General features: G+C 50.8%; 1 long non-coding RNA gene across 1 annotated transcript; it reads right to left on the bottom strand.

The window, feature by feature from the left end:
- Positions 1-27924: 27924 nt before the first annotated feature.
- On the bottom strand, positions 27925-29667 carry LOC111775685 (uncharacterized). Its single transcript, XR_002811599.2, has 3 exons — positions 29150-29667; positions 28579-28643; positions 27925-28052 (listed from the first exon to the last, which is right to left on the bottom strand). It is a non-coding gene; the product is annotated as an uncharacterized lncRNA (long non-coding RNA).
- Positions 29668-71284: the final 41617 nt, after the last annotated feature.

A 71284-nucleotide genomic window follows, 5' to 3' on the forward strand; every position in this document is an offset into this window, starting at 1 on the left:
GTATTTGGCTTCTTGCACTCAACATTATATTTGTGAGATGCATTCATGTTGCGTGTAATAGTACTTTGCTCTCATTGCTGTATACTATTCCATAGTTTGAATGTACCACACTTAATTTATCCACTCTTCTATTGGTGGACATTCAGCTGTTACCAACAGTGCTGCTCTGAAGGGTCTTGGACAGGTCTTGGGTGTACACATCTCTATTTCTAGAAGTGGAATTACTAGAGAACAAACCTCTTAAACTTAAATACACTCACTTATTTTTACATGAATAGACTTTAGAGAGCTTTTGAGTTTCAGAAAAATTGAGGCGGAAGTACAGAGTTCCTGTATACCCCCTCTGCTGCTGCCCACAATTTCCTCTGTTATTAACATCTTGCATCACTGTGGTACATCTGTTATAATTGATGAACCAATATTCTTAGACTATTGTTAACTGAAGTCCACAGTTTATATTAGGGTTCACTCTTTTTTTTTTTTTTGAGGAAAATTAGCCCTGAGCTAACATCTGCTGCCAATCCTCCTCTTTTTGCTGAGGAAGACTGGCCCTGAGCTAACATCCGTGCCCATCTTCCTCTACTTTATATGTGGGACGCCTGCCACAGCATGGCCTGACAAGCAGTGTGTAGGATTGCACCCGGAATCTGAAAGAGCGAACCCCAGGCCGCTGAAGCAGAACGTGCGAACTTAACCGCTGCACCACCAGGCCGACCTCTAGGGTCCACCCTTTGTGTTGTACAGGTCTGTGGGTTTTGACAAATGCATAATTTCGTGTGTTCACATTTACAACATTACACAGAACGGTTTCACTGCCCTGGAATCCTCTGTGCTCCACCTGTTCATCCTTCCCTCCCCCTGACCCCTGGCAACCACTGATCTTTTTACTGTCTCTATAGTTTTGCCTTTTCTAACATGTCATATAGTTGGAATCATGCAGTTTCTAGCCTTTTAGACTGGCTTATTCCACTTAGGAACGTGCACTTAAGTTTGCTCCATGTCTTTTTGTGGCTTGACAGCTCATTTTTTAACGCTGAATAATATTCCATTGTATGGATATACCACAGTTTGTTTATTCATTCACCTTTTGAAAGACATCTGGTTGCTTCCAAGTTTTGGCAATTATGAATAAAGCTGCTATAAACATTCATGCAAAGTTTTTTGTGTGGACATAAGTTTCCAGCTCATTTGGGTTGATACCCAGGTATATGACTGCTGGATCTTATGGTAAGGGTATGTTTAGTTTCATAGGAAACTGCCAAACTATATTCCAAAGTGGCTGTACCATTTTGCATCCCCACCAGCAGTGAATGAGAGTTCCTGTTGCTCCACATTTAGTGTTGTTAGTATTTTAGATTTTAGCCATTCTAATAGGTAGTTAATAGCATCTCATTGTTATTTTAACTTGCAATCCCCTAATGACATGTGTGGAGTGTCTTGTCATATGCTTGTTTGCCATCTCTATATCTTCTCTGATGAGATGACTGTTCAAATCTTTTGCCCACTTCTTGAATTTTCTTATTGTTTAGTTTTAGTCATCTTTGTATATTTTGGATACAAGTCTTTTATCAGATATGTATTTTGCAAATATTTTTTCCCAGTCTGTGGCTTTTCATTCTTAAAATATATTCATGTTTTAAAATGAAACTTCATATCCCAGCAGTAATGGAGAAACAAAAATCATTTGCCATGAAAGAAGGCAACCATAAAAATAAATAAAATAGAAAACCACGTGTCATTCCATTCTAGCGAGTCCTGCCAACTGCTCCACAGCTGAGCCTGAGGCTTAATCTCTCCTGTTAAAAAGGGAACCAAGAAGTGGTAGAGAAGTGCCAGCTGTTCCAGCACCAAAGCAAGACCTTCTCCTGGTCAAAATCAGAACGTTTGAAAAACAATTGAGGGGTAATTTTTTGCTCTGTGTAAGAAATGTTATTTAATGCTGGCCAGTGTATCAACTAAAATAATCTTTGGGAATCGCTGATACGGTCTACCTCTTTGCCCCTGCCTCTACCCCTCTGGTGCTAAGTGCTTTGATCTTTCACCCTGTGTGTGCACACCTGTAGGGAACAGGAAACCCCTCCCTTCCACGGCAGCCTCTCTCTAGGGGCAGCTCTAGCAGGAAGCTGTTTATTGCATCAAGCCAAATCTCCCTGTAACTTTCCCCACTGGTCCTACCTCTCCACAGTGGGGATCCCAGGATCAGAGCTGATCCATTTGCCTCAGAGAGCCATTAACCTCCCGGAACCTCCATTTCTTCATCTAAAAATTGGGGAGAAAATACTTTCCAGGGATGATGGAAAAAAATTTAATGATGAAATGAGATAACAGCATGTAAAGTGCTCAGCCCCATGCCTGGTCCCTGGGGAGGTGGGAAGAAAGGAGCCCTTCTGTTGATTCTCCTGTGAATTCATCTATAAAAGGAGGTTGGGAGGGATTGGTACAGTTTTTTTAGGGGGTGTCTTAGCATCATTAAGAGGGGCCAGGATCTGAAAGTCTGGGGAGGCCCCACTGTGAAATGACTGGGTCTCTGTCCTAATAGAAGCTTAGGGATAATCTGACCCAACGTCTTCATTCCACAGTTAAAAAATCTGGAGATTAGAGATGCTGAGAGATTAGTTCAAAGTCGCATGATGAGAGGCAGAGCAGAGACCTGTGGGGGCAGGCAGTGTTTTCTCAGTGCTGTGTAGAAGAAGGAGCACTGAACTGGGAGTCCTGAGCCCCAGCTATGGGCTGTCCAGCTATGTGGATACTTTACTGTGTGACCTTGGGCAAGAATCTTTCCTTCTATGGTCTCAGTTTCCTCACTTATGAAATGAGGCATTGACCTAAATAGTTTTGAGGTTCCTTCTGGCTGTAAAATCCTGTGATCAAGGAGATGGTTCTTGAGCTTGAGGGAAAGCTGGAATCAACTTATCCAAGAGAGAAGGGCATTCCAGGTGGAGAAACAGCACAAGCAAAGATTGGGGAAGTAACCAGATTGGACATTTGGGGGATGAGACCCCAAGGCATTTTAAGTGTATAGGAAAGCACTTAGCATGGTATATGGCTCAATAAATTCATTTCCTTTTCCCTGAGCAAAACTTCTGATTTCCACAGCTCTACCTCATCCATTAGATAGAGGATAATGTTGTTGAACCAAAGTCCACACTCCTTTTCTTCCAAAGCAGTGAAGTTGTAGCTTGGCACATGGTTGCCCAGCTAGGGACCAAATTCCTCAGCCCCTTGTAGCTTGGTATGGCCACATGACAAAGTCCCCACTAATGGAATGAGAGTAGAAGTGATGTGTTGCTACTTCTAGGCCTGGACCTTAAAAACACTACTCGTGGGGCTGGCCTGGTGGCACAGTGGTTGAGTTTGCACATTCTGCTTTGGCAGCCTGCGATTCACCGGTTCAGATCCCAGGTGTGGACCCTATGCACCACTTGTCAGGCCATGCTGTGGCACGCATCCCACATATAAAATAGAGGAAGATGGGCATGGATCTTAGCTCAGGGCCAGTCTTCCTCAGCAAAAAGAAGAGGATTGCCGGGAGACGTTAACTCAGAGCTAATCTTCCTCAAAAAAACCCACAAAACAAAAAACCCCACCCCTATACTGTTCACACTTTCTCTCCTTCCTGGAGACATTGTGTGAACATGCCTGTGACCCAGCATGACTGTGCCGACATCACCAAGGGCTGGTGGGAAAAAACCTCATGGACGGAGTGGGTTCTTATCTGGCTGTGTGGAGTAGCGCAGCCCTCCTGCTCACAATGTTACATGAGAACAAGGTAAACCTTTCTGTTCTTTAGGCCAGTGGTCTCTTTGTTACAGCAGCTCAGCCTTTTACCAGAACTAACACGATGTCTCTAGGAGACTAGGGGCAGAGGGGAGATCAGGTGGACTCCTCAGTGCTGAGTTTGAGGGTTTCTGAGGGCTGGCTTGCTGCTCTCTCATGAGGAGCTCTGTCCTTTGGCTCCTCTCCCTGGGTGATGGATAAACACCCCTTAGAATGAATGGAAGGTCCCTATCAAAAAAAAAAAAAAAAGAAAGAAAGAAAGAAAAAGGAAAAGAAAGGAGGGAGGCAGAGAAAGAGAGAAATAGAAGGGAAGTCAAACATAAAGCTAAAGAATCCTAGGTCACAGAGCTGTAAAAGGCCTTTGAGATGCTCTTGACCACTTACAGCCCTCCTAGCCACCTCCACTTCTGCCTTTTACAGAGGAGCACATCCAGGCTCCGGGAGGTATAGTCATAACTAAAATGGTTGAGAATGGAGGACAAGCAGGTGAGGGCACTTGTGCTGCTGTCCTTGGTCCTGAAACCCCTCGCACTCTGAGTCATGATTATTGCTTGCACTCTGGGACATTGATGATTCCCTTTGTTCTCTTGTAGGAATTCTGAACCCAGGAAGAGAAGAGGGGGTCATGAGACAAAAAGAAGGTCACTGAAAAAGAAGGACATAGGGACAGAGGCTATAGAGAGGCTTGGCTGTGACAGATTGTCAGGGAGAAGGGGAGAGACTTTTGTTTTGTTGTTGTTTTCAAACAACAGCAGTTACCTGGAAAGAAACCAACCACTACCAACTATAGCCTAAATATAAAGTGACTGAGGAAGCATAAGAAATGTGTCTCAAGCGATGCAAAGCTGTGCGTGTATCAACATGAGCAAACTAATTCAGATGGGCATGCAGAACACAAATGGGAGGGGTGATGGGGTTGACTGTAGTTATTCTTTGCTTTTTGTTTCTTGCCTGATGAAAAATTTGCAATTTTTGCACTGTCACAGAGCACTCAAAACTGTGATTATGTTTCACAATTTCGACAGCTAGTTTCATGTACTTTAAGTAGTTCTATTCTCTTCTAGGCAATTTGAACAATTTGCTCTTCCCTGGGAAGTTAAGGGAGGACCACACTTGCCTCCACTTCCCACTAACCCTGCACGGAGAGCAAGCCATACAGCTGGCATTTGTTGAACACTGCTCTAAGTGTGTTGTGCATAAGAACTCATTTATTCCTCATAACAACCCAAGGAGGTAGGTACCATTAGAATAGATGAGGAAGTGGAGTGTCAGACTGGTAGGTACCTGGTCTGAGGTGACCAGCTGGTAAATGACAGGCTGGAATTTGAACCAGGTATCCTGGCTCCATATCCTGCATTCTCAGCCGTTAGCTAGTCCAACTCTTGGTGTCTTACTTGATGACAGCAGAACCATACCCAGGCTTCCTGATTTCTAGACTAGACACTTTCCTCCCCACCATCTCCATGTAGGTACATCATGGGACCAGAGTCCATTTGCTGAAGGGAGATGCAATGGTAAGTTCTGCAGATCTGCCCTGAATATGAGGCACAGGTGGGAGACATGGGAGGAGAAAGCAGGCTCCTGCTGAGACCCGGACTCCAGCCCCTTTTCATGCCCCAGGGAGCTCCGGCCAGGGAGGAAGATCCAATTTCCAGGCATAGTTGAAACTGGAGCTGGGCTGCCCCCTCCCGCTTGCCTCCTGTGCCCCTCCCCTATGTGTGCTGATGTGGAATAGACCGAGGGCACAAGGGGAAGTATTGTTCCTGCCCCTACCTCCTGCGACCCAGCTCCCAGCGGAGCGTGGAGGAGTTTGTGTAACTTTCCTGGGGGTTAAGAGCAGGTCAATGTGGGGCTGCAGCCCAAGCTACTCTCCCAGCAAAAGGAGCCCTGGGCTAGGCCCGGCGGCCCCGTGGGAACAGCAGTGCATACCTGCTGCCCATGCCCTGAAACGGGAGGGCAGCCCAAGCTGCTGGGCGTGAAGATGCAGACCCCAAATCCCCCAGCTGCCCCACTCCCAGCCTGGGCCTCGGGCACAGAGGCAGATCGCAGAAGCCAGAACTGACAGGGAACCTGGAGACAGGCAGCCCAATGCCCACATCTGACAGGTGGGCAGATTCAGGGCCAGAGAGGAAAGAAGAGCAAATGTTAATCATACACCTTACTGAGTGCCATTCATTCATTCATTCAATAATCACTTGTAGAATGTTAAATGTGGACACGATCCTAAGAGGTTCATTATATTTCTCATTCAGATTGGCATTCAGGGGAGGAAATAGAGGCTCAGAGAGGACATGAGATCTTCCCAAGTCTACACAGCTGGTTTGGAGCAGGTCTGCTGAGTGCCAACCCTCAACTCTCACTCATGACCAGATTTGCAAACCTATATGTGTATGATGCATAGAAAGTCAGATCGGGGAGGGGTCTAAGAACATATCTGGTCTGTTCTCCTGTCTCCTGGAAAATATGACAGAGTCAATTACACTCAACAATTTATTTGGTGTCTACTCTGGGCAAAGTACTTAATTGATTCTCTTCTGGGAAGATTTCCAGGAACCAGCCAGCCTCCTGCATTGGGAAGTTAGTTCTGATAAAATCTTTCCTCCTTTAACTTAAGCCATTTTCCCATTTGTCATACACAGGATGTGAAGATAGCTTGCGTTTCAAGCAAAATTCTTCCCCCTCACAGGGTGAGCAAAGGCTAGAATAGGATCACAAATGTGGAAGTGCAAAGGCACGTTCACTCCCCGTGAATTGGCGGGATGAATGAAAATGTACACAAAATTCAACATTTACACTACTTCAAAAGTTTATAGGAGATATTCATGTACACTCAGTCCACATGGCAATCCTGGAAGGCAGGCATTTTATCCCCCTTTTACTGATGAGGAAGTTAAGGCTCAGAGAGCGTAAGTGGGTTGCTGAGGGCCACAGAGCTCATGAGCAGCAGAGCTGGACCAGCACCCTTGCCTGCTAGTCCAGTGCTCCTTCTGTGGCACCATGTGATTCAGGTAGATGTGCATGGTACCAGTGAGCAGTGAAGAATAGTGACAGTGGCAGGTGTGTGTCTCTGGCATTCTTGCAAGGAGGGAAATGCTCGGTTGGGCTGGAAGCCCAGTTTCTTTCTCCCCTGGAGGGGGAGTGGAGGTGGAGGAGGGACTTCTATCCGGCCAGATGTGTTGGGAGGGAGAGTGAATTCATGGCTTGGGTTAATGATCCCTGCAGCCTACATCACTGGGTGATGGGAACAGGTGGCCAAAGCCAGGCTGACCATCCAGGGAATGGGGCTGGCTGAGTTAGGATGCATCAGCTGCGGTCCACTCCCCACCCCCACCCCCCGCAACCAGGGGGACAGATAGAGGGTAACTCATCTCATGGTCCCTGCCTTAGTTCAAACCCTCATCAGTGTGCTTCCAGACCATTACAACTGCCTCCCAACTGGGCCCTTGTCCCCAGCCCCATCAAGTCCTATGGCTCCTCCTTGCTGCAGGCAGAGCTGGGTGTATATGACACAAACCTGCTTGTGTCACTTCTCTCCAGAGAATCCTTCAGCCCCCTCTCCCCTGAGTGCAGAGCCCAAACCCCCAAGCAGGCTCTCCTCATTTGGCCCCAACTTATCCTTCTAAACTTGATCACAAAACTTCCCTTTATGTACCCTGCGCCTTCACAGAGGCTTCCCACCCCCACACCTTTGTCCTTGCTGTTGCTGGAATGCCCTCTCCCTCAGTCCCTGGCATTGATCTTTCCCTCTTTTCAACTTGCAACTCAGTTTTTCTCTTGTGACATTTACCACTTTCTTACTTGTGTTTCTGTGCATTTTATCTCCTGCCCTGGACCAAGATGTATCTCATTTAGTCCCCTCTGGCCCCCGCACAGCACTAACTCATGGTAGGGGCTTGGTAGCCCACAGTGGGCATGGGCTAGGCCAGAGTTGGGAAGGCGGTGAGGGCAGTGCTCACGGTGCAGGCTCTGGAGCCAAGATGTGCCTCAGTTCAAATCCTGGCTCTGCTGCTTATTAGCCATGTGACTTTGGGCAAGTTGTTTCACATCTGTGCCTCAGTTACCCCATCTGTCAAATGGAGATAATAGTATCTGCCTCATGGGATCCTTGAGGATTAAATGAGGTAACAGATGTAAAACATTCAGAACAATGCCTGGCACATAGTTAGTAGTAAATAAATGTCAGGTATTATTTATAATCTAATCACTTCAGTGGGCTAGATGAGATTTTATTGTCAAATGAGGGTTTCAAACAGAGAACTAACATTTATGGAGCACCTGCTGTGTGCCAGGTGGGGTGCTAGGCATTTCCACATGCTTTTCCTCCTTCAGTCCCCACAAGGATGTGGGAGGGAGGCAGCATTCTGATCTTTCATATGAAGAACCTGAGGTTCAGAGATTAAGTGATGGGCCTGTGGACACACAGATGGGAAATGTTAGAGCTCAACTTGAACCCAGATCTGTGTGACTCCAAGCTCTGGCCATTCTTTCTGTTGAACCCTATTGACTCGGGAGTCCGGAGGGAGATCCCTGTGAAGTGGTCTCTGGAAGGAGGTACACCCTCCGTTGCCCCTCAAGGCTAGGCATCCTTCCCAGTCCCTCTGTAAGCACTGCCTCCCAGGGAGCAGTGGAGCTGGTGCTGAGGTCAAGGTGCCGTCATAGGGACTAGGCAACCTTCCTGAGTCCCTAGGGACTCTCTCTCCTGTCTTCCTCTCTCCTCCAGCAGCTGAGCCAGGATTGCCTCTTGGGCCCAGCCTGGTTGGCTCCAGGCCAATTCTAGATGTCACACATCAGGCCTGGGATCTCAGGAGGCTGTAGGGTACAGGCAAGGTGCTTCCTCCAGGGGCCATCGCAGAGGTGTCATTGTACCACTTACCCAGGTCCCAGATTTGGTGATAGAGAGCAGGAGCTCTTTGGAGCCTAAGCCACCTGTGCTAGAATCCTGGCTCTGGCATCGCTCAACTGGTCTCAGGCAAGCTACTGAAGGGCAGAGCACTCAGTTTCCCCATATGCAAAATGGGCAGAATAGTGCCTATTCCCCAGGTTGCTGTGAGCCTTAGCTAAGATGGTAGACTTAATGCCCCAGGGCCTGGGGCTTAGCAGGTGCGCGGTGAACATTAGCTTCCTCCCTGTGGAGCTCTCCCAGGACCTTCCTTCGAGGGCCTTGTCTAATGTGTTTGAGAAGGAGGTCTGCCTGAAAGAGATCTGCTGCCCCCTCCCCATCTCACGTTACCCAGGGCAGCAGAAACTGCTGGGGAGCCTGTCCTGGGCACCTTCTGTCTGAAGCTCTGGTCACTTTGGCCTCTCCCTCCAGGTGTGGAGTAGGGAGAGGACTCAGCCTGGTCCTACCTGGACCACTTTCCTATCTCCACAGATGCCACTGAACTTCCCCCTGTAGGCACCTTGAGTCCCAGGCCCTGGGCTGGCTGGGGAAGGGGTGCACCAGGCCCCAATCTGCCTTGTCCCTTGGCCAGATTCCTGGCATTCCCCCTGTGAATCCCAGGCACTGGCCTTATCCTTGCCTCTGTCAGGCCTAGGGATCTGTACACCATCCCCCCATGCACCTTAAGGAGGCCCAGCCAGTTGCCTTATCACTTCCGTGTTCTAGGGCCCCGTAAGTGTGACATGCTTATTCACACTTTACAGATGGAGGACTTGAAGCTCAGAGAGGCCAAACAACAGCCTGCACCACTGGGAAGTGCCAGGACTAGAGGCCAAGTTTGTCTAGCTCCAAAGTCCGTGGTCTTTCCCCACACCCTACGGCCTCCTGGATCCTGGCCCTGAGAGGAAATGCTTCGACCTCACCACCTAATTAATGTGGCAGTTGAAATGGCCTTGCTTCCCCTTGCCTAGAATGGACTCCCTTTGATCCATCCCAGGGAGGGGCAAAAAAGAGATGATGAATTCCCTGGGGGAGAGAGTGAGAACCTGAGGACCACAGTGGAGGGAATCGGCCACTGAAGCTGAATGATAGCAGTGGTGGGCTTGGCCTGCACTGGCCTCGCTGGTGAACATGGCAGAGCCTGGCAGGGAGCAGGCTGCCTAGAGTAGAAGAGAAGGAAGGCAGGGGAGGGGATACTCTTCTTTGACTTTCAATCCCTGCTCTAACTGTGCAGCACACACCAGGCATGTCTGTTAGGACTCTTGGTTGCAAGTGACAGAAAACCCTCCTCAAACTGGCTTCAGAAAATGGGGGAATTATTGGTTCTCATAATGATATAGTTGAGGTCTAGGTCTGGCTTCAGGTGCAGTTTGATTCAGAGCCCAAATGACATAACCAGAATCCATCTCTTGGTTCAGTTGCCCATGGTTGTCTTCACTCTTCGGCTCCAGAAGGTGGCAGAAATAGCTGTGCTGCACTAGGATAGACACCAGCTCACTAAAGTGGAAAGGAGGGCACTTCCCTTTCCCAGAAGCCCCAGCATTTCATTGACTCTGATTGGTTTGTATGCCCACCCTTGAATCAATCACTGTGGCCAGAGGTGAGGGTGGGGGAACACGAAGATTAAATTAGTCCAGAGCCTGTCCCTGGAGCGATGGGTGGTACAATCCTGTCAAACCCCCTGGAGGATGGGGAAGTAGTAGTGGCCCAAAGGGAATCTTGGTTTTGGTTTTAAGAAGGGGCGATGAGTGCTGGGCAGCCAACAGAATGTCCCCCACATCATCTCCCCCAGCAACGAGAATTCCAGCGCCCATTCACACAGCCCAACCTTAGTTCTGAATCCTCATTCACACAGCCCGGCCGTAGTTCTGAATCCCCCTGTCCTTTCATCTCATCCCATCCTGCTCCTGAACTTGCAGCTCTGGCTCTGTCTCAGATCAGGGTCTCTAGAAGCAGAGCCTGAAACAAGGATTTGGGTACATGTGATCTATAGGGTGAGTTGTCTCAGGAGAGGGGCGTGAGAGAAGCAGAATTAGGCAAGGGAAAGAAGTATGCAAGGATGCAGTCTCAGCTGGACTCTCACTTCGGCCTGATGGCCCAGGGAGCTCTGGAGCATCAACTCCACCAGAGTTGGTCACTCCTCGAGGCAAGGGAGCTGGCCTTTTGCACCCCGCTCCTCCCCTCATGGCAGTCACTCAGTGGTGTGTGTAACCTCTCAGATGAGGAAGCTCCCATTTGCCAAGGGCAATTCTCCAGGGAACGGGGGCAGCTAAGAGCCATTAGCAACTCACACTCATAGTAGAAAAGAGGATTGGGGCAGAGCATCCACAACAGAATCCTTGCCTTGCCCTTCAGACTGAACAGTTAGTCCTGTTTCCTGGGCAATGACCTGAGTCCCTCAGTGACCCCCTGAGCTAAATCACCTTCATACTCCTCTGGTTGCTTATAAATGCCTCTCCAAGCTTGGCAGACTCTAAGGGCCTCCGAAGGCAGGGCCTTTGACACTGCCCCCAAGGTGCCCCCTGGAGCAGGGACCAACCAGAGGTAGCTGCCCTGCACCAGGATGGAGCCTGCTGCAGAAGCAGCCTTTATCAGGGGCTGCGGCGGAAGAGGGCAGAGTCCCTGGCCTCCTGGTTTCCTCTGCCTCACTCCTCCCAGGTCTGACCTTTGTCTCCTTCAGCATCTCCTGCCCCCTTCTGGGGGATGCATCGGAGTCTCCTTCCAGGACTGTGCGCCCCGGGGCTTCCCCAGTCCTGGATTCTTCTGTAGGCAGCTGGTCCCTTCTGACAAGAGTGGTTACCGTTACCTGTCTTGCCAGGTGCCAAATGCTTCCAAAGGTTTGTCCTCTGCCTTGTTTGGGTGCTTTGCTTATCGAGATGGAGAGGCCCGCCCTACACAAACTTAAAGGACAAGCAACAAATGTTTGTAGACATATGACCAACAAAGGGTTAACATTGTCATATACAAAAAGGCTTTATAAATCAATAATAAAATATATGAACGCTGCAATAAAAATAATTGGTCAAAGGACTCGAACAGGCAATATTACAAAAGAAGAAGTAGAAATAGTCAATATGCATATGAGAAGGTGCTTGACCTCACTAGTAATCAAAGAAATTCAAATTAAAGCAGCCATGAGGAGTCATTTTTTTCACTTTTCTAATAGGCAAATATTCCAAGGAGGGTGCGGAGAAATGGCCACCCTCGTGCCCTGCTGATGGGACAAGGGGAGCATAAAGTGGTACATTTCAGGAAGGCAATTTAGAAACCCTTGGCAAGCCTTGAAAATGTGCATAACTTTAGAATCTACAGTTCGACTTCTTGGAATTTATCCTAAGGAAACACTGGAAGATGTGCCCAAGGCTGTATGTGCAGTGATGTTTATCTCAGCACTATTTATAATAGCAAAAAAAAAAAAAAAAAAAAGAAATGACTTAATGATCCATCAATAGAGAACTGGTTAAATCAATCATAGTTCATTCATATAAGGGAATCTTATGCAGCCATTTAAAATGATAACGCACATCTGAGTCCACCAACATCAAAAGAGCCCTGTGAGCCATTAATTTTTAAAAAGTTTCTAAATATCATGTAGAGCATGTTTTATCAGTGTTGAATTTTGTACCTTATATGTGTACTTAGAACCAAGAAGGTGTCTGGAAGGGCGTTCATGAGTTTCTAGGGGGTGGGAATAGTGGGTTCTGTGTTTCCTCCCTCCTTTTGGTAACCCAGAACTTATTGGTGTAAAGCAACAACCATTTTATAAGATTCTGTTGTCAGGAGTTTGGAAGGGGTGCAACCAGCATGGCTTAGCTCTGCTACACAGAGTCTGGGGCCCTAGCTGGGATGTTGTAGGTGACTTGAACAGCTGGAGGCTGGAAGCATCTGGAGAGTTCTTCACTCACACATCTGACACCTGGGATGACTTGAAGGCTGGGCTTAGTTGGCACTGTCCACTAGAGCACCTACTTGGGGGCTGCCCGTGGCTTGGGCTTCTGACAGCATGGCAGCCTGGTTCCAAGGGGGAGTGTCTTCAAGAGGGAAGAATCTGGAGAATGAGTACTTCAAGAGATGGAGGCAAAAGCTACAAAGGTGCTTCTGACTTAGCCTCAGAAACCCTGCTGACGTCACTTCCGCCACATTCTATTGGTTGCAAATGAGTCACTAAAGCCAGCTCAGATCCAAGGGGAGGGGAATTAAACTCCACCTCTTGATGGGGAAGTGCAGGGTCACGTTGCAGAAGAGCATGTGAGATGGGAGATATGGTGGCCTCCTATGAAAAACACAGTCTGCCATAGACGGTCCTTCTTCCCTGCTGGACTCAAACTGAGAGATGTGAGATTTGGAATAGCCACAGCCACCTGGGAACCCCAAAGGGGAACCTGTGCATAAAGCCAGCTTGGAGGAGAATCAGGGATGCAGGAGAGCAAGAAGAGAGAGAGAAATCCGGTCCAGAGGGCATCATTTGAAGCCATCTGCACCCCTGACTCCTCAGTCCCATGAGCCAATAATCCCATTATGCTTAAGCCAGTACGAGCTGAGTTTTCTATCTCTTGCAGAAGACATAGCCCTAATCAATACAAGAGGATTTTACAAGAATTTTATTCCCCTTTTTATACTTTTCCATATTGCTTGAATTTTCTACAGTGAGTTTGGTATATTTTCAGTGTTTGAAAATTTTTAAATTAAACAGCCATTTGTGAGTCACCAATGGCAATAACCATGAGTTTTATCGCCTCACATTTTGATCAATCTGAAGACTCAACTCTTTGGCCTACCGTCATCGTTTGTTCACCAGAGTACAGCTCCCACACTCCCATCCCACCATCCCTCACTGATTGCTAAGTTTGCTCTAAGCTTCAAGCACCCTCCAGCTATTCCATTCAATTACAGTAACTGGTGGGAGGGATTCTGACACAGCATGGCTCCTGGCCTCCAGAAGCCCTCAGTCTAGTCAGGAGAGTGGGCAGAATCGTTCTGATCAGGGGCCATCAGTGCTAGCATGCTGTGGGAGGATATGGAGAAAGAAAGGAGAATTCTTACTAAAATGGAGATGAAGGGGGCATTCCAGGTAGAGAGACCAGCTTGAGCAAAGGCCTGGTAGTGAGACCATACAGGACGTATGGTTAGAATGCTGTAAAACTGATGACTGCAAAATAGGGAGCCTGATACGGGAGCTCACGGGGAGACCTAGACGATAGGTTGAAGCCTAAGCTGGGGAGGCCCTCGAATGCCAGGATAAGGAGTTTTGGCTTTCTCCTGAAGATAATGGGGAGACACGGGAGGGATTTAAATGGAGAAATGTCACGATCAGGCTTTGAGATGGGGAGGTAGCTCTGGTGATGGTGTGGATGGGAGAGACTGAGACCAAGTAAGCAGCTACTGTAATAGTCCAAGCGAACAGTAGTGAGGGCCTAAGTCATCTTGCATCCTTGTAGCTACTCTAAAGCCCACTCAAGAGCAGGCATTCCTTGCTGTCTATGCGCAGGGCCCGTGCTTGGAGAGAGAAGTCATTCTGGTGTTCTGCAGAACCGTACTCTGACATTGGTTAGAGAGCTTGTCCCACCAGCGCCCCATTCATTTGGTTTTCCCACCATATCCAGATTGGAAGCAAGTCTTCAAATAATAACAGCTAAAAATAATAAACACAAGAACAACCATTATGTACTGCAAGACAGTATAAACTCTTGACATGGATTATCCCATTTAATACTCTCAGCAACCCTCCAAGGCAGATTCCATTGCCATGGCCACTTCACAGATAAGAAAACTGAGTCTTTGAATCATTAGTGCCACAGCTGCTCACTCTGGAGGCTCCCACACATATTTGGCCTCTAGTAGGGCATTGCCTGAAGATTCCGCCCTCATTGCTACCACCTGCCCACCCTTTGCCTCCTCTTTTCCAAGGAACCATCCAAGTTCAAAGGCTGCTGATAGTCTCTAAATGAAGAGAGGCTGGTACTGGCTCAGACCCATAGACCAGGGAGCCTAACCCAGGCCCAACCAGGAGAAATGAAGAGAAAGAGAGAAAGGAAAGAGATGGTCCGTGAGCTGGAGGCAGATGACAAAGTGAGAGAGAGCAGAGTGCCTTCTCCAGAGCCTCCTTCAAGAAGGGATGCTCCGAGATGGGGGGGAAATTAGAGCAGCCTTTGGCAGACAAAGTGGAGCAGTTGCATGCAGCGGCCTGTGGTACTTAAACGCAATAGCTGATCTAATCACCAGCCTCATTCTCTGGGAAGCTTTTTGCCGCATTTTAGCACAGAAAAGTGTTGCCTTTTTCTCTTTTGTGGCTTGAGCTGCTATTTAAGAAAGCAAAAAAAAAAAAAGAAAAATCAATATGCCTTCTCTGGCTTTCAGTCTTTTTCCCCCAAAAGGTGTTTCTTTGGGGAAGGGGAAGATGGGGGGGAGGGGGTCAAGGAGCGTTTTTGTCATTCATAAGCCGTAGTGACAAATCCTTGACATCATTCGAGGTTCCTATCGATCAGCTCCATCCGCGGCACCAGAGGACAAATAGAAATCATTTGTCTGTCTTGGCTTCCAAACAGCCTGAGACAAAGGGCTCCGCTGGCAATCAGCAGCTGGAGGTATTAGCAGTGGGTCAAGTTCGGAGGTCAGAGGTCAAACAGGTTGTCATCAGTTTCTCACAGCGATCAGAGCAAGGGCAGGGGAGGGGCCGAGTAAAACCCACCAACAACACAGCTGGTTCTTATTAGCCAAATCCTGCCTCCCTGTAAAGAGAGATGGGCCAGCAGGCCCACACCCGCCCCAGGGATACCCCGGGGTGCCAGGTTTCATGGAATGGCGGCAGGGCTGGGGGTGGTGAGGGGCCGAGGAAGAAAAGAAGCAAGATCTGGGCTCTGCCTCCCACTATTCATCCTTCCCTCTCCCAGGGGAAGCCCTGAGTTATTCTGTCCTGGGCCCTGAAAGACAGTGAGAGAGACCTTGGGTTTCTTTGGGAGTCTGAGCAAGCAAGTTAATCCTGTAAAACTGGAAGTGACTTAGATGGCCTGGCAAACAGGGGATGCAGCCAGGGGACAGTTGAGTCATTTTAAGTCCCTGATTACACACCACCTGTTTTGGTTTCTCCTCCCACCCTTGGGAAGAGGAGACCCAACTCTTAGGGCAATTAATCTAGAGAAAGATATGGAAAGGTGAGGGTGGGAAGTCCAGCCCCAGGGGAGTGACATATATGGGAGTTGACTCAGGAGTGCAGGAGAAGCATGACAAATAGGATGGCAGCTAACAGCTTTTCTCATTGAGTGCTTGGTACCAATGCCCTTGGCCTACTCCAGGGTGATCTCACTTAAGCACCGAGAGAGCCCTGTGAGGGCTTACTGGTCCCATTTTACAGATGGGGAGACTGAGGCTCAGAGAGAGTAGATCACCAGTATCAGTGAAGCCACAAGGGACCCCAGCACATACCTGAGAAGTGGATTCCAGGGAACAAAAGACCAGGCACCTTTGACGGGGTCCACTCCTCAGTGAACAAGTCCACCTGATAGGAACATGGTGAGAGTTCTGGGTCCCTGGTCTTACCGGCTGCTCCCTTGGCATGACTCCAAACACCCAATGACTATAGTGTCTTATGAGGATAAAAGGACCCAGAACTGGAACTTGCAGCTTAAAGGACTCCCACTCAGGGAGAGAAAGGTGATTCAGGAGCTGGCCAACGTGAGCTCTTGGCAGCCCAGGCTGGACTGAAGGACTTGACCACACTAACCAGGTGGCATGTCCAACTCTCAGGAGCCAACCATCCCTTCTAATCAGGAAACGAGAGTGATAGTTTCTCTTCAGCACAGGGTTAGAGGGAGACAGGAATGCGGGTTTAGTGCATGTCTGATGACATGAGTGGCCTGCCACTCAGAGGAACAGGGGCCCTGCCTGAGTCCAAGGGTCTCCAGAGGACATAGGGATGCACTCTAATCAAGATGACTAGGGAATTCTCTGATGCACCTGTTACTTGTTCCAGCTCTCTAAGGGACAACATTTAGGATGTGGGAGAGAAAGCAAGGTAAAAGAGATGGTGGGGTTGGGTAGATTGGAATGTTTGAAAGAACCCTCAGTGATCCATAGGGTAAATGTCCTTCTGAAACAGGAGCCCTTAAATGTAACTAAGGCCTGTGGCTCTAAAAGGGTAGCATGAGGGGTCTACAGATCTGCACATGGGATAAAACTGCAGAGAACTACATATGCACATACACACACCAGTGTGTGCAAAACTGGTGAAATCTGAACAGGGCCAGTGGACTGTACCGATGCCAATTTGCAGTTGTGGTGTTGTACTGGAGTTATGCAAGACGTTACCACTGGGGGAAGCTGGATGAAGGGTATACAAGATCTCTCTGTGTTATTTCTTACAACCGCGTATGAGTCTACAATTATCTCAAAAGGAAAAAGAGGTATAAAAAAGGAAAAAATAACTAAGGAATATTCTGTTCCCTCAACAGAGTTCTGTTCTCTGCTGCTTGACATAGAGACAGGAAAAGCATAGGCGGAAAAGAAACAAGCCTTTGATCTGTGAGCTCTCTCAAGGCAGAAGACGGATAAGAATGACCCACACTGTCTTTCGTCACACATTATCATCCCATTTTTTGGAGGGGAAAACTGAGGCTCAGGGCAGCGTCGGCCACAGTGGCTGAGCCGTCTCCTAGTCCCGGTTGGCTGACTCCCAAGCCTGGGCTCTTGCCACCATACCACCAAGTTGGTAGTGTTTCGACTTCCAGAGCCCCAGAATATGTGCCCTCCAAGGGTAAGCTTGGTCCAGGAGGCAAAATGTGTCAATTCTATCAAGTAGTCATTAAGTATTTTGCCACCAAGAGTACAGAGTTAAAAAAGAAAGAAAAAAAAAAAAGAGGGGCCGGCCACGTGGCTGAGTGGTTAAGTTCGTGCATTCTGCTTGGGTGGCCCAGGGTTCGCCGGTTGGGATCCTGGGTGAGGACATGGCACCACTCATCAGGCCATGCTGAGGCACAGTATCCCACATGCCACAACCAGAGGCACTCACAACTAGAATATGCAACTATGTACTGGGGGGCTTTGGGGAAGAGAAGAAGAAGAAAGAAGAAACAAAAGAAGAGTGGCAATAGAGGTGCCAATCTTTAAAAAAATAAATAAATAAATAAAACAAGGCCCCTGTCTTCAAGAATCTGAGTCTGTGGTTGTTTACAGGAAACCAACACACCTAGGGATGAGCTGGACTTTCCTAAGAGCGACACAGGGTCAGAGAAGGTGAGGTCTGTGGGGAGTGGGCGGGTAGAGAGGGCCCTTGGAAAGGGGTGGCTGTGTCTTTTTTTTCCAGTTTTTTTTATTGTGGTAAAATACACATAATGTAAAATTTGCTATCTTAATAATTTTTAAGAGTACAGTTCAGGGGTATTAAGTACATTCATATTGTCATGCAACTGTCACCACCATCCATCTCCATAGCTCTTTTTATTTTGCAAGATTGAAACTCTGCATCTATTAAACAATAGCTCCTTATTCCCCCCTCCTCCCAGCCCTTGGCAACCACCATCCTACTTTCTGTCTTTATGAATTTGACCATTCTAAGCCCTTCATATAAGTGGAATCATACCGTATTTGTCTTTCTGTCACTGGCTTATTTCATCCAGCATAATGTCATCAAGGTTCATCGATGTTGTAGCATATGTCAGAATTTCCTCCCTTTTCAAGGCTGAATAATATTCCATTGTATGGTTATACCACATTTTGCTTATCCATTCATCCATTGATTACTTCCCCCTTTTAGCTATTGTGAATAATGCTGCTATGAACATGGATGTACAAATATCTGTGTGAGGCTCTGTTTTCAATTCTTTTGAGAATATACCTGGAAGTGGAATTGCTGGATCCTATGGTAATTCTATTTTTAATTTTTTGAGGATAGGGGGCAGCTTTGTCTTAAAGATCATAAGGTTTTGGTTTTAGTTTTTGTTTAGTTTTTTTTGGTGGGGGAGCTTGTTTTTATTATTTAAAAAAAAATAAGTAGTATATGTACATATGGTTCACAATTCAAAAGGTCCAGAAAGATTTGCAGAAAAGCCTCCCTCCCACTCCTATTTCCCCATCACCCAGCTCTCCTCCCCAGAGGTAACCAGTGTTATCAGCTTCGTGCTTATTCGTCAAGAGAGATTTTCAGGCATGTACAGACAATTACATATATCTATTAGGAGGGTTTTGATAGGTACAGAAAAGAAGAAAGAAAGGACACCAAGTAAGATAGGATTGTCATGGGAAAAACTCACCTTGGTACTCTTAAATTCTGTCTCTTTGTTTTAAGGGTGTCTCATAAACAGCATATAATTTAATTTTAATTTTGACTCAATCTTTAAGTCTTTGTCTTTTAATAAGGAGGTTTTACGCATTTACATTTTTTTTGGTATTTAACTGATTTGGTCTTCTTGATAGAAGGAAAATAATTCCTTTGCAAAAACAAATGCCTCTTGGTTTTACCTTCTGGTTAAGTTTTATTCTTTCTTTCTGAGATTCTGATCTTCTAATCTCCACTGTCCCTTTTACTTTTCTTCCCTAGTGTTCTGGAAGAAGTTTTTATTTCATTAGTGGTTAACTTTAAAATATCATGTAAAAAATTCTTTAACTTGTAATCATTTAATACTTTTATTCTGAGAGCCTTAAATGAGGAATAATATAACCAGCACCTGTATTCCCACCATCCATCATTAGTGTGCCAGTTGTCAGTGTATTGCCTCTCAGCTCCAAATCCACCATGGTGTGCATGCTTTGGGATATTGGAGCTGCACCCTGTAAAGGCTTCCCCTTTATCAGCTGGCACAACATTAGGCTTGGTGAGGAGAGGGTGCTGGAGGAGCACTGAAGGCATAGCAGAGGAAGGGCCATCTCCTCCTGGCTCCCGTGCAATGTCCACTCCCGTGGCGCAGCTGCCAGCAGCATATGGGAGGGCCAGCAATGCTCCCCTCCTCCATGCTATCGCCTGGCAGCTGTGGAGCACCTCTGGCTGAAGCACCTCAGTGAATTCCGTGGGGTCCACAGCCACACCCTCTCTTGGCCTTGGGTTGGGGGGCCCTCTCGCAAGTGTGTTCCTTCCTGGGCACACTCTCTCTTAGCCCTGGACGTAGCAGCTGCTCCCCTCGTTTGCTATTCCTGTATCCTTCAGCGGGCTCTTTCACCCTCTGAGGAGTTAACCACCTTAACTAGTTAGGAATTCTTTATATTAAATTTTCCCTGTGTTCTTCCTGTCTCCTGATTGGACCCTGACTGACACCTTTAGTAAAGTTAACATTTTGTCATATTTACTTGCTTTTGTTTTATTTTAAGGAAAAGACACATTACAGGCATAAACTCCCCTCTCACTGCCACTCCCAGTGCTATCCCCTTTCTCCAAGAAGGAACCATTATTCTGAGTTTGAGGTGAATCCTTCCATTTAAAACATCTTGACATCCATTCATAATATATTTTTTAAAAATTTATACTATTTTTGGGGCTGGCCCTGTGGCCAAGTGGTTAAGTTCGCGCGCTCCGCTGTAGGCAGCCCAGTGTTTTGTTGGTTCGAATCCTGGGCGCAGACATGGCACTGCTCATCAAAACCATGCTGAGGCAGCATCCCACATGCCACGACTGGAAGGACCCACAACGAAGAATATACAACTATGTACTGGGGGCTTTGGGGAGAAAAAAGGAAATAAAATAAAATCTTTAAAAAAATTTATACTATTTTTACATTTTAAAAGGTATATTAGTGGTACATTTTCCATATTATTCTGAATCTTGTTTCTATTGACCCACATTACATTATTTAAAACTATCCATGTGGAGAGGTATAGATCTAATTCATTCCTCTTAAAGTGCTGTATAATATCCCATTGTATAAACATATCATATATCATTAATTTATTCCTCTACAGATATTCAGTTATATTGTCTCCAATATTTGGCTACTTGTAAACAATAGTGTAGTACAGTGTACATCTTATGTATGCACATGTCGGAATTTCTCCAGGGAACAAAACCAGAAATTGAATTTTCTGAATAGGTCATAGAGTATGCACATTTTTAAATGTTATTAGTTGCTGCTTATTTGCTCTCGGAATGGAAATATTTACACTTCCACCGGCCGTGTATAGCAGTATCATTTTCCTCACATTCTCACCAACACTTTATATTACTAGGCCTCTTAATTTTTCCCAATCTGATGAGTGAAAAAAGTATCTCATTTTTCTTTTCATGGCTTTAGTGGCCATTTGACTATCCTCTTCTGTGAATTGTCTGTTCATATTGTTTCTTACTTTTCTGTTGGGTTGTTTGTCTTTTTCTTACAGATTATAGGCATTCTTTATACATTCTGATAGATACGTTATATATTGCAAATATTTCCCAGTAAATTGCCTGCCTTTTAATCTTGCTTATGGTATATTTTGCCTTAGACAAGATTTAATTTTAATAAAGTTAAATAAATCTATATTTTATTGGTTGTTCTTATTGTGTTATTCGAGAAATCTTTCTTTATTCTGGTTATGAAAAATATTAACCTCTAATTGTTTTTCATGTTTAGGTCACTAAAACATCTACATTTTATTTTTGTGAATGACGCGTCACAGCTGTGTTATTAACTAGTCTTTCTTTTCCCTGTGATTAGCGATATCTCTAACATATGCCATGATCCCATATAGGGATATGAATATGTTCCTGAGCTCTCTATTCTATTTTATTGTTTATTTTATCTGTGTTAATTAACTGTGTTAATTAGGATAAAAAAAACAAGCTGCCAAAACAAGAGTTCCAACAATCATGTGACTTAAAGAACAAGGTTTACTCTGCTCCAGTCAGGAGCCCATGTGCCTTCCATCTTGTGGCTCAATCGTTCCCTGTTGAAATCTGGTCACTGCCACATTTGAGTTCCAGTCTGGGGGAAGGAAGAAGAAAGAACATGGAGAAAACACTCCTGCTGCTGTAAGAATCATAGCCCAGCAGGGGAACACCTCGCTTCCACTCATATTCCATTGGTGACAGCATAGCTCATAGCATCACCAAACTGCAAAAAGCGCTGGAAAATGTCATGCCCAGCTAGGCTGCCATATGCCTAAGTGCCACTCTGTTAGCATGCAAAAAGAAAAAATTGGATTTTGGTGGACAGCTAGCATCTCCATCACAAACCTTGGCCAGTGTCAAACTCTTTTAATGACTAGCCTCACTTCTTAGCTAGCTCCCTTCATGTTGGCAAATGGCTACCAGAGCTCCAAGTGGCTAATCCTTACACACTGTTAATTAGTGTCTATTGCTGCATTATAAATTAGCCCAAAACTTAGTGGCTTGAACAGTAAACTTGGAAGTAAAGATGGCAGAACGGAAAGATGACATCACTGAGCCTTTGAATTAACTAATCCTGCCTCAGAACATCTTATGATAGAGATAATAAATCCCCTTACAGTTTAAGCTAATTTGAGCTGGGTTTTCTGTTACTTAATAGCTGAAAGCAATCTGTCTGATACATATTTTTAAATACTTGCTATATCAGTTAGGATGAACTAAATCATGCTACAATAATGACCAGCAAAATCCCAGTCATTTAAAACAGTAAAGGCTTACTTCTCTCTTGTACTACTGGTCTATTACAGGTTGGCTGGGGGTTCTGCCTCACTCTAGGCCATCAGCTCGGAGAGCAGCCTATGTCTGAAATACTGGTGGTTGCCATGGCAGAGAGAAAGAGATCACTGGATGGTCCTGTACCAGTCATTAAATGTTCGCTCCTGGACGTGACACAAATCACTTCAGCTCACAACCCATCGGCCCCATGAAGGGACCAGAAAGTGCAGTCCTACCATGTGCCAAAGTGCTGGAAATATCTGGTGGACGGCACTAATGTTTTTAAGTTTATAAATTTTCCTCTAAATCCTGCTTTAACTGCTCCTTACCAATTTTACCTAGTACTTTTATTATCATCCTTAAATAAACTTTTAATTTGAGAATGTTTTAGATTTACAGAAAATTTGTGAAGATGGCACCTAGGAAGTTCTCATATACATGACCCCCAAATTCCCCTAGATTAATAACCTACATTTGTGTGGTACATTCGTCACAATCAATGCACTAATATTGATATGTTATTATTAACTAAAGTCCATACTTTATGCAGATTTCTTTAGTTTTTATCCACTGTCCTGTTCTAGGATCCTATCCAGGGTACCACATTACAGTAATCCTCACGTCTCCTTAGGCTCCATTTGGCTGTGACAGTTTCTCAGGCTTGCCTTGTTTTTCACGACCTTGACAGTTTTAAGGAGTATCAGTCAGGTATTTTGTAGAATGTTCCTCAACTGAGATTCATTTGATGTTTTTCTCATGATTAGACTGGGGTTAAGGGTTTTTGAGAGGGCAACCACAGAGGTAAAGTGCCGTTCTCATCACATCAAACCAAGGGTACAGACTATCAATATGACTTATCACGGCTGATGTTGACCTTGATCACCTGGCTGACGTAGTGTTTATCAGATTTCTCCACCATAAAATTACTCCTTTTTCTCCCTTTCCATACTGTACTCTTTGGAAGAAAGTCACTGTGCACAGACCACACCTCCTTGAGGGCAGAGTATCTACATAAATTATTTGTAATTTTTCTACACAGGAGATTTGTCTATTCTCCCTACTAATTTATTTATTCAACCATTTATATAAACCAGTATGGATTCACGGATATTTATTTAGTTTGGGTTATAATCCAATACTACATTATTTATTTGTTGCTCAAATTGCTCCAGCTTGGGATGCTAGGAGCTCTCAGTTGGCTCCTATGTCTCTTAGAACCTCATCAATGTGAGTGGTTTCATATTTGAGCACTCTCTCACTTTCTGGCACTGCGAAATGCTCCAGGCTCATCTTGTGTATTTCCTGCCCCAGTTCTAGAATCAGTCATTTCTCTAAGGAACCCTGCTTCCTTTTACTGAAGAATGGTATTAGAAACCAAGATCTGGGTGCAAGGTGTGCCCATTGCTACTGGAGCCATTGTTTCTAGGCCCTCTCAGCTGGCAGAGCAAGGAAATATGTGTGTGTATACTAACCCACATATGCACACATATCTGTATATAATTCTGTAAGTAAGCACCTGTATCTATATTAAACTAAGCGTAAATTCACTCTGATGTCTCCGGCTCTGATCTACTGCCACATGGACCATTCTAGCCTCAATGCTTTACTTAGCTATAACTTTCCACAACAGCGAGAAGCCTGGCTCCCATCCATTAACTTAAATGTTCAATTCCAGTATCCATGTATTGTGGTTCAGAATTGTTAACCCTTTCACTATCATTTAATTCTAAATATTTAATTAATTTCCATGGATTTACTCTTTAACCATGAATTATTTAGAAGTTTGGTTTTTAGTTGCCAAACATAGAAGGTCTTGTTAGCTCTTTTGCTGTGGTTGATTTTTAATTTTCTTGCATTGTGGTCTGAAAACATGTCCTGTATAATGTGGATTCCCTGGAATGTTTTGAGACTTCCTCCGTAATCTAATATATGTTCAATTTTGGTAACAGTTCCATATATGATTGGAAAAAAATGGACAAATTTTGGTACATCTACTCTATGCCATTAAAAACATCATTATGAAAATGTAGAAAGTATACAAATGTTTGAGATAATGTGAAATGAAAAAAACACTGAACACATGCTATGTTTGCAGCAATGTAAACTATTCAGGCATAAAACAAAGACTGGAAAGGAATAAGCAAAAATGAAAATAAGCATCGACATATAGTGGTGGGATTCTAGGTAATTTTTTTCTCTTCTCAAAATTGTATTTAAAGTTTTATTGTTTCTATAATTTATAAAACTCTAAAAACAATTCTCCCAGAAAATACTGGTTTGATAAGTTAACAAAGAATCAAAAGTATTTAATTCTACAGGTAGTTTTTGAGCCCCTGCTATGTGTTGGGCACCATGCTGAACCCTAGGGATCTGGGAATGAGAAGTCAAGGTCATTTCCTTCAGAGACTCTTAGATCAAGAGGGGCAGACCACACACAAGTAATTCCTACACAAGGCAGATAGCAAGAGGGCCCCAAAGAAGCCCATACGTGGTGCTGCTGGAAGACAGCACTGGAAGCAATTAATTTAGATTCAGCAGGGAGGAGGGGGTATGCAGTGTCCTACGGGAGCAGTAGGAACTAGAGAGGATCTCAGGGATCCCTGTGTGGACCCAGGGAGGGACCACACACAAAGGAAGATCTTGAATAATAGTAAAATTTGATGTTTGTGTAAGACTTCATAATTTACAGAATCTCTCAACACATACACAATCTCATTGCTATTTGCCTTTCTATCTCTGTGCTATTTAACCTGTGAGGCACATATTACTATTTTCATACCCATTTTTTTCCAGAGTTGGAAACTCAGGTTCAGAGAGGGGGTGGAAGTTGTCCAAAGTGACACAGCTAGTAAGGGACAGAAGCAGGACTCAGATATAGTTTTCTGACTCCAAGTAGAGTTTCCTTCATGTAAACCCCTCTTAGAAAATAACTCCTTTGCCATGCACTTAGAAAGAACCATAAAAATGGCTCAGCTAATCTGTCTCACTCTGTGAGAGGGAATATCATCAAATGTTCTCTCAAGCAGGAGCTACTGTGAAATGGAAATCGAGAGTTAAGCTAGGCGGGCAGCTGGACCGAGGCAGAGCCTGGCTGGACGTTCTGTGGCGGTAGTCTCTTGTCCATTGTTGACCACAGAAGGGGCCCATCCAACTGCCCCAGAGGCACCAGAATGCAGCCCTGGGAGCTCAGAGCCACTGCAGGCACCGGCCCACACCACCTGCAGCTCTACAGCCCTTGCTTACAGGGCCCAGAGGACTTGGGGAATGAATCAACAAATGAGCAAATGCTCAGCCTCTCGCCTCCATCTCTCTCCCCACCACCCACCTAGTTGGTGTTCTCTGTTCCCAAGGGCCTCCCCAAACATCCCTCCTCTGGTGTCTGCAGGGTATCCACTCAGCTTCTTCAGTCCTGCTCCTCACCCAGACGCTCCTCGTCCTCCTCCTGCCCACCTTCTCAGCTGTCCAAAAGCCTGATGCTGGGAAGAGTGGAGGTCATCTGAGCACCAGCACCCCCAGTGCTGCTCCCTCCCCACCACACACTTAATTACTGACTCTCCCAGGTTTCTCATCCCTCTGCCAAGCTGTACTTTTAACTAACATGCTATATGTATCTGTTACAGGCCATCTCAAATCCGCTTTGAAAGAGGGGAGGTTGTCATTTCATTAATAATGTATTTATTCCCTCAACAAATATTTATTGAAACCTATTGTATGCCTGTGTTAGATGCTTGGAATCCAATGGTAAGTAAAACAGCTATAGCTCCTGTTCTTTTGGAGTATCCAGTCTAGCCAGCAGCGCAGACACTAAGAAACTATGCTCAGAAATAAATATGGACGTGTGGCAAGTACTTTGAAAGAACAGAAACATAACAGAGGGAGCCTACTCTGGATATGAACAGAAGGCAAAGAGCTAGAACTATTTGGTGAACAGCCCTAAAGATGACACATACACTTATGTCTATACGTTTCCCTGTAAGCACTGCTTTAACTGTACCCTACAAATTTGAATACTAAGTGCATTCATAATCATTCAATTCTAAATATTTAGTAATTTTTATTGATTTCCTCTTTAACCTACAGATTATGCAGAAGTGAAGTTTTTCATTTCAAAACACAAGGGGCTTTGTTAGCTCTCTGTCTGCGCTTGATTTCTGATTTTATTGCGCTGTGGTCTGAGAACATGTTCTGTATAATGGTGATTCTCTGGAATGTTTTAAGACTCCCCTTGTGACCTAATTAATAGGTGTTCAAGTTGGGTTACTGTTCCGTATCCAATTGAAAAAAAATACAGTGTATTCACTTTGGCATATCAGTGTATATGGATATTATGAAAAGGATTATTTAAAAGATCATGAGACTTGAAAGATGAAAAAGTTGCCCAGGAGAAGAGCCTTCCAAGCTGCCGGAACAGAAATTTTCCCTTGCCTAAATTTCCCTTTAGGCATTGAGGGCCTAAAGCTGGTAGTGCGGCTGGAGCCAGAGAGAGGTGGAAACAGGCAGGCTGTGACAGAGGTGAGGCAGGCAGGGGCCAACTTATGAATAAAATAGAAATGAATATAAGTGAATAATAACCAGATTGGATTACAAGAGCCAATCGTCAAATCCAGGCCCCTACTCCCCTCCCGGCGAAAAGTAAGGTGCAGCTTAGACCTCATCCAGAACTGACCCCAGCATGCCCACATTCCCCAAGCCCCTGCTGCCATGCCTGATCCCTTCCGTCCTGTCTCAGCCCCAGATTCCTCACGTGGGGGCGATACTACCAAGGTTCGTAGCTCAGGGGAGATGATGGCTGGAAGGCCTGCCTCATAACAGGCATGCGCAACGGCCGGCGCCACGCCCCTGTGTCCTCTTCCAGCGACGCGGGGCGCTCCTAAGCGGAGGCCGAGGGAGGTGGTGAAGCGCCCCAGCTGCCTTATGCCGACGCCTGGGTGCGAATCCGCCGCTCCCTGTTAGCTGTCCCCGGGCCAGCCGCGAGTCTGGGTGCCTCCGTGTCTGCACCCGTGACAATGGGGACACTCCATCCGCCTCATATAGGGGGCGGTTAAATAAGAGAATAACTCACTGTAAGCACCTGGCATTGAGCCTGGCACATAGTAAGCTCTCAATAAACGTGCGTGTTATTTCTACCCAACTCCTATGGCTGGGTAAATGATAACAGGACAGGGACAGAGTCTGTAGCCGCTGTAGGGCCCTTGGCAGGGGCGTTCCTCCCCTCCCGCCCGGCATCCCCATCCTTCCGGCCTGGCCAAGGGCAGCGCCAAGGGCGGCCGCCGAAGGAGCAGCTGCCCCGGCGGCGCAACACCCCCACCCCCACCCCCACCCCCACTGTCGCGCGGATCCTCCCGAGCGTCCAACTTCATTTCCACTTCAATTTTATCAGCGGCCGGGGAGCCGGGCAGGAGATAGGAGGCCGGCCCTGACACGAATTAGCCCGGAGATCGCCCGATACGCCTCGGCCCGGCTCCGGCGGCCGCGCGCCTCCCTCGCCTCTCCTTTGTGTCCGCTTTGCCTCTCCCGGCCTCGCGCCCTCCGCTCCCGCCGCGCCGGCCGGGGCCAGGAGCTAGTTTGCATTTGGCTACGGTTACCAGACCGAGCGGGCGGCGCGGGGCTCCCCCCCGCCCCCCGCAGACGCCAAGGTCACCCTGGGCCCACCCCAGCCCCCGGGCGCGCGGGGGGCCTCGCTGCTCCTCCCCGAAGCCCCTCTCACCTTCCCCAGCTGGGGGCCGGGAGCGGCTAGGAGCCTGGGGGAGGGCGTCTGGTGGGGGTGTCTGACTGGGGAACCTGTCCCTGTCCGGGGCCTTGTATACGCCATCCCATTTCATCTTCCCAGGAGCCCTGAGAAATGAGGAGATAGAGAAAGGGAAACTGAGGCTCAGAGAGGCAACGATACCTGCCCAAGGTCACACTGCGCATAAGGGTCTGGCCCGGATTTGGACTCAAATCTATTGATTCCAAGATCTTTTGTGAGAGGTGGGTCGGCCATATTTACACATTTGGTATTGACCCCTTTTCCTACTACAGAAGTTACGGGAATTAAGCACTCACCAAATTTATTGCAAGAAAGGAGGCCAAATAAGATGGGAGAGACCCTGAGAGTTGGCTAAGGGGGAAGGGTAATGACTTCCTCCCATTCTTCTGTCCCCACATGCCCCCCACCACAACACACCCTTCCCAAGATCCCGCCCCACGGTCCCCTATAATCCCCACCCTCACTCCAGGCTTGACCCAGAGAGCCCACTTTGCTATGTTCCACCGACACTAAGAGCAGAGGCCCAGGAACCGGCTCTGGGACCCGGGGGTCTCTCCCCAGCTCCTCCCCAGGGCCTGGGGGAGGGGAGGCTAGCCTTGCCCAGCTCCCCACCTCCGTTTCCGGGGTGCTGCTGGGGAAAATTTATGTCCCTCTCAGGTTTGGGAACCGATCCCACACTAAAAAGAAAGAAGAAAGAGAGAAAGAAATGATTTTAATTTTTTTTAGGTCCAGAAATGAAGCAGAAGTGAGTAAATTTTAATGAAACGGTGCAAAAATGACATCATTTACTCAGAAATCATTAATTTGTCAGCATTAATATTTCAGCTACAACATTGCCTGTCATTTTGTGCCTGCAATGACTGATAAATCTATAAAAGCGTGCTGCTAATTTACTGAATATTTATGTGCAGTGTCATTTGCAGAGTAAGAATGGAATTTATTTCGTGCCGAGTTCTGCGGGAGAACATTCCCCACAAACCTTCACCCTGGTAGGTGGGGGAGGGCAGGGGGAGACTGCAAACTTCCTGGAAAACTAGTGACAGGGCGGGGACAAAGGGGGCCCCAGGGCTCAGCCCCCCAGCTCCAGTGCACTCAGGAGGGACCGCCTCACTTTTGCTCTGATGGTGCAAAGGCACTTTGGGAATGCCCTTCCCTCCCCCATCTTGGCAAGTCCAAATTTTACCTCTTCTCCAGAGTCCTCTTCAGATGTTTCTGCTCCCAGGAAGGCACCCTGGATTCAGCGGCCCCTGCACTGCAGTGGGGTGGGGCCTTAGCAGAGAAGATGGCAGGACAGGTGGGCTCCAGGTCCTGGGTGAGTTCTCAGAAGAGAGGGTCAGAGAAGAGGTTATGTGCTCGATGCGGGAGTCAGGCAGCCTGAATTCCAAGACCTGGTGCTGTGAATGGTCTCAGAAATCTGGGTCTCAGTATCCTCATCTGGAACATGGGAGGCTGCCAGTCCTGGTTCCTGGAGACTCTGAGGATTGACTGACCTAATGCGTGTAAAGCTACTCGCAGAGGACCCAGGAAATGTTAGCTGCTGCCTGTTGTTGAAGGAATTGCTGCCACAGTCCCTGAAGTGTCCCTTTCCTGGGTCTGCTTCTCCGGGTGGGAAGGAGGAGGCCCTGAGACCTGTCCCCACAGTCCTGAGAGGACCATGACCCCTGACAGGGCTCCTTGCTCCCCAAATGGGTCTGCCTCCCCAGCCTCGAAGGAGAGCTCCTCCCCTCTCCCCACTCCCTCCTCATTTCCACATGCTTGAGTGACCAGAATTCGGAGGATCTATCCAGAAGCTTCTGGAAGCAGTCAGCCCTGTTTCCCTGGCCCTGGGAGCTGTGTGGGCAAAGGACGACCGTCCTTTGAAACACTTTCGTTTTACAGAGAACAAAATCAAGGCTCTGAGAGGGGCACCAGAGCCCGAAGACCCCTCGCCCCACTTCCCCATCCCCCAAACCAAGAAGAGCACAAATCACAAGGCTTCAAGTTTTGCACAATTTTGCTCAATTTCCTGCCTGAATGGCACAGGGCCTGACCCTCTGCAGGTACTCAGGAAATGTTCGCAGAATCAATAAAGAACAGCTAAATCTCCCATCTTCTGAGAGCTCTTTGTCTCCTCCCTCTCTCCTGCTCCCCACACTCCACCAGGGCCCAACTCAGGTGGCGGTGGGTTCTCCTCTGTAATGCCTCTCAAATTGCTCCTTTTTCTTCTTTGCCACTGCCTCTGCTTCAGTGGAGTCCTCCGTTAACGCTTACCTGGACCACTGCGATAGTCTGCTCGCCGCTCTCCCTGCCTCCCTTTCCCCCTCTGATACAGTCAGCACAGAGCTGCCAGAGCTGTCTTAGGAGCCGTCCTGAGAACGGCACTCCCCAACTCGAAGAGCTCCCGTGGCTCCCCACTGCTGGGGGAAATGCAGCCAGAGCCCTTCCAGGTCCATCGTGCCCTGCTCCTCTTCTGTGCTCTTTGACAGACCCACCCACTGTTTCACATACATGTCCCATGCTTCCAGTCTCCAAGCCTTTGTTGTCCCTTCTGCCAGATGTCTGTCCATTCCTCACAGCCAAAATCTGTCCTTCAAGGCCCATCACAGCCAGGAAAGCTCTAGAGAGCTTCCTGACTCCCTCAGAAGAATTCCTCCTCATTTCAAGCAGGACCACGGGGCAGGAAACCATGTTCCCTTCCAGGTGTTGGAGGACCTGTCAGCTACAGGAGGGCAGGGGCGGGGCACCCATTGTCTGAATCCAGGGGAGAACAATAGACTGGTCGTCAGGGGACCTGGGCTCTCATTCTCACAGTTTAGCACTGGGTGGCCTTGACCTTACCATACTCAGTCTGTGAAATGGGCTGGTCCAGCTCTCTCCAGCCCATACTGAGTCTGTCATGTTCACAGCTGCATCCTGGCACCAATAATAGCAGCAAGGCATACAGCGGTTGCTCAGTAAATAATCGTTGAATGACCTCCATGCCAGGCTTCTGAGGTCCATCACTTGGTACGGTCCAGGCTGATCTTTGGGGGCTCACACAGGGACAGGTGGAGGGAAATGTTGTGATGCTAGCATTGAAGAGCAACGCACTTTCACATAAATGATGCTGTTTAACCCTCACAGCTGCCCTGTGGGCTGGACTTTCCTGTCCCCATTTCACAGATGAGGAAAGTGAGGCTAGAAGGTTAAGTGACCTGCTCAGGCCTCACACTCAGGACTTTGGCTCCAAATCCAGTGCCCTTCCTCCTGCATCCAGAGGCTTTTCTTTGCTCTTAGGATAAACCCCAAGTCTTCCGTGGCTTCCAAGGCCCCTGTGACCCTCTCCAAGCTCTCTCTCCCCCTGAGTCAGAGCCACATTGGCCTTCCAGTTGTTCCTTCAACACTTGGGGCTCATTCCTACCTCTGGGCCCTTGCACGTGCTGTTCTCTCTGCCTGGAAAGTTCCTCCTCACCATCCAGGTCTCAGTTCTAATGTCACCTTCTCAGAGAGGCCTTCCTTACCCACCCAAACTAAGATAAGTGTTTTGTTTCCCTCATACGCCACCTGAAATGATCTTATACATCTATGGCCTGTTCATCATCTGTGTCCTCCGTGACGGTGGGGACTTTGCTGCCTTGCTCACCCCTGGAGGCCCAGCACCTGCCTGAGAGGGGCTGGTGTGTAGATGGATCTTTGTGGCTCTCCCTGGATGTGTAAGAGTAAGACTGTGAACTCCCATCTTCCAGGAGAAGACGTGGAGGCTCTGGTGCTGGTGGGTGGGGGTAAGGATGTGGTCGGTTGGGGACACCAGGAATAGAAGGTGCAGCCTGTGCCCAGAAGCTGGATCCAAGAGAGGCTGAAGCTGGGAGGAGGTGCCTCCCCACCCTTGTCCTCACCATTGTTCCCCCCATGCCTCACACTCATTTCCTTCCCGGAGTCAGTCTCATTTGCTTTCCCTAAAAGCCGCTGGAGGAGCCAATATGTACGTGATGAATATTTCATCTCCTGAGCGTGGGTTTGCGGGAGAACTGTGATCACCCGGGGAGGGAGTGCTGCCCAGCCGTGCCTGCGAAGGAGGGGGCCTGCGAGGGCCGCTGGCAATAGGGTTTCCAAGATGCAGGTTCCAGGGCCCACCCACCTGCTCCTGTGGACACCCTTGGCACTGGGAGGCTCACAGGGGGTGGGGCAGCCCTGAATCTGGGGCACAGACACTTTGTGCTCCCTGGGACCCCCAGCTCTTCCCTGGTTGGGGCAGACTTTGCTGTAAGCTCAGAGGCTCAAGTTGCCCAGGCCAAAGGTTCCACTGGCACTGGCACGAAGGTGTGGAGTCTGTCCTGGTCATCACATAGAGAGGCTTCTCACCTAAGATCCTGCAAATTCTCTTACCCCAGGAACTGAGGCTGGGAAACTGCAGACTGAGAATGGAAGGAGGGGACAGATAAAGCACCCAGGAGTAAGTAGGGAAGGGCAAGGAGGATGAGCAGTCAGGCGCTCCTATGCTGTACCCATCCCCAACCCCTCAGCCGTGACCACAGCATCCGCACGGGAGGGGCAAACCCAGCTGCTCGGCTCTGGGGTCGGCCAGTCCTGGCTGCCAGTCCTCTGCTCCTCCACCAGTTGAGTGACCTCTGAACCTCTCTAAGCCTCAGTTTCCTCGTCTGAAAAATGGTGTTGGTCATGCTACCTGGCAGGGTGATTGTAAGGGGCCAGCAGAGTGCCTGGCACCCTCAAAGGCTTTAGTATTCTCACACCACACATGCACACATACACCCCCCCCCCACACACACACACACAAAGCATCTCCATTACAGTTCCTCTAGCATCCATGTCTGGGTAGGAACAAAGGACCATCCGTTCCCTCCTCCTTCACCCAGGTTCTCTCTCCTCTCCCTCTACCCTGTCCCCCCTTGCTGCCCGCCCGCCCCTCTCCACAACCTTGAGCCCCTGCTCCCTAAGTAACTGGGGGCGTGGGGAAGGCACCTTGCCCCCTGGGCCTCAGCCAGCCCTGGGTCCAGATGACCCCTTGCTGTGGACCCCTCGCCCCCAGCCCCAACCCTCGAAGCCAGCTCCTGTCCCTCCCCACCCTGGCCAGGAGCAATGCTATCGCTCTCGTCCCCACCCACCACATTACCCTCTGAATACTCTCATTATACCATTACTAATTAGGGCTGCTCAGCAAATTGGCGGCTGCATTAGAGGGAGACAGTGTGCGGGAGCATATGGCATAATATCGTATTAATGAACACTCTAAATTCAAACCCGGGTCAGCTGCTCGCTTCTCGCCGGTGTCACCCACGCTAAAGGGAGGGAGGGGGATAAGGCAGTCAACCTTTCCCTCGCTTTCCTCGCTTCTCTCCAAACACACATTCCCCAGCGTGGGCTAGGCTGGCTGAGGTTTTTATCATATCTGGCAAATGGGGAGAGAAATAAAAGAGTCTGGGCCTATGCGGGGGCCACAGAAGGACCTCCCCCTCCCCATCATGTATAAGTGGACGCTTAGCATGGTCGTGAAGAAGAATAATTAATAATAGTAAACCAGGGCCTGTGGGCCAGGCTTTTCACCCAGATTCTGTCTGCCTCTTGATATCCCTTGGAGGGGGTTTTAGCACAGAGGGGCAAACTGAGGGCCTCAGAGGTCAGGGGGCATTCTCAAGGTCATTTGGTGGCTGAGCCAGAGTCCAGGGGGAAGAGCCTAGCCCGAGGAGGGTCACGAAAACCCAGCACAGGACCCTCTGCCACCCCTGCAAACTCTCTTCCAGGCCAGTAGCACCCACAGACCCATGGAGCCCCAAGGCCACTGGTTTTACCAGGGGGTGGGGGACCTGGGGGGCTCACCCAGTGAATTCAGAGGCAGAGCTCAGACACAAGCTTCCTTATCTTCAAGCCCCTGGGGTGAAGCTGGGTATCCCTTTTCACCCCCGACAGTTTGAGAACTTGGCTTCTAGAGTTCAACCCCAGAGCAGACAAGGGTGTTTCTCTTCTCACTCTCTCTCCCTCGCCTCTTTGCCTTGTTCCTCAGAGGACACGTTGAATGATGAATTCACGGGCTGGTCTGTGAGTCCCGGAGGTGCCCTCCTGCCTCCGTGCATGCCAGGAGGAGGAGGTGACCGGGGGACAGTTGTGAGTGGGTTGGGGTCGGTCTGAGGAGGCCTCAAAGAAGAGGGGAGCTCTGACCAAGGCTCCTGGGTGGAATGGAAAGGCCTGAGCCAAAGCAGCCTTCTCTCCCTCTCCCAGCCAGGGGGACAGTGCCCACAGCCCGGGGCCTGAGCCTGTCCCAGGCACCCTGACCCTCGCGGTTCTGAGCCTGAAGGGCTGCCCCTCAGCATCCGTCTCGCTGTCTGTTGGGGTGATGTCAAGGATCCTCCACCAGTAACCGGCTTCCTAAGCTCATGATTCCTCATTTCACTTCAAAATGGAGAGTGGTTCCAATCCTGCTGCCTGCTGAACCCAGAGACTGGAGAGGGGAGAGGCAGGCCCACTCAGGCTCGGGTCCCCCATCTCTGCCCAGGCTTGTCCTTGCCCTGCTACAGCGTCCCTCAGCTCTGCCCACTGGGAAGCCTTCCCTGACTAAGACCACAGAGCCCTTGGCATCTGAGCGTGTCTTAGAGACTCATTTTACATGATGTCCCCAACTGAGGACCAAGTCTCTCTCTCTCTCTCAGAGAAGGGAGGGTGGGAGAGCCTGGCCAGATTCTCACCAAAGCAAAACCAAATGAAAAACACCCTCCTCCCTGTGCCCACCCCGCCCCCACTCTGGGAGCCCACTTCCCTAGGGTGAGTCTACTTTCAGCACCTCAGGGATGTCTGTGGGTGCTCCGGGCTAGCAGTCAAGACGGATTTCAACTCCGAATGAGTCACAGGGCAAACCTCTTCTAGTGCCTTCTCTGGCTTCAACCTTTGTGCATTCAGTTCCTGATGCCCTTTGGTCTCCCTCACCCAGGGCTGTGAAGCTCAGCAGATGTCCCCAGGCCATGAAAGGGTTTATGAGGACACATTGTTTGGCGATACTTGTCAGAGCATTGGAGCCACCAGGCGGAAGGCCTTCTCTCCCAAGTCTGCCAGGGATGTGGAGTCCTATCCACCTCCTGGAGTATGTGATGCGGCTGTCGGGGAAGAATTAGGGGTGGTAGCGCTGACTTCCTTTGGAGGGCCCTGGTCTGGAATCAGGGAGAAGTCACAAGCTTTAAAGGCCATGTTGCTGCAGGACTCCAGGAAGTGAGTGCCTTCTCGCGCTCCTTCTCCACCTGTGAAATGGGTGTACTGACAGCAGCTTAGCCAGGGTTGGGAGAGGCCTCTGTGAAAGACCTACCCACTGATGTGTGAGGCTCTGGCACGGCTTCGCTCCTCCCCAGTCGGCTCCATCAAAAAGAAAGAGCAGCCTGGATAAGTGACTGCCCCTCTCCTAGGCTATGGGATAAGGGTGGAGGCTGGGGGCACCCTACACTGCTGCCCCGAGACTAGCAGACTTTGGGGCCTCGGAGGTGCCCACAGGGGGTGCGAAAGCCAGCCTCTCCCCCGCAGACCTGCAGCCCCCACAGACGCGGCGCCCCACACCACGACGGTGGGGCAGGGCACTAGAACCCAACGCGGTGCTGGGCGGGGCAACCCAGGGGAGGCGGCGCCCCTTTCCCCGGTCACGTGGGGTCACTGGTCGCTGACTCGCCCTGCGTGCACATCCCGCACGCCCCTCAGCCGCCCAGCCACCTTGGCCCGCGTCCCTGCCACTCCCGCCGCGCAGTCATAGGATCATTTTCTTTTGTCTGCGGAACCCGCAGATGCTCTCCCTCTGCCCATAGCTCTCCCCACAGGGGAGCCCAGGAGGAGTAAATAATTGTGGCCCCTCCCAGCCCGGACCAGCAGGTAGAACGCGGGGGTGTCATCAAGCCTTCCATGCCAATTACTTTATCCAGCCCCTCCAAGCCACAATCACCCCCACGCCCCGCAGCTGGAGCCCCCCACCCCCTAGTGAGGGAGTAAACAAGTCCCGGAAATGTATTGGCTGGTCTCTGGGCTTTAGCAGCAGCTTGTTGGGACTTGCCTGGGTGTGGGGACGCCCAGATCCATCTCTCCAGAGGTAACAATGCAGCCCTATGTTGAAGCTTTGGCTGTGCTGTGTGTGTGTGTGTGTACCAAGATTGCAGAGAGGTTTGGCCTCTTCCCCAGGGGGGAGTGGCTGAGCTAGAAGGGATCGGAGGTCATCTCCTTGGAACTTGGGACTCAGAGAGGTGAGGTGACTTGCCCAGGTAACAAGGCCAGCAGGACAGAGCCCCAGGTCTGATAGAGTGCAATTTCCACAAGAGACCCCTGTCACTAGAGCTCTGTCCGGGGACCCCCTAAACAAGAAAACCCCAAACTCACACTTTGCCCACAGCCTTGTCCCACTGGCCCTATGTCAAGGTTGAGAACAGGACCGGCTACGGGATTTGGGGCGCCCAGTGCAAAGTGAAAATGCAGAGCCCCTTGTTCAAAATTATTAAGACTTCCAAGACAGCAAGAGAAGAGCATTAAACCATTAAAGCTTCTAAGCGCAGGGCTGGGTGCACACATCACCAGCCCGTAAACCTGGCCCTGAGCTAGGACCATATCAGTCTGCTTCCTCTGCTGCTATGAAGGCCTTGGGTAAAATCCCCACACACATTCTGAAAGCCTCCTTGCCTAGAGTCAGGGTTCTACAGCCATAGTGACCCACCCCAGGGATCCCACCCCAGCCCCCACTAGGTGCAGTCAGTCTGGCAACTCCAGCCTGGGGAGGGGAAACTGAGTCAGCATCCTGGGCCTGGGCTGACCCCAGAATCAGCAGGGAGCTGGCCCTTGCAGGAGCAGTGTGCAGGGACTCGGGCTTCCAAGGGGGAAGCTGCCCAGAGCCGGGGCCCAGTGGATTTCAGAAGAGGGCAGGGGCCAGGGGTTCCTGGGGGCCGTGCTTGCTCAGGGTTTCTGTGTTTCTTGTAGAGGGCGCGGGCCACGCGGGTGTCTTTCACTTCTGTGGGTGTGTAACATTGTGTGTGTAGGGCATGCCTGTGCTGGGGGATCCTTCTGTGCACAGGCTGCACATCCACCTGTGCGTACACTCAGAGCCCGAGTGCAAGGTGGGCAGACTTACCCCTGCCCCCCACCGGTGCTGCCCCCACGGGTGCCCTGGCCTCTGTTATAGAGGGCATGTTCCTATCCTCGGGCATTCTGCATTGGAATTCAGGCCCTTGCCAGCCTGTTCCCTGCTTACTAACTATAAACTATCTGATTTATATTCATTAACCAGTACTAGACAGCGGCAGGCACAGCAAACTTCAGTGGGGTACATGCCTCCATCGACAGGCGGACTGCATTTCAGTTAATTAAGGGGCTGTAATTGTTGTCCAGGACAAGGGTCCCCAGGGCACAGGCTTTGTAAATAACTACCCTCCACTACCCCCACCTCTCACCCCACCCCTCTCTCCTCCTTCCCTCCTTCCCAGGCCTCAGAAGCCAGGTAAAGGGAGCTGGGGCGGGGAAGAACGCTGTGGGAAGGTGGGGGTGAAGCCCTGGATGTGGGGGATGCCCCTCCTCCATCCCTGCCCCAGAAAGGCCACAATTCAAGGGCCTGAGGTGGGCTGGGGGGAGTCCTGGGCAGAGCATGGTGGGGCTGGGTTATAGAAACCTGGATGTTCCTGCCCATACTGGCTCAGTCCGGGAAGGCAGGCCCTGTCTGCACACGGGCGCTGGTGCACGCGCACACACGTACCCGCCTCCAGGCCCAGTTATTTATGCTGCTTCCCTCTCCTCTGCGTACAAACCCACCCTCTGAGCCCAATCCTGGAACCTGGGCACTGGGCAGGCTTTCTGGCATCTGTCGTACATTGGGGGACTCCAGGGGGTCCAGCAGAGAGCTAAGCAAAAAGGTGTCGTCTCACCAGCCCAAACAGATGGAGGAGGGACCTCTTACAAGAATCTAATGAGGAAGGCTTGCCGCCTTAGGAACTCTCAGACTAACGGGAGAAATCCCGGTCTGATGGGGCAGGGGAGTGCCATCCGGGAGCTCCCACTTTGTTAGGAGGCAGGGCCTTCCTCTCAAGAAGTTCCTGGTCTGATGTAGAGGGGGAGCAGGGGGCGATCTGGGAGGACAAGTCTGACGAGGGAGGTAGATGCTAAAGACACCCAGAGCGTCCAGTGTAAACAGGTCTCATGCAGGTGAGCGGCAGTCCCTGAGAGCACGACAGGGCGGGACAGACCTCCGGGGAGCGGGGATCCCAGAGCTCAAATGGGAATTAAAGGAGGATCCAGCCTTGTGAACAGATGAGCTTTGCTGGAGGCCGGTTTCATCCAGCTCTTCTTTGCACAAATGTTTCCCAGTGCCCACTACGTGCCAGGGATAAAATGCCAAGTAACACGGCCAGGGTCCCTGCCTTCCCAGAGAACAAAGGGTGGGAGAGAGTGTCTGCACTTGTGTACACATGCCTGGTGTGTGCAGGTCATGTGTATGCGTATGCACGTGCTATTTGTGCATATTTTCCAAATACCTATCGAGTGCCTGCTACATTTCAGACACCCCAACCCCACGGGGCACAAGAGAAAAGAGCAAGTATGACAGTGTTTCTGCCCTCCTGGAACTTCCATTGGCCCACGTGTCTGTGTGTGCGCGTGGGCACACTGCATGGGTCCACGCTCTGTCTGTGTGTGCAGGCCCCAGAAAGGGAACTTTCACACCTGCCCCCGCAGGACCTGAGCCAGGACTCATACTACTTGGTGACCATTCCCAACCGCTCTCAGTATTATTATCCTCTGACATCTTGAACCTGTGACTACCTCTGTGGGCCCGGAGAACCCACACGTGTTCTCTTTTCAGCCTGAAAAGGTGTCAGCTGCCCTTGAATCACTGAATAATCACCCTAAGGCAAATCAGAATTGATTTTTGTTAACCTCACTTGCAGTTTAGGCTGATCTGGGCCCCCTCCTCCACCCCCCACCCCATCCCAGGCACAAATCTCGGGGTTGACCACAACCTTTAAAGTGACTTCTGGCAGGATGCTTCTGGGAGTTGGTGTGCAACTTGGATCTATGTAGATAAAGTCGAGCAAAGAAGAGAAAATAAGTTTCCCTCTCCCTTCCCCCACCTCCTCTCTCCTCATTCCACCTATCAGCCCTTATCTGAAAGAAAAATTAGAGAGTTATTAGGAGTTTCATTAGGGGTGAGCAGGTTGGTAATGAAATTACGTTTCAGCTGCTTCTCAGCCCCTGTAAGTATTAAGTGGTCTGATCAATGGTGTTCACACAATTAATTCTGCCTGACTGCGGAGAGTGACTGTATCGACAGTTGGGTTTCACACCTCGAACTTTGTTTCTTAGCCAAAACGTGCCTTCAGGAAGCTTGGAAGGTGAGGGTGGGGGCCCCTGTCTGTGAGGGCCTTTGCTGAAGGCCACATTCAAGCGCATATAGATTGTTTTTTTCTTTAAGCTTAAAGGAAATTTAGGTATCACACCGAAAGGAAATTATTGAATTCTAGGCTAGGAGAGACGAAATGACCCACCCTCCTGCCCCCGGTTTATTCAGTGGACCAGCTTCCCTGCGTCGGCCCTCGGACCTGACCCAGTCCAGGCCTCCCTCCCGGGACAGGGCAGCTCAGCCTGCTACCCTCGGCCTCTCCTGCGTGTTATCCCAGGCTATCAGGACAGCCTTCCTTGTATCCCACTCAAATCTCTGCTGCTTTAATTTAATCCACTGACTCTTGTTGGGTCTTCTGGGGATACGGGAGGCTGCTTGGTCTGGCCCTTTGTGAAACAACGCTACCGACAGCAAAGGTCGTGTTCTTGAAGCTGAGGAACCTCCAGACCCTGCCCACCAGGACATATGTCTTTCCTGTCACCCACACCCCTCTTCCCCGTGGCCTCTGGACACACTGCTCTAGCAGGGGTGGGCTGGGCCCTAACACCAGGGCTTCAGGTTTGTGGTGGCTCTTTACACAATTCCACAGTAAGTCCTGCTTCTCGGTAATGCCTCCCAGGAGAGAGCCGGAGTTTACTGGAGGGAAGGCTGTAAAAGTGTTGGTGGCAATGAGATGCTGGGAAGGAGGTGGAGGGGCGGGGAGAGGGGATGGATAGACTAAGACCGGGAGATGGGAGAGGCTGTAACAACAGTGGCAGCTACATCCTTTGAACCCTCACTAAGGGGCGTGTGCTGCTTTACAGGCCTGGTTTCATGAGATCCTCCCACCTGCCTGAGGAAGTGGATGCTCTTACCCCCTTTAGCAGATGGACTGAGGCAGGGAGGGGTTAAGGTCTTTCCCAGGGGCAACGACTAGTAAATGGCAGGACTTCCTGAGAGGCTGGAAAGGCTCACATCTTCCTTGCTCGGCTGGGCTCACTGTGTTGCCCCAGCGTCCACCACTTCCTCCAGGAAGCCCTCCTCCGGCATAAACAGAATGTGAGTGGGTTGCCCGCAGCCCCTGGACACCTCCATCACTAGGCCCTGCCTGTGCTTTTTTTCTCGGCCTCACGAAGGTCCCTGCTTCTTGCTGGCTTGTCTGCCTGTGTCTCCTGCATATTTCTGCTGGGTCACTTGTCCGGTTCTGACAGCAATGGGCAAATCGTAACCTCTGCCCCCCTGCAGTGCAGCATGAGGGGTTAACAAAGGAACCCGTAGGAGGAGAAGGATCCTGAGCTCCCTGACCAGCAGGCGGTCCTGAGTGAGGAGGCCAGGTGCTTGAAGCCTTGGGGTGGGGGTGGGGGGCTCCTGGGCCAGGGAGTGGCCTTTCACCTGGGTGGCTGAAAAGGGAGGAAAGGAAATGGTTATTGGGGCCTCCTCTTGTCCATTGTAAACCTTTACTCCAGACCCCTAGCTCAACAACCACAATGACCAACAATAAAGGAGTTAGGCCGCCAATTTCCATACATTCATCTGATGGAATACTGTGTGGCCATCAACATACCTAACCACACAGGGACATCAAGGCGGGAGTATCAGGATGGAAATAGTACAAGCCCAATTGCGGGGAGGAGGTGTGAGACTATGCCAGACCCTGGTGCTCAGCAGTATCCACATCCCTCATCTTGCTTCCTCCTCCTCATAATCCCGTGGGGTAATAATATTTTCATCCTTTTCTTACAAATGTGGAAACTGAGGCTCAGAGCAGTTAGGTAACTCACCCAAGGCTGCACAGCTAGTAACTGGTAAAGTTGGGATTCCATTCCAGACACGCTGGCTACAGTTCTTGTGCTCTTAACTGCTGCCCTATAATGATTCCATATCGTTGGCCAATCTTTTTCACTTTACAAGGTGCTTCAATGTTTATGCATCTCGTATAAAAATATTCACAACTGCTCTGCGAAGCCACTCTGAATGAGCCTGTTTTATAGATGAAGAAATTGAGGCTCAGAGAACAAGTTAAGAGACTTGCCCAAAGTCACAACGCTAATCCACTGTGGCAAAGGAAGGACTCAGACGCAGGTCTGAACAGGTGTCAACCGTGTACTAGTTAAGGAAGAAAAGAAACAGACAAGAAAAGCTAACAAGGACAGGCACCGACCCAGACATGGAGACAGGGCGAAGCAGAGGCCTGAAACAGGGAAGGAATAGTGTTCGCCACCCTTGGCCTGTCTTTATTCAAATGTAGAAGGGAAAAAACCATTTTAAGCAAGTGTCTTGCAGCCTTGCATTTAAGAAAAATGCATGGAATTAAGTTCCTAAAAAGCTAGGAAAGCTGAACCAAACCATCATTGGGGCTTGAAATGAGATTTTATGTTTTCCCCATTCTGGGCTCTAAGCCATGAATGGTGCCACGTGCCAGGCTGGTGAGGACCACTTGTTCCTTAGGGGCACCAGGGGCTGGTGGCCGTCAGCCCAGCCTGGCCCAGCCTGGCCCTACCCTGGTGAGTGCCAGCTGCTTGCAGGCCCATCCAAGGGCCAGGCTCAGAGAACAGCCATGGGGGTGTTCTAGTTTCTTGCTGCTTAAAGTGTGGTCCACAGACGGGCAGCATCACCTGAGAGTTTGTCGGGAATGCCGAGTGTCAGCTCTACCTGCCGAATCAGAATTTGTATTTTAACAAGATCTGGGGGTGATGTGTGTGCCCATCACAGTTTGAGAAGCCCTCTTCTAGCTGAAATCTGAATAGAGGAAGGACAAGCCCAGGTCTCAAAGGCTCCCTCTTCCCCCTGCCCTGGGTACCCAATTTCTGAGCAGCTCACACAGACTCTGGGACTGCTGAAGCCTGACAGCGTGTGGCCATGGGCACAGGGGAAGGAGGGAGGGAGGAGGCCCTCCCGCTCCTGAACCTCTTGAGGTGCCTGCCAGCCGCAGCCGGAGAGGGTGGGGGTGGGGAGGTTTGTCTCTGTCAGCAGATCTTTTTGGAAGGAGAGTCAAGGTGCCCCTAGTTCCCTCCCCTCCCACGTGGGGACTACGTGTAAGAACGCCGTGTGCAGGGATGCCAGGGCAGGTGGCCAAGGGCACTGGGTTCACCTTCCCCAGAGGCACCGTGGTTGCAGAGCCTGTCCCTGCCCCTCCCGGGGCCTACACTCCCCGAGCTGGGCCCAGAGGGTCAGAGCAAGGAGCTGCTTCTCTCCAGAAAAGAGGGGACCTCAGTCCTCTGCTCCCACCCCAGGCCTGAAGGAGCTTCCCCTCCTCACCGCTGCCTCCCTTTGGAAGTCTGCCTCCCAGGGTTCCTGCTGAGCTCCAGCCTCCTCCCAGCCACCTGGCCCACAGGGCTGGCCCTCTGCTGCCTCCCAGCACACCATCTCCTTAAAGAGACAGCTGCCCCAGGTTTCTTTGCAGTGTAATCACCCTGAGAATAGAGACTCAGAAGCCTGGGGAAGGGGCTGGGCTCTGCCCTTAGACACCCCTCCCCCCCACCCCGAGAACTAGCCATCCTCTAGTCCAAGCGGTTCTCAGCTCTGACTGCCACTGAATACCTAGGAACCTTTAAGGAATACCGATGCCTGCGGCCCAGCCCAGGCTAGTGAAGTCAGAATGTCTTGGGCCACCACCCATGGGGGTGGGAGAGGAGGCATCAGTGTTTTTTAAATACCTATTAATGCCCAGCCAGGATCAAAAGAACCACTAAGCCAGTCCATCCACCACCTCCTCGCTTTACTGGTGAGGAAGTGTGGCCCAGATAACAATAGTGGTGCTGTGTCCCGAGAGAAGGGCTTGCTCAGGGTCCCACGGCCAAGCCAAGACTGGACTGTACAAGGCAACACAATGGGCTCCCGGCACTAAAAGGATTAACAGGTCTACCAGCCTCTCAGCCCTGTGCCCTTGGGCAAGTTGCCCAAACCCCTGACTTTCAATTTCCTCCCCTCTAAGATTGGGATGCTCATGCCTAATGTATAGACTTGTGGTGAGGATGTCTGACACACATAGGCATTCAATAAAATGTTGCTGGATGAATGAATGAATGAGTGAAAGAATTTGCACTTGGGCTGTTCCCCGGGAGAGGCATGGGGTGCTTCACTTAGAAATCAAGATCTGCAAATCAGTGCCAAGAGAATCCTGCTTGTCCAAGGTTCCAGACTTTTGAATTTCTTCTACCGGAGTGGTGGAGGGCAAAGACCAAGCAGTGGGGCCTTTTCTTCAAGGGGCAGAATTTATCCAGATAATTGAGGCCCCAGGATTTCAGGCCAAGCTGTGGGTAACCTGACAGAAGAATAAGCACTTCATTTGTCTACCAGCCACCTCCCGCCCCGGCCCTGTTCCGCTGGAGTGGCTCCGGCCCCACTGCAGGGGGAGGGGGCCTGGGGTACTCACCTTCTCTTCACCCCTCTCCCCCGCTGGAGCCCAGCCAGGGCACCTGTGGGGTCACTGAAACGCTGGCACGGCCGGCCCCTGCGGTGGGGGAGCCAGGCGGGGCCCCCTCCTGTGCTGGCCAGGGTGAGGTCTAGCCAGTGGAGGAAGAGGAGGGGAGGGCCCCCTTAGGTCTGGTGACAGGGAAGCGGCCTCCTCTGAAGGCTGGAGGAGGGGAGGGGGTGAAGGGAAGTCCCTCTCAGCCTCCCCCCTTCCTACAGGCCCCAGCAGGCACCTTTGTGCCACCACTCCCAGCCAATTTCCTGGTTCTCAAACCTCTCCCTGCCCGCTCTGCTTCACTGCCTCCGGTCACCCTCCCATTAAAGCTGCAGTTCCTGGCCTGCCTTCCCTCTCATTCCCTGCCCCTCCCCTACAAGTCACCAGAACCCCTAGGGTGGCCCGGGGCCACAGGTAAGCCAGGGTAAGGCCCACCCTAATCAGCTCCTTGATCACTACTTTGACAAAAATCCTGTGGATGGAGAGATCAGACTAACTGGATTGGGGCATGAAGGGGGCAGGGGGTGTCTCCTGGACCTGAGCTGCCATCCTGGGGCAGGAGGGGGCACTGGCTGGTTTTCCTTCCTTGAGCAGGTACAAAAGAAGCCACATTAACACGGCCCTGCCTTTGAAGCTCGCCTTTGAAACCCGGACTCCTGGGTCTGAGCCAAGCAGGCCCAGACGCCAGTGCCCTGTCCCCAGCCACCTCGCCCAGCCCTCCAGAGATGCTGTTGCAGCTTCCGACCTGTGAGATCAAAGGGTCCTGGCCCCCTTCCCACTGTGCAGTTAGAGCCCTGGATTAGGGGTAGCTGTCAGGGCGGGGTGCACAGGGTTCCCCTCAGGGGTGCAAGCTTAGATTTCAGAAGGCCCCAAAATGCATATGATCCCAAATATATATGGAGCATCTACACACCTGGTTGGCCTCATTTCTCCCTCACAGTTGTTATTGTCTCCTGGGTCCCATTTTCCAGATGAGGCAACGAAGCTTTGAGAGGTTAAATAACTTATCCAAGGAGTTCAGATTGGAAACTGGATCCCCAATCCAGAGCTGTCTCCCCACTGGAAAGTCCTATCCCCGCCCCAAAGATGGAAGAAAAGTTCCAGTTCCTGGTAACCAACCCCGTTATATGCTTCAGTTCCCAAAGCCAACAGCTTGTCAGAGGCTGCCCCTTCCTTATTTCAAAGTGCACTAATTTCAGTGGGCCCCTCTCCTCCCTACCCCACCTGCACAGGCAGAACAGACAGGCATCCAGGCCTTCATCCCGGAGCCCAACTTTCCTTTCCCTCCGGCAGGCACATCAGCCCTACATTGCCTTTGTATTTGATGTGTGGCAGCAAGGACTGGAGAGCTGGTGGAGGGGGGGTGAGCAGAAACACCCAGTCTCCTCAAACTCCCCCTTGGAATAATGGAGGGGTGGGAGGGGTGGGAGGGGCGGGAGGGGCGGGCCCCTGGGCAGCGACTCAGCTCTTTCCTGGGTGGAGAGAAGCAGGGCGGAAGACTTCCCTCCTCCAGCTCAGGCAGCTGCCTCTCACCTGACCCCTCACCTGGCCCTCTGCTTCCTCTCCTCCTCCCAGCCCCATCTCCTGGCCCCTCGCCTCACTCCAGACTACCTGATCAAAGGCAAGGATCTGGGAGCCATTAATGATCTCCTCCTCTTCCGCTTCCTCCTCCTCCTCCTCCTTCCTCCCTCTCCCCTCCCCATCCCTCCCTCTGCTCTTCCTGCCTGGACACAAATAACTGTTTCCCAAGGTGGAACCAGATTGGGTCAGAGAAGGGAGGGCCTTCTACATTTTACAGATGAGCAAGCTGAGGCCCAGAGAGGGTGACTTTCTGAAGGTCACACAGCAAATTAGTGGCTGAGTTGGGACCAGGGGCAATATTTAGACCTTTGGAATAGAGAGTAATGAATACTGAAGAGATTTTGTTTCTCCCCTGACATAGGTGTTTCAAAATAGAAACAACATTAAGCTGTAAAACATAAAACTAATACAAATCAGCACTGTCCAATAAAACTTTCTGCAATGATGGAAATGTTCTACATTTGCACTATGCAATATGGTAGCCAGTGGCCACATGTGGCTGTTCAGCACTTGAAATGTGGCTGGTGTGAGTGACGAGATGAACTTTTAATTTAACTTAAATTAACCTAAATTTACATTGAAATAGCCACACGCGGCTATTTGGTATTGAATTGGACAGCTCAGAGCTATACACTAAATTAACATCACTTCTTTCTAGACTTTCTGCTTGCAAAATTCTGATTAGGTTTATCAAAGCTGAACTTTTGGGTTTGGGTTTTGTTTTGGGAGCATCCTAAAGCACTATGTCTGTGTGTTGAGTAATCTCGTCCAGTCTGGAACTCAAATTTGGGTCTGTAAAAGGTAACAAATGGTGTAAGGAAAATTCTATGGAGTGTCAGAAGAGGGATAGATTGTATCCAGTATGGGGGTAGGAGAGGGTTTCGTGGAGGGGGCATTGAGGTGGATCTTGGAGGAGTGGGAACAGCATAAGCAAAGGCACAGAGGCAGGACTGCGCTGAGGGTCAGTGTTCTGTGCACAGGATGCATATTGGCTCCATAGGATAAGAGATCTCCCGGTCGTCTGAGCTGTAGTCTCTTTCACCTTGTCCTGCTCCGACCAGTGTCTGGTTTTCCCATGGGGCCATGGGAGCCTTGTGTGCTGACAGAGGAGGACACCCTCCTCCTGAAGTGATGGGAAGGGAAGGGGGAAGCAAGGAGGGCAGCCAAATGGCTGTGGGCCATGTGAGAACCGCACGGTCTCCCCATCTGCACCCTAACTCTGGCAGAGACACCTGGAGGGCAGGACAGATGCTGAGGCCATTTAGAGTCACAGCCCAAGGAACCTTAGTGTCCCAAACTCCCCACCTAAGTTTCTGCCTCAAGGTCCTCAGTAACAGCCTTCCATTCCAGGATATTGAGTGTGAGGAGACATCCCCTCCACACTCAGGTTAAACATTTAAGAATTGGGAACCCAGAAAATACAAACAACTGCCAGTTAATAGGATGAAGAAAAGAACTTGACAGAAAGATGGGCAAAAGATAGTAACAGGCAAGTCACAGGGGAGGAAACCCAGGGAAATGGTCAAGAAACAGAAAAGAATAATCAACTCTCCACACGTTGTACACCTTAACCTTACACGATTTTATATGTCAATTATATCTCACTAAAGATGGGAGGAAAAAGAATAATCAACCCCACTAGTAATCAAGACAATGCAATTAAACTATACTACGGCATCATTTCATGTCCATTAGATTAGCAAAATTCAAAAGTCTAGCAATACCCATGTATTGGTGTGGATGGAACTTTGGGACATCTTTAGGAGGGAACTATTCAAGGGTTGGGAGATTAAAAATTGGTACTACCTTTGGAGAGCCATTTGGCAATATCTCATGAAACTGATGACGCTGTATCCTACTGTGGTAGAATGTTCTATCAGTGGTCCCCGATGAACCACATCTGCCGGTATCCACGCCCTCCCACACTGAACTCTAGGCCTGGCCATGTAACTTGCTTTGGCCAAAGCACGAGTGAGCGAGTGAGGCTAGTGGAGGTTTAATAAGCACTTGCACAATGTGGCTTGTCCTTTGGAATTCTGAGACCACCATGCTGTGAGGAAGCCCAAGCTAGCCCCAGGGAGAGGTCATTTGGAAGAAAACCGAGGAACGCATCTGACAGCTAGGACCAAGGCCCCACACATATGGCCCCAGTTGAACTATCCCAGATGTTCGAGCTGCCCAGGCTGAGACCCCAGACATTGTGGAAAAGAGACAAATTGTTGCTACTGTGCCATACTTGAATTCCTAACCCACAGAATCGTGAGCAAATAAAAGGGATGTTGTTTTAAGCCACTAAGTTTTGGGGTGGTTTATGACACAGCAATAGAAAACTGATAGACCTGTCATCCAGCAACTTCATTCCTTGCTGTATGCCCCAGAAAAACCCTTGCACCTGTGCACAAGGAGATATGTACCACGGTGCTTATCACAGCCTATCAATAGATGGAGGATAAATGGAGGCATAGACCTCCATTCAATGAATATGGCACAAAGCTACATGTAACAGCAAGGATAAACCAGAAACATACTGAACGGAACACCCAAGGTACAGAAGTTTACATACAGGATGCAATTTATATGAAGTTTAGAAGCATGCAAACCTGTGCAATATATGCTTACGTGTTCAGAATCTGTAGTTGAAACTTGCATGGAAGAATCAACACTAAATTCAGGAGGGTGGCGACCTCGAGGGAGGGAGAGAAGAGACGGGGAGTTCAAACTGTGTCTATAATGTTCTGTTTCTTTAAAAAAATATAAATCTGAAGCAAATATGGCAAAACACTCAGATTTAACAAAGCTGGGTAGGAGATACATGGGTGTTCATTATATTATTGTTTATAGTTTTCTCTGTGCAAGAAATATTTCATAATAAAAAAGATAATTTAAAAAATAAGAATGGAGGTGGGAGGCTGAATGGGGAAGGATTATTTAAGAGGAGATGGATATGCAGAGAAGGTTCTGATGCCTCCTAGGCCTGGTCCCGGCCTCCCTTCCTCAGGCTAGCTGCATTCTTGCCCAGCGATTCCTCAAGTCATCCCCATATCCTTATCAAAGAGGCTCCCTTTCTATTTAAAAAAAAAAGACTTGGGCATGCCCTGTGGTGTAGTGGTTAAGTTTCCTGCGCTCCACTTCGGCAGCCTGGGGTTTGCAGGTTTGGATCCTGGGCGCAGACCTACGCACCACTCACCAAGGCTGTGCCGTGGCAGTGAACCATGTACCAAATAGAGGAAGATCGGCACAGCTGTTAGCTCAGCAACAATCTTCCTCAAGCAAAAAGAGGAGGGTTGGCAATAGATGTTAGCTTAGGGCCAATCTTCGTCAGCAAAAGAAAGGAAGGAAGGAAGGAAGGAAGGGAGAGAGGGAGGAAGGGAGGGAGGGAAAGGAAGAAAGAAAAAAAAGAAAGGAAGACAGGAATAAAAGATGGCAGCTAGTTGAGTTGCTTCAGCCAGGCAGGGAGGGTGCAGGGAAGCAGACTGTTCATAGGGCAGCTCACCAGGACTAGGAGGCCGGAGCTTAGGTCCTAGCTCTTTCACAACTCCTGTGTGACCTCGCACAAACACTCTCTCTCTCAGAGCCTCAGTTTCCTCATCTGCAGTATGAGGTTAGTGGATTAGATCAGGGACAGTCAACCGGGCAGAGATACCAGAGTCAACAGTCACCCCTCCACATCCAGCTAAGGTGACCAGAGTCTTGCTCCATAAGGGAAGAGAAAGCAGGCATTTGAAAAAGCTCCTGGGGATCGTGGTACCCACACCTGGCTGAGATGACCTCTGAGGACCCTGCAGTCCTAGCACTGTGGGATTCTGTGATGTGGTAGGCTCTATCTAAACTCTGTTAGGATTGTCAGCAAAATTCAGAGGGCACATCTGAGGTGTTTGCTGCACACACTTCCCCCCAGGCCAGTCCGCCCATGCATCCGTGCATCCATCCGTCCATTCGAGAAGCACTTACTGAGTACTTATGATGTGCCAGGCACCGTGCACGGTGCTGGAAACTCAACAGCGAACAAAACTGACATCATAAAAATCCACACATAAATCTCAGGCAGAATTCTAAGCACTTTACATTTACTTACTTATCTATCCTCACAACAGCTCTATGAAGTAGCCACCATTATTATCCCAGATTACAGATAGGGAAACTGAGGCCCAGAGTGGTTAAGTATTCTCACTCCAGACCAGCAGAGTAAGTGGCGGAACCAGGAAGCAGTTAAGCACTCTGCTGCATCATCTCTGCATCGGCCCCAGCCCCAACTCAGGCCCTCTTCTGGGGCTTTCTCCCCACCCTCTCTACACTGAAGAGCACTTTCCTCTCATCTCTGCCTCACACCTCCCACCAGGCCCCAGGCGTTTTCCCGAGGCAGGGAAGAGAAACTGTGAGCAGCTCAGGGGCCAAGGGGGCCTGCCACGTGTTGGAGATAAGGAGCTTGTCCCTTGTATTTGCGAGATCAGAGAGGGCCCCTCCGTTCCTGCACAGAGAAGGGAAGAGTGGAGCGCTGATTTCCTATTGGCAGAGCCCCGGGGGGCAGGACGAGCTGTGGCTTCAGGGGAGGTAGGCGGGACAGGGCAACATGGGACCCAGAAGTCATCCGTCATAGGAACTACATTTACCGAGTGTCCAGAGTGATCCCAGTGAGTGCTTGACAAATACCTCCTTCCATCTTCACAAACTCCTGTCGGTTAAAAATCACTGCCCTCATTGAATAACTGAGGCAACTGAGTTCTGACGGTGAGGGTCTCAGTAGCCCTTCCGGGTGGCTAAGCTGGGCTCTAACCAGGCTCTCTAACGACAAGGCCTTTGGGCAGGAACCAGGCACTGTTGCAGGTGTTGCGGGGCCGGCAGGGAGCTAGGTGGGCGGGCTTCTTGCCCTGGCGGAGCTTACACACCATGGGAGCAAGCAAGGAAGGAGGCAAGAAATGGTCGTTGTCACCTCAAGTAGTGACCAGTGCTGTGAAGACAGCAAACCTGGGGAATATGATTGAGAGCGTCTGAGGGACTTCCATTCCTCACAGTACATGAATGGACGCCCTGCCAAAAAGAGCACTAGAAATGCTGGATGAAATAGAACAAACATCCCATTCCAGGTACAGCTGCGGTGGCAAAAAATTGAGGGAAATCATCGTGGGTCAAAACCAAAGAAGATTATGGAAACCTGAAGCTTCTGCTGCCGATTTTGGCAACATGGAACTTTGAGTTGTAAAGGCCTTAAGAGGGACGGGGGACAAGGCAGCGAGGGGGGATTGAGACACTCGTCTCCCACACACACCCATAAAGCTGAGACCCTTGGAAAGCTACACCCTCAGTAAAAGGATGAACTGGGGGGAAAGTCTACCTACACAAAGGAAATCAGCAGAGGAGCTTGACTATTCCTGTTGACACCTGGACTCCAAGTGAAATGAAAAAGCCCGTCCTGAGAATTCCTAACCGCAGCACTGCCTTCATAGGGGGTGGGGCTCTGCTCTCCACCACTCTGCAGAGCAGAAAAGCTGAAGGCTATAAATGCACTAAAATGGACCAGGAGTGGTAGCAGCCTTAGGGTTGAGGCAAAGACAGAACTTCTCTGGAGGGCCATACTTCCAAACCAGACATGGCAGGATTCTCAGAAAAGAAACTCGTCAAGCATGAGCCCCCATTCCAGGACTGCACGTGGTACAAGGAAGAAGCAACCGTGAGTGACAGTCTGCTGAAACAATGAGCACTGGAGATGCTCATTAAAGAGAGATGAGAGGGAATTGAGAAGGACTAAAGGTAGCAGTGGACTGGTGGCCAGGAAAGAGCTTTTGAGATAAGACTTGAATGAGGAGAAGGAGCCAGCCACGCAAGGATGACGGGGAAGAGCATCCCAGGCAGAGGTCGCAGCAAGTTCAGAGCCCCAAAGCAGGACTGAACTTGGCCTGTTGAGGAGCGGAAAAAGGCCAGTGTGCTGGCTGGGGTGCTCTTGAGGGAGTGCGATACAGGAAGGAGGTAAGGGAAAGAGGAAGGGGCAGTCACGGTGATGGGCCCTGCAGGCCTGGGGAGCAGTCTGGCTTTTAGTCTAAGTGCAATGGAAAACTTTCAGGGCTTTAAGTAGGAGCTTGACATCATCTGATCTGCATTTTTTCTAAAGATCACTTTGGTCACCATGTGGTGAAAGGATGGTGACAAGGCCCGTGTTAGAGCCTCAGATTCCCACTCTAATCATCTGCAGAAGACCCTCCTCAGCAGATAGGGGTCCCAGGGGAGTGTGTGTGTGAGGTGGGGGGCAGGGTGGGGAGAAGCTGTTGGGGAGTGGACCCAGCCACAGAGGCAGAAACAGGGAGCTAGGCCTGGGTATCCCACTCTGATCAAGGCCCATTGCCCAAGTTAGTGACTTCGTCCGTTGATTCATTCATCCAGTGAAATGCTACTGGGTGTCTCCTATGTGCCAGGAGTAACCACTAGGGATGGAGAGCGGAGAGGCCCCGTCTCTGCCCTGGAGGAGTTTGCAGTAAACAAACAATGACAACCACGGGAAGTTTCCGGGCCAGGGAGAGCACAGAGGAGGGGCGAGTGCCTATTCTCGGGAGGGACAGTGTCAGGAATAACTTCTTAGAGGAGGTGACATGAGCTGCTCCTCCCCTCTATGTCCCAGGACCCATCACATCTCTGCAGAACTTTCCTGTGCCTTTCCCTATAAAAGGCAGAGCGTGGGGTGGTTGTACCTCTCTCACAGAGAGCCCTCAGCTGGAAGGAAAACTTCCCTGCGGTCCCCTGAGGAAGGAAGCGAGGCGACAGTGGCTGATGACAATAACCACAAGCCTTAGATCTGGGTCTCTTTCACTTCCATTCCCGTGTTTGATGATGTCAGTAGGGCAGGGACCATTATCCCATTTTACAGATGAAGAAACTGAGGCTCAGTGAAGCTAAGTGCCTTATCCAAGGCCACACAGGTAAAGTGTGGCTGGGCTCACCCCTGAACCAAGTCTTCTGTTCAGTGCTCTTGAGAGGAATATCCATATGTGACCTTCCTCCATGCTCACTGCCCTCACTCCCAGGCCCTCCTGGGCCAAGCGCCCTCTGCTCACCATCAGGGCCCTGGCAGCCAGAGGTAGTGAAGGCCGAGGGGCGGCCAGGAGTAGAGAAACTCAGGGCGGCCATGCGGACTTCCGAGTCTGGGCATCCCAACTTCTCCACAAGTTCCCTGGGAAGCGTCCGCTGGAATGGGGTGCAGGGAACGAACTTTATAAAATTCTCCACAACCAGCCAAGCGGAACCTATTTTCCCTCACAATGCAATTAACGGCACCAACATTTACAAAATATGATTACAAGCGCTTTGGTTAAGTAGAGGAAAGTATATTAGATAGCAGCGAGGGGTTGATCTTAATGTGCATTTTTTCGAGAGACTTGCATTTTCTTTGTGCAAATAAAGAGGCCCTAAATTCTCCATAGGCACTAAAATCAATGCAGTGGAACCATGATAACAAACACAGGCTCCACTTTTTGCTACATCCCCCAATTAATTAAGCCTTTCACGGGCATGTAATTAGGAACATTAGCAAGTCATAAAATTGCCGTGAGTCTTTAAATTATGTGCTGGCCCTCAGCAATTTGTTTTTAATTCCTTCTGAAGACAATGGCACTGCGGGGCCCCATAGATCTTCACACGGCCTACTGTGCTCTCCTTTATGGCGGGAGGGCCGGCCTGCCAGGGCTCCCCTCCAGGCAGCTGGGCTGCCCTGAGTTTGGCTCTCAGGGCCCAGGAGTGCCGTGCGGCTCTGCTCTTTCTTTCCCTTTCCTTTCTCTTCTTTGTTTTTACTTCCCCTTTATTTCTCCTCTTTTCCTCTCTTCCTTCTCTTTTCCTTCTTTCTTCTCTTCTCCTTCTGATCTCCTTGCCTCCTCCTCCTGTCTTTCCTTCTCTCCTTCCTTCTCCTTCCTCTTCACTGCTTTCTTCTCTTGCTTCCTCCACCATCTCCTCTTGTTTCCCTGCCCCCACCTCCCTGGGCCACAGCACCAGGCTCCTCCCTCCCTTCCCATGATCCTTCAGGAGCAGACTGGACACACTTTCCCTTCCCTGCCCTCCCGCAGGACCCAGCTCTTGGCCCCACGATTCCTATCTGTGTTGTAAAGGTCCATGGAGGCCATCTAGCTGGACTGCCACCTCTATGATTTGTGGCATCAGCTACACTCCTTGAGAGCCAAACCCTGAAGCAATCTGGAGGTGTTTGGGGGAATGAGGGGCAGGGGTTATGACCCCACTCCTGCCACCCTCCTCCTCTGAGGGAAGGGCAAGTGGGAGGCACTTCTGACTTCTGGCTGGGGCCCCCTTCCCTTTCCTCTGTACTGTCAGCATCCCCTCCCCACTCCTGGAGATCACAAGGCTTCTGCGAAATCTTAGAATCTCAAGGTTTAGAACTGGGAGGAGCGTTATGAAAGAGCCACTGAGGCCCATACCAAGCCAGAAGCCAGGAACAAAAGACCTGCTTGCTCAGTAGCCAACCATTGTAACCATGTCTTGTTCATGGCCACCATGGGGCTATGTGGCTCCTCTCCTTCCGTCTCTTCTCAGCTTTTCCCCTCACCAAGAACTAGTTCTCTCTCTCTGTATTCCCCAAGTGCAATAGACATTACTAGTGCTCAATGGTATTTTGGGTTCTGCTTACCTTCTGGGAACACAGGAAGCTTGTACTCCCTGCCCCACTGAAGTTAGGCAAGGCTGTGTAACTTATTTGGGCCGATGAAATGTGAGCAGAAGTTGTACGTGTCACTTCCGGGTAGAAGGATTTAAGAGCCGATGTACAATTCTACATGCCTTCTTCCACGGCCCTCATGGAAGCACTTGTTGGCATGGAGGTGCCGTGGTGGAACTGGCCTGGAACGCTCAGTTCTGACATGGTGGCAGCTGCCCTGGAGAGTGGCCCAGACCCAGCGAAGAATTTGCATGAGCCAGAATGAGGTCTTTGTTGTGTTAAGTCACTGAGATTGGGTGATGTTTGTTACCACAGTGTAACCTAGCCTGTCCTGACTAACCCACTGAGGAAGAGCCTCTGGCTGCTCCAGCTAATCTTTCTGCCCAGGCCAGGCCATGAATTGAGCCCGTGTGGGGGTTAGTTGCCTTTGAGTCAAATGCATACCCTGCCCCAGTCAGGGAAAACAGTTCCTCAATTTGTAAGTTACCATACCAAACAGAATCAATGTTTAACTTGTTTTGGGCTACAAGGTCCTCCGTGGGCTGACCCCTGCCTGCCCCTCCAACCACATTTCCTGCTGCTCCCAACCCTGTTTCACATCTCAGGCCCCACAGACACTGAGTTTCTCCTCATTTCCTCCTCACATTGAACTCTCTCACAAGCCATCTCTTTATACATGCTGTTGCCTTTGCCTAAAATGCTTTTCCACTCTTCTTCTCCCGAGGAGATTCTACTGATTTTTAGAGTCCCAGGTCAAGTATTATGTGTTCTTTTCAGCCTTCCCTGGTCCATCCTGATCTGTACCCCTCATAGCACACACCCCCTACTTTGCACATAGTTAGCTTATCATGTGTACTTGTTCTTATTGGTTTATCTGTCTGTATGCTCAGTCCTCCCTAGACTGTAAGGTCCTCGTGATGTGACCAGCGCCTTGGTCATCATTTCGTGTCCCCTTTCACTCCAATACATTGCCAACAACAACTATGGTGAGGCCAATGTGTATTGATTGCGCTCCACTGCCCCACACAGGGCTACACACCGTACCTGGCTGGTCTCTTTGAACTAGTCTTCTTATTATCTTCATTTATGTCCTCCAGAACCTCTACCATTCTACCATCTCCACTTATAGTCCTGCAGATTCTCAGGAACACTCTGTTGAATGAATGAATGTTGCCTGCATGAAATGAATGAATGAATAAGTGAATCCTGACTTAGACACAAAGAAGCAGCCAGGACTTCATGTCACACACCTGTGAAAGCACACCTCCTCCCCTGGTCATATATGCCTGCTTTCTAAGCTTCCCAGGCAGCTATGAGCTCATCTGCAGGGAATCTGTGGACAGTCAGGGCTGTCGCTAGTGGGAAGGACGCACACTTCCCGCACCCAGCCCACAGCCAGCACATGCAGGCACTCCCTGACTTCGGAGCCTTCCAGCCCCAAGCAGCGCCCACCTGCTGGCTCAACACCCAGGAGCCCAGCCTGGGGCTCTGCGGGGCCCATTTTGAGGCAGCTGCATTCCCTCAGGACAGGGTGCTGTGACTGGGGGCCTGGCGAGCAGAGTCTAACCTTGAGTAAGTGCTTTCTTGTTGTCATCCTCAGATCTAACTCAAAGCCTGCTGAGACTGTGCGGTGGAGACATATATTACAGCCGGAGCTTTTTATCTCGCACATGTGACCCTGCCCATCATGAGCTGTACGTTTTATTCTCGCTGGTGGGACAAAAACCACCTCCCACTGCAGCATATATCAAGGGGAAGAATGTTGAACTTTCTTTGCATTAATATAAATAGCTGTTTAGGTCTCATTCCCCAGCCTGGGACCCTCTGCGCCCCTGTCCTTCATCTACTCTACTTGGCATCTAGTTCAAGTTTGGTTTATTTAGAGCCCAGGTCTGCAGGCTTTTACATATTAAAGGTGCATTTTAAAAGAGCATTTTCTATTCTAATTTGGGGGAGCCAAGCTCTTTAGGGCTTTCGGGAGCCGTGTCCACCTGATTTACATTTCCCCCACTGGAGCTGTGCCACAAACGCACATTAGAATGTAAATAATAGTGATGGATACATGTATCTTTAAAGATCCATTTTCTCTCCATTTTTTCTCTCTTTCAGGGGAGGGGACAGGCCAGGGAGGAACGGAAGTACCCAGGCTGTGGGGGCAGAGGAAAGAAAGAGGAGGCGGGGAGAATGCGATGGGTTTCTTAGAAAGGCTGCCTCCGAGGGAGGGAAGGTGGTGGTTCAGAGGTCCAGTTTCTGCAAGATGGCAGTCAGCAAGCTTGGCAAGGCCAATCCCTCCTTTGTCTGGGGAGAGGCTAGTGTGTTGCAATTAAGCCAGTGTTCAAATATTGGCTCTAGTGTGGCTTTGGGAAATTTACTTCACCTCTCTCAGCTTTAGTACACCTACTGGGTACTATGGGGATCATCATAATCCTCCCATACTGGACTGCCGTGAGGAATGACACCTGTAAAACACGGCACAATGCCCAGCACACAGTAGGTGAGCAACTTAATACATGTTAGGTATTGTTGATGATTATTATCCTTGTAAATCATGTCGTCTATCCCAAGCCCCAGTGCCCTGCACGTGGTACCCACTTTATTAGAGTGTATTAGCTGAAATCCACTCATTCAATGTCAAGAAATTTACCTGGTTCCTACTCTGGGCTATCAACCCAGCACTAGGTCCTGGAGAAAGATGATGACTGAGGCCTGGTCTCTCGTGTCTGCCCACCTGCCCCTCCCACCAATGGCTCCTGCCTTACCTGCCTTTAGGGGTTCCCATCTGAGCCATGATCTCTCGTGCTTTCAATGCCCTTGGTCCAAGACCTCCTCTCCCCTCTTCTTCCCCTGAATAGATCTCATTCACCCTCTTCCAGGAGGACTTTCCAACTCTCCAAGTTGGATTAGGTGCCCTCCTCAGGGTCCAGAGCGCCCTTCGCTTCCCTCCACCACATTGCTTACCATCCTCTATGTGACTCTTTTGTGGGTTTATATCCCCTACAAGAGTGTAAGCCCCAGGGGAAGAGGAATTGTGTCTGTTTTGGTCACCAATACATCCCCAGCCTGGCACACAGTAGGTGCTCAACAAATCTTTGCTAAATAAAAGGATGAAGTTGATCCTTTCAAGGGACTCACAATCCCAACAGGGATGGACTCACATAACAACTTGTTACAATGCAAAGTGGTCTCAGAAGGGGCAGCTGGGTGAGTCAGGAGGACTTCCCAGAGGACGTGGCAGTTGAATAGGGCCTTGAAGAATAAGTGGGGATTGTTCCAGAGAAAGAGAGAGAGAATTTGAAGGGAGCGGAGATTTTGACAGAAGAGAGACCTTAAATGGGAACAAAAAGAGGTGGAATTCTTTTCTGGATCTTGGACCAAGATGCTCTTACAGGTGGGATGGGACCCATGTGGGAGGTGTTCCCCAACTGTGGGCACTAGACAGAACTAATTGCAGAGGGCAAGGGGAGGTCGGAGGGAATGGGAAGAGGAGGTGCCTGGCCTCAGCCATAGGTGGGAGGGGAGGCAGAGGAAGGAGAGGATGCCCACCTCCAACCCCAAAAGGAGGCCTGGCTTAGGTGCCAGGGTCCAGGGACCACACCTGGCTCTCAGACCCTCTGAGGGGCCAGGACAGCAAGGATTGAGAAGGAGGAGATGAGAAGAGGGCATTTCACATCCTCAATTTCCCCAGCCAAGAAGCTTTGGCTGATATGATTGCTTCAGAAATCCAGGGAGAAAGCCTGGGGCCTTCGCTCATGAGCCATCGCGGTGGGGCCGGGCCGGGGCGACGTCAGAGGTAAAGACAGTGAAGAGAGGGAAAACGGGGAGAGGGGAGGAGAAGGAAAGAGAATGGGGCTGGAGGTGCTCTTGGTGCTGAGAAAGGGGAATTAGAGGGAGGGAGTGGGAACTGGGGAGGTGGGGCAGCAGGGGCAGGGGGTGCAGAATGGGAGGGGGGCAGGGAGAGCCTCCAGGAAGACTCAGAGGAGGTTTGATTATGGCCTGTGCTGGGAGAGGGGACGAGCAGGCAGGGAGGGAGGCCAGGAGCTGAGAGAGGAGATGAAGATGTTCTTTCATCTTCTTCCTGGAGAGAAGGGGCCAGGCTCTGATAGGGAGAATGACGGAAAGTCTCATTGGAGCTGTTGGTTTGAAAGAATTTGTCTTTGGAACAAGCTTTTTATCAGTCAGCTTTAAAGATCAGGATTCCTCCGAGGCCGCTCCATCTTCCTTTCTCTCTGTTTCTCTTTGTCTTACCCTCCTTTCCCTGTCCCTGCTGTCTCCCTTCAAAGCTCACGTTCCCTTTTTCGGCCAGGGTCTGTCTCCGTGTGCGCTTTTTTCAGTTCCTGGGAACCTCTGGCCATCCTTCTCTGCCGTGCTCGCTGCTCCCTGACAACAGGCCGGGCCCTCCTCCAAATCTCAGGGAGCCCTGGGGCCGAGAGGGCAGTGGGCGAGGCCTAACCCTTCCACAGCCACCGGTGCATGCTGCGCCTCTTCTTGGACCAAACCATGGAGGCTCGCTGGACCTCTGTTTCCTCTTCCATAAATTGACAGGGCTGGACATCAAGACCCTGTAGGCAGCGTGTGGCAGTCCTGAAGGCTGGAGAGCCTGGAGGCTGCCCAGGAGAAGAGATGCCCTAGTTCTGGGGGGCTTTTACCCTCCTTTATCAAATGAGGTCCCAGGAAGGGGGTGCCTGCCCAGAGTCCTACAATCCTGTGCTGACCGACACCCTAACCTCACCCAGGGAGGGGGCAAGGGAGACGTCTGTGCTTCAACACCACCTGTGATGGGCTGTGCATTAGGGCCCCATTGAGATCTTTAGATGCCCCTCCCCAAGTGTAATTTAACGACCCAACAACTCAGTGATGAATAGGTGTAAGGAAGGCCAACAAATTTCCAATTCCTTCATATTACTTATATGCTTTCTTTGGAATATTAAATTCTTTCCAAAACTGTATTCAGGTGGCCCCACTTTGCTAGTGCTCTTGGCATGTGCTCGGCCTGCGCAGTGTCTGATCCAGCAGGACACATCAAACCTCAAGATGGTCGGTGAGCCGAGGGCACAGCCACAAACCCCCTTCCAAGCTGTACACAAGGCAGTGAGGTTGGGGCAGACGGGGACAGGCCCCTCCTGAGGAAGAGGTACTTTGGGCTAGGCTGCTGAGGCCCTGAGTTCCCAGGGAGGAAAAGGGGTAGGGACAGCCTGCGGGACGTGGGGCCCTTGCCCCTGCCACAAACCCCCACAAGCCGAAACTACTTTCCCATCATGGCCGACTGTCCAGGTGTGGCTCGCACCTGTCCTGTGTCCTCAGCAAAGGCAGGTTTGAGGAGCAAAAGGAGAAGGGACTGGTCCTGAGACCCCTGCCCCCAGCCCCACCAGCAGGCCTTAGAGGGGGTAGACGGCAGGAGCTGGCCTGGAAGGAGTTCAAGAAAAATCATTTGTGACAGTCGGTAGAGACAGTAAGACAGGCTTGGTTCAGGACCATCACAATAAATGGTGGGACGGCTGCAATGGGGTTTTACAGGGATTTGGGGCTCAGCTCTAAATACCGCAGGGGCAAGTGGGCCTTTATGGCAAGGAGCAGGGTGGAGGCAGTGGATGGGAAACTTCGGGGGTGTGGGGGATCCTGACTAAGCTGACCAAACAAGATTCTTGCTGAGGACAGGCCAGGGCGACCAGATATCACCTGGGTGGGGGGTGGGGGACGCACAGGGACCTGACACAGCAGGGTTCTTGCTAAAACTGGATTTTACAAGGAAGTACACAGTTGCCCTTTCTAGAAGGTTCAGGAGGCAGACTAAAGTTTGGTCAAGCAAAGAATCTGTGTCCAAGGGAGGGGAGGAATGGGAAGCCACCGGGGCACCAGCATGGATGGATTGTTTATGGTAGGCCAGATGCTCCCCACGTCAGCGAAGAAGGAGGCTTGTCCCCATTTTCCCCAGGGGAAACTGAGGTGTTTGCCCAGGGTCATGCAGCAGGTGAATGGAATCCAGGGCAGGAAGGGCGCTGACTTGAAGGTGAGAAGGAGGCCAAGCCAGAGAAGGGGGAGGACTGGGCCTCCTGCCTTTTTCCTGGAGTAGTGACATTTTATATTCGTCACCACCATTGTCCAGGAGAACCTGGCTCTTGTCTGTGCCCTGGCTGATGGCCTGGAGGACTCTCATTTCCCGCCCCTGGCTGTTAATGCTAAATTGTTAATGATTTGTTTTTCTTGGAAGGGATAGGGCAAGGGGTCAGAGGTTTCCTTGGAGCCACCAGGAGCTTCCTTCTTCCAATTCTGACTCCAGGTCTGAGGGCCCCCAACCCAGGAGGGGCTGTGACCTGGGGAGGAGGGAGAAAGGAGGTAGCCTGGCCGTCAGACCTGAGCTGCTACCCCAGAAGCCCCACCTCGGGGCCAGCGACCCAGATATCTCTGGGGGGGCCTTATCTGCATCCCAACCTCCAGAGTCTGGGGGTGACCCTCTGGGGCACCCAGGTGCCCTCCTCTGCCCAGGCCTGCTTTTCCCAGGCTCCTGAGATGGGAGGGGGCCGTGCTCAGGGAGGAGCAGGGAGCAGGCCAGGCCGTGTGTACAGAGAGGCCTCAATTTCACAGGGCTTGCTCCTGAGTGAGTTTCGCATAAAAGGATTAAGGCGAGAGGAAGTGCAGAGGAAATGGGATGTTGGACACCTTGTTAAACGGGCTGTCAGGGCTCCCAGAGCGTGGGTGTTAACTCTATTCCCTGCCTTCGCCGGAGAGCAGGCCAGGCCATTACCTGAGCGATCAAAGAATCAAAGATAGGGGTGTGAGTCAGTGCCTGGAGGACCAAGAGGCTGACTGAGCTCCCCCCAACACACACACACACACACACACACACACATTCTTTTCAGGCCTCATTCCTGAGGGAATTCCAAGGGGTCAGGGAGAAGGGGAAATGGAGGTTCAAAGTGTCTTCCCACCTGGGCCTGGAGAGCTCTCCGCCCTGGGAGAGGGAATGGGGGCTGGGGATCATCTGACCTAATGATGTGTAGATTATCATTTCCTCCCTTATCTTAACACCGAGGGACATTCTTTTTCCTGAGCCCAGGGAATTGGCTCAGTTTGTGAATGAGTCTGATCGGATCAGCACTTTTCCTGAAGAGATAAGGGGGTTATCAGGATGGGGGGAGTACTTCCTCTGGGGAGAATGGCTGCCTGAGGACCTGGGGTGGGTGGGGGGACATGCTGTGGGGAGGGTCCCAGTGGCCTGCAAGCTGGGACGGCTCACACATCCATGCAGGCAATCCCTGCCTTTGTCCCCGTCTGTCCCCTGCCCTGCCTGGACCATCTTCTGCTCACGTCTCCCAGGCCAATTCCGACCCATCGTTTAGGGGGTTCACAGCCCTAGTTGCACATTCAGATCACCTGGGAGCCTTTACAAACTTCCCCAGGCCCAGGCTCCACTTGAGAGGCTGGGGCAAGAATCTCTGGGGCCTTGGGTATTGGCATGGTTTTCGAAGCCATCTGGGTGATTCCCACGTGCAGCCAGGGTTAAGCTCTGCTTGTCCAGAAAGCCTTCCTAAGCTGCGGGCTGGGTTAGGCACCGCCCCCTGCGTCTGCTGCACTCCAGGGCGCATCTCCAAGTCACACCTACCATGTGGTGGTTTTCTGTTTACCTGTCTGTCTAGACCTCCTGCCCAGAATGTGAACCCCTGAGTGTAGGGCCAAGGGGCGCTGCCATTGTCCCTGGGGCTTCCTCCTGCCGTGGTGGGTTGTCAATACCTAGCCCTGAAGGAGGGAGTGGCAGAAGCAGGTCTCTGTTATCTTTCTCTCTCCACTCCCTACTGCAGAGGCTGATGAGGGCCGGTGCTCCTAAATGTGATAACGGGGCCTGGAATGCCTGATGACCACCTTCCTCCTCTGAGATACGGGGATGCTGGAAGAGTTAGCAGACAGTTCACTCACCTCGCCTGCTAGGGGGAGGGCTTCAGGACCACTCCTCTTCTGTTCCCCCCCACCCCCAATTGATTTTTAAATGCTTTCAATTGGGAGAAATGAATTTAGATCAGGAGTCAGCTTTTATTTTATTTTAGTCTTTGCAGGCCATACTATCTGTCTCAACTACTCTGCTGTGATGGCTCAAAAGCAGCCACGAACAACGCGTAAATGAGTGGGCCTGTCTGTGCTCCAGTGAGTGACCCACTATTTATGGATACTGAAAGTCGAATTTCATATAATTTTCACATGTCACAAAATTTCTTCTTTTGATTTTTTTCAACATTTCTAAAAGTCATTCTTAGCTCGTGGCCATATAACGAGGGTGGGCCAGCTGGATTTGGCCAATGGGCTCTCATTTGCAGATTTCTGGTTTTGATGAAATTGTTAGTGGTAGTTTCCCAATTTGAAGCCTATAGCTGAACACAGCTCTCCACCCACACACTCTTGGGGTTACCAGAGGTCTAGGCCAGCCAGCTGCCCCCTCATAAGATAGAGGTGTGTAGATAGAGGTGTGTGTGAGGGAACACAAACCCTGATCCCTTCGGGGATGGGGGTGGGAGCGTGAAGGCTGTGAATCTTAGAGGCACACTGATAAGTAATGTGGTTTCACTTCAGGTCATTTCCTGAAAGTCAGATCCACTTTGCACGTGAGGACGTGAGTGGGAGCTTCAGAATTCACTCTCGGGGCCTCCAAATTAAAAGCCAAATAGGATGTAGCTTTTGCCTGGGCTGCGTCTTCATCTGTCAAGAGCAGTTATCTTCATCGTCCACCTCTGGGGCCTGCGGCTGTCAGTCACCAATGCCCAGCATTGTTGCCTCCTTGGCATGACACACCCAACAGGGAGAGGTGTCCCCTAATGGGCCCAAGACCTCACTGGTTATTCAAACTGGGAGGGAGGTAAGATTAGGGGCCCCCATGGGGGGACTCAACCAAGGCCTTTAAAGGAACCTGCCACTTCTGGCCCAAACTCCTCTCCAGAGCTTCACTACTTGGGGCCTGTGCCAGACTCCTAGAGGTTGTCCTCTGGAGAAAGGGGTGGGAATTCTCTATAAAGGCCCAGCTATCTCCAGAGCAGAATGGCCGAGTCTGGTGCCCAGAAACCATCAGCTCCGACCCCCAGAGGAGAGATGGGAAGGGAGGCAGGAAGATGGATGGAGACACAGAGAGGACCCAGAAAGCAAAGGCTGGAGTTATGCACTCAGGTCTAGTCCCAGCTCAGACCTTTACTTGCTGTGTGACCTTGGGCCAATTGCTTCACCTCTCTGAGTTTTAGCTTCTTCAACTTGGACAGTCTTACCAGCCCCCCCCCTCTCAGGATTGAACATTTTAAGGCTCACAAGAAGCCCAAGAGAGCATCGTGTAGGCCTCAAAGTGCTATTACTGTTCAGGGCTGTGAGTCAGTGTGTCCTGGAGGAGAGCCTGGGAACTCTACAGCAGGACCACCAAGTTGGTGGGGGCCCTTGTTCTCTCCCTGGTCTCCCCCCAGCTGTTTGGGGAGAGGGCTTGGAAGCTGTGTTGGGCTATTTCTTTGTCCCCTTCACGACCCAGAACTCTCAGTTCTTTGTAATCAGAAGACTTGGGTTAAGAGTCCTCTCATCACTAGTTGTGTGATCTCTGGCAAATTACTTCCTCTCTCTGAGCCTCAGGATTCTCATCTGAAAAATGGGGATAACATCTCACTGGGCTATTGATGACAAGACCTTAGGAATGTGAAAGCACTCTGTACACATAAGAGGCCACACACATAATCGTACAGATTTATGTATCCCCTCCTCGCTCCAGCCAGTCACAGGGGTCTCACCCAGTCCTACTCCCATCCCCCAGCCTTGCTCTGCTGACACCTCCATGTCCCCCAACCCCAGGCCATTTGTCAGTGCCAGAGCCTGGCCTAGACTCGATTCACTGGAGCTTGGGGCTCTTATCCCCACTGACTCAAACCATCTCTGGGGTGGGTCCCTTCTCCCCTGTGGCTGAGCCAGGCCAGGATGAAGCCTGCAGCCCTGTTCTCCGTGCCCAGTGGACCTGACCCACAACCTTGGCTCCCATTGCAAGTCATTCAAGGCCTTGAACCTGGCCTTCCTGCCTTGCTGTCTGAGGGTCCCATACCCCCGAGCCTACTGCAGTTGAGTCCGGGAGAGTGTGAGGCCTCTACCCACCTTCTCCCAAGCCTCCTGCAAATGGGCACCATGCCTTCTTGGTAAAAAATTCAATATTTTGAGTTCTTGAAAAAATTACAAGTGCAAAACGTGCTCCTTAGAAAATATTTAAATACGAGAATATACGGAAAAGGAAAGAAAGAAATGCACTTGGCTTTCCTTTGTTTCCTCGCTGCCCCCGTCTCTATGATGTGCTCCCGACCTGCCCCTGCTGGAGCCCACCTGGCTCTGCTCTGCTCCTGGCTCATGAGTAGCGGGGGGCAGCGATGTGGCCTCCCTGTCTCTGGGCCTCCCAGCACCAGGCCCTACACACAGTAGGTGCTCAGCGAATGTCGTTTGTCGAATGACCAATCGAGGGCATATTTCCTTGGACTTTGGTGAAATCCTCTTGAGAGCAGAAGGCTGAGGTTGCCTTGCTCTTGGGGGCCAGCAGGATTTATATACCAATAGGGGTTCAGAAGTTAAGATGTGGATGGAGCGGCTTGATATCAGCAAAATGATGGTGCTTTTCACGGCCAGATAAAGATGGGGACTCAGGCTCCGTTTCCTGACTGTGGGTAGAAAGAGATATGCTGGCTCTTTTGAATGGAATTTTATCCATTCATTCATGTACTGGGCAAACACTCACTGAATCCCTACTGTGTGCCAGCCTCTGGGCTCAGCAGTGGAGGGAAGGGCACCAAAATGAGGGAACCATGGCTAAAAAGTAAGGATGTTTTCCTGGAGGAAAAGGAAGGCAGAGTGGAGGCGGGGAGGCTGGCTCTTTCCAGTGGGTGGGGGAGCCCTGGAACCATGAGTGGTGGGTTGACCGTGAGTCGGCGGGGTGCCCTGGACTGAACCCCTAACCCGCCGCCCGCTCTTTGCTCATCTTCTACCGTGGAAGCTGCCTGCCACGGGAGGGGCTGCTCAGCTCCTGAAACCCAGCCATGCTTGTGGGGAGACCCGGGAAGGACTGGTTTGATCTGAGTTAGCCCCTCGGGGCCTGGAGGTAGGTGGGTAGGGGAGGGAAACTAGTTAGGTGAAAAAAAGAATAGCTTTGTGGCTGAGATTTCTCAACTGGAACTGCCCGGCAGCTGGGCCCAAAGACAGGAGGCAGGTCCTAGGAGCTGGCGACCTTTTCGTGCCATCAGGAAGGCTTTGGGGAGCGAGGGGGCCTGCTGCTCCCTCCCCAGACCAGCCTCCAGAGCGTGTTCTCTCTTCCTCCAGCCTCAGGTCTCATTAGGCTCCTTAGTCTGGGGCCTCAAGAGCAATAGGGCCTGGCCCAGGGACTTCCAGAATGGGGGCGGGGGTGGGGGGCAGTGAGCTCTCACTTCATGAGCCCAGCTGGGCCTCAATGCCTGCTGCCCCCGCCCCTGCCAGGCAGCCCCATGCCAGTCCAATGTTAGTGCGAGGCACCAAGCGTGCAAAGACAGTAAAGCAGGTCTGCCCCTGTGGACCCCTGCAGTGCACTCAAACTGCTCAGACAGTGTGATCAGTGCCATAGTGGTGGGCAGGTGCTGGGCAGGCTCAGAAATGGGAACAGTTCCCTCTCCCTGGGACCAGAGAGAAGAGGGGATATCAAGCAGGGTCTTGATGGGTGAGTAGGAGTTTGCCAGGCAAGGGAGTAGTGGGAGGGCATTCTCAGCAGACGCAACACATGAGCAAAGCATGCAGGGGTGAGGAAAGCTGGGTTTGAGAAACTGTGAGGCCACTGTAGGGGAAGGCCCATGTTTGAAGTCCAGCTCCACTTTCTAGCTGTGTGACTTTGGGCAGTTTGCTTAACCTCTCTGTGCCTCCATTTCCTCATCTGTTGATAGGTGCTAAGAGTGTGTTTTCTGCTCACCTGTGGTTAGGTGGGGACACGTAACTAGTCCAGGCCAATGAGTCGTGAGCAGAAGTGTCGATGCCAGGCCTGACGTCCGAGGAAGAGCCCCCAGAGCTCTCTGGTTCTTATTTTTCCCCTGACCCAGTGCAGTGCCCAACAACAGAGATGCGACTACGCCGTCAGTCCGAGTCCCTGAGTCTGTCCGATGAGAGAGTCCCTGCCAGCGCACAGTGGACGCGGAGCTTCAGCAGGACAGGAACCTTGGTCGTTTAAGGTGCTGGGGCTGGGGGGTTGCTTGTTACCACAGTTGACTCAGCCCGCATTCACGGGGTTGTGCTGGGGACGCCATGAGCGGGTACAGGCAAAGCACCTCACACGGCACTGGCACTGTCCGTTTGCTAAGAGTCGGCTGCTAGTAGTGTTCGTGATGCTAGACGGGCAGAGAGGAGGCTGCAAAGGGAAGCAGAAGCTGGCTCGTGCGGGCTCTTCAACACCAGGATCAGAGCTGGGGATGGATGCTCAAAGCGCCAGGGGGGAATTCAAGACTTTTTCAATAGAAGAATGACATGTTTTACAGACAGTTCACTCCAGGACCTGGCAAACAGCAGGCATTTAATAAATACTTCTTGAATGAATGAACGAATGAATGAATAGAGCTTGGAGGCAGACAGAGCAGTGAGGAGGCCATCTCAGCTACCCAGGCATCCCATGGGGAGGGGCAGACCCAGGGCAGGTGCCGTCCCGCTGGGTGGGACCCACAGCTGGGCACTGGGCTTCCACGCCCACCCCCAGCCCAGCCTGGGCAGGCAGGTTCTTTGGCACTGCTGCTGGTGTGCAGTGCACAGCGCCGCCTTGTAACTCCCCGCGTTCATGATGAAGCGGAGCGGTTGTTTGGGAAGACAGCCACTCTGATACCCAGCAGCCCCCAGGGCCATTTCTGATGTTTCTTCTCCACCATCCACTGCTTAACATGCCAGCTCTCTCTCCCGCACCCTGCTCCCCACACCCCCACCAATGGTACGGATCTACCCCCCCCCAAGCCCCCGTACACACACAACCCTCCGCCTGCCTCTCCAGCGCAGCAGCCAGGAGGAAATTTATTGCAGCCCCAGACTGCTATGGGCAAATACTAATAAAATGGTGTTTTGCTGCAATTTGTTTAATTGGCCACAGAAGAGATGTCTTGAGCATGTGCAGGCTCTGCCCGCCTCTGCCGCCTGCCTGCCCGGCTCACAGATGCTCTCTCCTCCCTGGGCCTTGTCTGCCTGGCTGTGACCACCGAGAACGGGGCAGTGGGGAGAAGAGGAGAGAGGAGATGGGAGGGGAGGCAGAAGGAGGCTGCCGGACTGGACAGGGCAGGAATGAGCCCACCTCCATTTATCCTTACGGCACTTTATTGAGCCCCTTCACCCACAAACCCTGAGATCCTTGTGATCAGCCAGACTGTCTGGGTTCAAATCCTACCACTTCCTCTTAGCTGTGTGACCTGAGGCAAGCTACAGAACCTCTCTGTGCCCCAGTCTCCTCATCCGTAAAATTGTGAGGATTCAATGAGTTGATCCACGTGGAACACTCAGAACGGTGCCTGGCCTATAGGAAGCACAAAATCAATGTTCAGAACTTAGACTGCTTGGGTTCTAATCCCAGCTCTGCCACTTACCAGCCGTGGGACCTTGGGCAAGTTAGTTATCCACCTGGCAGCTCAGTTTCCCCATCAGTGAAATGGGGATAATAACTGCACCTACTTCCCAGAGTTGTGTGAAGAGTAAATGAGTTAATTGACGTAAAGGGGTTGGAACGGAGCCTGGCACATGGTAGGAGCCACGGAAGTGTGAGCTGTTGTTGCTCAAGGAACCACGGCAGCAGAGTGAGCTAGTGCCCTGTCAGGGTCTTTGGGAAGACTTTGTGCCCCGTGCACCTTCCCTGGAGTGAGTTGTGGGGCAGGGGTGAGTCTCCAGAGATGGGCGTTCCCAATGGTAAACAGCTTGAGCTGGTGTGCTGTGGCCGGCTGGCGTGGCTAGCAGGCAGTGGGAAACCCTCACGAAGTGTCTCAGGGGCTGGAAGGGGCAGGGACGCCACTGCAGCTCCCCAGACAGAGCCCTGAGGCTGGGCTGCTGCTCATGGGGTCAGCCCAGCCTCCCAGCTGCTCCCCTTTTGGCCCTTGGCACCCATACCCCGGGGGTGGGCACCTTGCCACCCGCCAGATGGCACCAGCAGAGGCTGGGGCAAGGGGTGGGATGGGGAGGGTTAGGCCAGGCTACAGGAGCTGGGCACCCGGGTCTTGGGACAGATGGGCTTGTGTCTGTCCCTAGCACAGGACGCCTGGGGCAGGGAGGGGGCAGCCCCCTCCTCACGACAAATCTGGGCTTCAAGACTTCCCCATGAGAAGGGGTCCCTTCCCTCCTCTGAGTCTGTTCCTCCCCTGGAAGAGAAGGGGTTGCACTAGGTGGCTTATCTGATAATCCAGGTGAAATGGTTGGCCCAGTGCCGGGAGCGCAGTAAGCCATCAACACCTGTGTTATTGTTGTTATTTCACAATAGGGCAGATGTTAAGGTTGTGGACTCAGGGGTCAGACAGCCTGAGTGCAAATCCTGACTCCCACTTTCCAGCTGTGTGACCTTGGGCAAGTGACTTAACCTCTCTCTGCCTTGTTTTCCATCTGTAAATGGGCCAATGATGGAAGGTACCTCAGAGGGTGTTGTGAGGATTAAATAACATAGTATCGAACCCTCACTTTGTGCCCTATCAAGTAGGTGCTATTTTTCTCCATTTTTCAGATGATGAAACTGAAGGTCAGAGAATTGAAGCCACTTGCCCAGAGCCTCACGACCATGTAAGTGGAAGTCCGGCAGCATTCTCAGCTGCTGTGGCCTGATGCCTTAGATCTACTCCTGGTTCCGCCTTAAATGGGGCTCCTGATCGCTGACTCTCCGATGCCCACAAATGCGGTGCACATGCGTGTTCACACATGCACAGTCACCCACGCACATCTATGTTCTATGTGTGTCTGGTGACCTGACCCAGCTGGCTCAGGAACCTTTGTCCAAAGAAAGCTCGCCCCCCGGAAGAAACCTCTCCCCCTGACCTTCAGGCCGTGAATCTCGGGGGCGCCCCAGGTGCAGGAGGCCATAGGGCATCTTCACATGCCCTACAGTCAGATCCGCCTGGGACTGAACATGGCTCGCGAGTCGCTTACCCAGCCCGTGCCCTGCTTCCCTGTCCACAGAACGGGAGGAGGTGCGTGAGGAGACGGCCGCTCTGAGGTCTCTTCCCTGGACTCCTTGGGGAGGAGGCAGGATGGCCCAGTTTCAGTGCCGCCTCTTCCCCTGGGAATTCAACTCTGTGCTCTTGGACCAGGAACTCCCCCTCTCTGTGCCTCCCTTTCCTCATGTCTCAAATGGGATGGTGAGGATGGTACCTGCCTCCCAGGGGAGTTGTGAGGTTAAAGACGAGTTAATGCTCATGAAGGGCAGGACAGAGGGCACGGCACCCGGGCCATCCGTGGATCTGGGCACTCAGGCGCTCCTTCCCAGTGGCAGTTTCCGTGGTTTTGCTGGGCTCTCTGATGGCCAGGAGCAGATACTTGCCTCTTCCCTGGCACACGGCGGGCATGCGGTAAATGCTTGCTGGCTTGTTAGCCAGATGAATGGCCTGTGTCAGGGCCTGGTCCGCCGGTGTGGACAGGTTGCTGGACAGCACCCCAGGCCATCCTCCTAGGCCCTGGGCGCTGCTGCTTCTTTGAGGATGGTGCCATGGGCAGGGCCATAGGCAACCCCACCCTAGCCCTGCTCTGGGAGGGGTTCCTCCACTCTGCAGCTCTGGGCCCTGGGCTCTGTGCTGCCTTCGCCTCTTCCCACAGCCTCTTCCCTGCAGCGTCTCTGCCCCTGATTGCTCCCCTCCCCAATTCAGGCACATCCTCCTCCAGGCAGGGCTCCAATCCTGGCTCCTCGCCTGGAACCTTTCCCATGACCCCCTGGCACTGCCCAGGAAAGTGTGAGTACCCTCTGGCCTATCAAGGCCCTTCCCCTTGAGGTGAGGGTCTCCCTGAAGCAGGCTACTCCCCATTGCACAGAAGAGAAAACAGAGGGCCCGGAAGGGTGACTGGCACCGCCTCGCACAGTTCTGAGTGAAGGCAGCCAGGAAAGCCAGGACTCAGGAATTCAAGGAGGAAGGGAGGAGGGGACACCATCAGTCTGGGCCTAGGACCAAACAAACATGTTCTGTCCCCAGCCAGGAACATCCCCAGGTTCTGCTCACTCTCATCCAATCTCAGGCATTAAATGGAGTGGGGGGAGGGAGAGGGCAAAGCTGATGCAGCCAGCTGTGGCGAGCAACAGCTGGATACACACACCCGGATGCATGGTCCCACGCCCTCTGCCAGGGCCGGGCAGCTGGAAAGGAGAGGGAGGGCCTGGGCCCAGGCAGCTGCCAGGGTGGGCAGTGCAGCAGCTCGTGAGGCTGGGGGCAGAGCGGGGGAGGCCTGGTGAACGCTCAGCCAGCCCCAGAGCCCAGGTCTCCTCCAGGAGGCCACTGCGACTCAGGCAACCATACCCGGACTTGTGGGTGACTTTAGGGTTTCTTTAAAAGCAGCCCCAGTCGGGAGGCTCGTCCCCCACTCTCCATCTCTGGGGAGTAGGCTGCTCTGTGGGAGCAGGAGGGTGGCAGGAGCCCTCCGGTTAGGACGGGTCCAGGGAATGGGTGGGGAAGATAATCCTTAAGAAAAACTCAGGTTATAATAGCAAAAAACTGGAAACAACAGAAGAATGAGTGCATAAATTGTGATAGGGCCGTATAGTAGAATACCATACAGGCATTAAAAAAGATACATCAGGGGCCAGCCCGGTGGCACAGGGGTTAAGTGTGCACGTTCCACTTCTCGGCGCCCTGGGGTTCACCGGTTTGGATCCTGGGTGCGGACATGGCACCGGTTGTCAAGCCATGCTGTGGCAGGCATCCCACATATAAAGTAGAGGAAGATGGGCATGGATGTTAGCTCAGGGCCAGTCTTCCTCAGCAAAAAGAGGAGGATTGGTAGTAGTTAGCTCAGGGCTAATCTTCCTCAAAAAAAAAAAAATCAACGTAGGTGATTCTCAATAGATAATATTTAGTTTAAAAAAAGGAAAGTCACAAAAGAAATCATAAAGCATCATTCTAATTATATATAGTTCAAAAATATACAAAATTAAACAACATAGTACTTAGCAATTGTAGATATGTGATAAAACTAGAAAGAAAATAAGAACACAATTGAGGAAATTGGTTACCTCTGGAGAGAAGTGGAAACGTGATACGACTGGAGCTCACACAAGCTTCAAAAGTTTTAGAAATATGCTATTCTTAACCTAGGATATGAGTACTGGCTTCCTTGTTTTATTATTATTATTCAAACAGTCTATGTATGTTATTTATAAGTCCTTTTGTGCAAATGATATATTTCATTTTTAAAATAAAAGTTAAAGGTTTAAACTGTACATCAAAAATAT

The sequence above is a fragment of the Equus caballus genome, chromosome 11 (genome assembly GCF_041296265.1).
Source record: "Equus caballus isolate H_3958 breed thoroughbred chromosome 11, TB-T2T, whole genome shotgun sequence".
Classification (NCBI taxonomy): domain Eukaryota; kingdom Metazoa; phylum Chordata; class Mammalia; order Perissodactyla; family Equidae; genus Equus; species Equus caballus.